Source organism: Chiroxiphia lanceolata, chromosome 3 (genome assembly GCF_009829145.1).
Source record: "Chiroxiphia lanceolata isolate bChiLan1 chromosome 3, bChiLan1.pri, whole genome shotgun sequence".
In the NCBI taxonomy this organism is placed as follows: domain Eukaryota; kingdom Metazoa; phylum Chordata; class Aves; order Passeriformes; family Pipridae; genus Chiroxiphia; species Chiroxiphia lanceolata.
In genome coordinates, this window is record NC_045639.1 from 64,536,916 (window position 1) to 64,609,004 (window position 72,089).

The 72,089-nt window shown below is 39.6% G+C and overlaps 2 protein-coding genes across 5 annotated transcripts; one reads left to right on the top strand and one right to left on the bottom strand.

The window, feature by feature from the left end:
* The first annotated feature begins 2,852 nt into the window (after positions 1-2,852).
* On the top strand, positions 2,853-20,037 carry SERINC1 (serine incorporator 1). The gene is made up of 10 exons (XM_032681524.1): positions 2,853-3,009; positions 7,852-8,013; positions 9,498-9,691; positions 12,598-12,677; positions 12,864-13,001; positions 15,115-15,284; positions 15,402-15,492; positions 16,365-16,506; positions 16,617-16,847; positions 18,403-20,037. The coding sequence occupies exons 1-10, from the start codon at positions 2,971-2,973 to the stop codon at positions 18,539-18,541; spliced, it is 1,386 nt and encodes a 461-aa protein (XP_032537415.1). The 5' UTR covers positions 2,853-2,970; the 3' UTR covers positions 18,542-20,037.
* An 802-nt stretch (positions 20,038-20,839) lies between these two features.
* HSF2 (heat shock transcription factor 2) lies at positions 20,840-36,535 on the bottom strand. Of its 4 annotated transcripts, none has more exons than XM_032681521.1 (14): positions 36,477-36,535; positions 36,314-36,446; positions 32,723-32,831; positions 32,388-32,515; positions 30,845-30,969; positions 28,470-28,545; positions 27,861-27,922; positions 27,663-27,747; positions 26,641-26,810; positions 25,074-25,352; positions 24,416-24,521; positions 22,831-22,890; positions 22,143-22,227; positions 20,840-21,773 (listed from the first exon to the last, which is right to left on the bottom strand). In XM_032681521.1, exons 1-14 carry the CDS (start codon positions 36,518-36,520, stop codon positions 21,484-21,486), a joined length of 1,752 nt encoding a protein of 583 aa, XP_032537412.1. In that variant the 5' UTR covers positions 36,521-36,535; the 3' UTR covers positions 20,840-21,483. The 4 variants fall into 4 exon arrangements, with proteins under 4 accessions (XP_032537412.1, XP_032537414.1, XP_032537411.1 ...); XM_032681523.1 differs by having other exon boundaries at positions 25,074-25,149; positions 25,240-25,352; positions 36,314-36,535; XM_032681520.1 differs by having other exon boundaries at positions 36,314-36,535.
* Positions 36,536-72,089: the final 35,554 nt, after the last annotated feature.

The window sequence follows — 72,089 nt, forward strand, 5'->3', positions numbered from 1 at the left end:
ATGCTTCAGCATCTCTCCACAGTAGATGCTCCAAATAAGTAGATGCAGCAAAAATAATGACTGCATCAGAGAACAATGATGTGATTTAATATTTGGAAAGAAAAGAGATCAGGTTGGTATGGACAGAAATAGTCTGCCTTGGCTGTAAGGAAAAAGAGTACACTGTGAAGACTGCGGGTATATTGAAGTAGAAAAGAAATTAGTAACTAATGAAAACTCATATTTGGAGAAGATTAAGGGCTCCACAAAGGAGAGGGAATGGAGATTATGAATTCATCACATGAAGCAAGCCACAGTGTTACCTGCGAGCTGGTGTTGAGCCTCTAGGACCTTCTGGCTATTGTGGGGGCGTTAAGCAGAAAATGAGCACAGCACACTTCACTGGCTCAAATTAGTGCACTAACAAAAGTGAACATTAAGAATTACTGTTGTGGATCTACTGGCCAAACTAAAGGGACTCCAAAATTTTTTCCCACCCACTGCTCTCCCTTCTGAGAAGACACAGGATGCAGGAGCATCAAATACTAGTTCACTGCCAATCACAGCCTCATGCTCCAGTGGCAAGGAGCAGGAGAGAGGAGCACTCGCTGCCTTCCTCTCCCCATTGTCTTTTCTCCTCCTTGGCACAGCTGCAAATCCATTTCCATTACACTGCCCAACACAGGGGAAGGTCCTGTTACATTACAGTGACTCTTGTGTGGAAAGCTGGCTCAGGCTCAGACCCTATGCTCAAATCAGAGCTCATCTGCACCTCCACTTCTATCTTAGAGTAGGACTAGAAGGTGCTTATTGGCAACAGACCAAGGAGAGCCTGATGGCCAGTGATGACTAGATTATTTAGACAAGGAGCTGATGCACCCTAACAGTTGATCCCATCTCCCACTCTCAAATACTTCCACTTTTTTCAGCAACATTACTACTTTTATAGAGGCTTTCCAAGGCTTTCTTAAACTTTTGGTAAAGATGGGCATGCTGCATATTCATGCAACAAGTTCAGCATTCAATGTCTGCTGAACACGTCTGTGTATTTACCTTTCAAACTAATAGCTATAACCATTTTGTTAATTATTCCCATTCCCCTTTTTATCACTAGACAACAATTGCAGCCTTAAACCTTCAGCCTGCAGAAACTCCTTCTCAGCTTTTTCTTTTCATGTTTGATTTTGAAAATAGGATTGCCTTTAAACTCAATTACAAATAATAGATTTAGCAACATCCATAGATACGTCCAATCTGAGCAGCAGCTTAGCATGTAGTACTATAATCACCACGTGTTAGTAAGGGAAACTTGTGAGAGACAAAAACATTCCTGATTTGTAAAATGATGTGAAATGTTCTACCTCATACTGCTAAGTATTTTTTTTAAATTCAATTTCTTTACGTATCCTTCTGAAGTACCTACTGTATGTATTAAGACACCTTTGACAAATTAAAGGGTTGCATTTTTCAGCTGAGACAGTATCCTTGGTATTATAATGTCTGTATTATTAAAATGTACATTTTCTGTTCCCTGATTGTCTTATTATTTTTTAAGGATTTTTGAAGAATACTTTTTCGTTTAGGGCTATTTTCTTTTTTGGACTCTTTTCTTCTTTTTGGCTGTGTTCATCTTCTTTGTAGCATCACCAGGAAGCCCCGCAGGCTCAACAAAATAGATACTTGTAAGAAACACGGTCCCTAATATGGTATGATGTAGTAAAAATTTTATATGGTTTTATGGGTTGAAGCCTTCTAGTTAGTATTGGGCAGGTGAATACAGCCATCCTGTTTCAGCCCATTGGCCGAATTTGGGAGGTGCTGGGAAACAGCACAGCAAGTGCTGGCAGCTGTTGCAGGGAGCCTGGCCCATTGCTCCGGGCAACATCTTCCCCTCTTTCTGCCACTCCCTGGCTTAGGTACTCGTGGGGAGGCAATGAAGAAGCACAGGCCAACTCTTAACCACCTTGTGTCCTTCTAACACATCAAAGGACTGTGTGTGCGCGTGCGACCAAAACACATGGTGGCACAGGCAGCCACAGCCAGTCAGCTGCTTGTCTTGCCAGGGGATGCCAGAGGCCTGAGACCAGGGATGCCACTGTCGGCCTGTTGTCCAGAAAATCTGATTCTTTACCTGGTGTGCAACAAACTGATAATCACACACCCAAGAGAGACACTGATTAGTTATTTATCTCAAGAGTTGTGCAAGCCTGGTTGCTCAGTGGTGTTCCACAAATCAAACATGCCCCTCTGGACTTTCCACGCCATTATTTATACACAGAAATTCAGAGTAAGTAATTTTCCAAGTACAAATCTTGTACTATGATTAGCTAGAAATTGCCATACAAGCTACATAACCCCAGCTAACTTCACATATGCTCAGGGTAAGGGTCTGCACCTGGACAGGGGTCTTTTTGATCTGTAGGTGTGATTTTTAGCATTATAATGAACATAGTTCAGCTATAGGATACATGGACCTCGAGTATTTTGCCAAGTTAGCAATGTATACATAGAAATGGATCAATATCTTGATTTACTACGCCATTAAAGTTTGTTAGTTCCCTGATGTCCTTCACTAAGGGATGCTGTTATCTGTTCTACTGTCAGACAAGAACATCTTGATTTACTATATCCACAGTTTACAAGTAACAAGCTTTAAGCTTTAGTTCCCGGGTGCCCTTGACTAAGGGATGCTGGCTGCTGCCTGTCCCACTGGTTAGGTATCCTTTCTTGCTGCTTAGGCTTGAAAGCGTACAAAGATCTGACACCAAAGAACACCCTGGCTTCTCACATACTCTCGACATATTCCACAGTCCCCGGCCAGCCGCTCCCGGCTGGTGGACAGGGCAGCTCTGCCTCCTCCAGGATGGAAGTGACGCTCCCGTTGCCGTCAGAGCGGCGGAAGCGCCGCTGGGAGCAGTAAACAACGGCGTCGGAGCCGCGTCCGCCGCGCTTCCATCTTGGAGGAGCCCGAGCCGGAGCTGGTCGAGGACCATGGGCGGCGTCCTGGGCCTCTGCTCCCTGGCGAGCTGGGTAAGAGGGGCGCGGGGGTCCCTCCCTGCCCGTCGCAGGCTCGGAGCCTGCGGCCGGTGCTCCCTGCCCTTCTCTTCCCCACCCGCACTTCCCTCTCCGCTTCCCTCGCCGCCCGGGCCTCGCCCATCACCTCCCCGTGCCCGTGTCTCCCAGGGGCGGCTGTGGCGCTGCCTTCCCGTGTCCCCCGGCGCGGGGAGGCTGCGGGCCCCCTCCCCATTCCCAGCCGGGCTCTCGGCCCCGAGCGGGCGCTGCCCCCGCTCCTCCCGGGCAGGGCTCTCTCTGCGGCGGGCTGAAGAGCGCGGGCCCCGCCGGGGGCCCCCCCCGCTCGGGCTTCTCCGGGGATCTCCAGGCATCTGGCGGTGCCGTGTTGCCGGGGCCGTGGCGAGCTTCGTGCTGACCCAGTCAGGCTGGGCTGTCGCGCTGCTGGTCGCTCTTAATCCGCGTTGTTGTCCTGGGGGTGTTACGGTGTCCACTGAAATTGCCTCTCCCCGATTCTATAAAGGAGTCACAGTCTCATTAAATGCTTTGAACTCCAGAGGTTTTTTTTCAGGAAAATTAGAATTCGCGTGTTTCCCTGATTCTAATATTTGTATTTTAATTCCTCTTTCCTTTGGCTTTGTCTTGAGCAGCTCCACTCTTTGTAGCATCTTTGTCTGACCGAGCCATCGTTTTCTCAGTGCACAGTAATCCGTGGTGGTGTGTCACCACCGTGCTAAGCATCGTCGGGTGTTTTTTCTTAACGGGGAACAATAGTTAGAGATGATATTAAAACTGTTTGCACTATGCAGGAAAGCAAAGAAGTTGATAAATGCCTCCTCATCTGAGGCATTGCTCTTTTATGCATAAGTGATGATATGTCTTTCCAAGTCTAGACCCTAGGTATATAGGCACAGTCAGGTGGACTGTGAATTTCTAGACATTTGGCTTAAAAATGTCAATGGAATAGCGAAAATCTAAATTTTCCATACCTAAAATATTGTACCATACATGGATTAAATTAGATTACCTGTATTCAAACAGTTCACACATGTTTTAGTGTAGTAAAAAAGCTTCATATTTATCCAAGCTCCTGTTTTTTGTACTATCAGAATGTATGGGCTTTGGCTGCCCTGGTACAGTGATATTTAATTGAGATGATACGTAATTTGTACTGATGTACAAATTATATGAAATGATCCTAGAATTTGAAAATTTGTGTGAGCTGACTTTCCAGGCTGATATGCATGTAAATAATCAGCTAGAACACTGATGGTACCCAGTTAACTAAGTACTGTCAGTCTTCAGTGTCAGTGTTTTACTTCAGTGTTTTTATGAGCAGAGGTGAGCTTGTCAGAGATGGCGGGTGGGATGGAGGCACAACTGTAAGAGCACTGTCATCTCACCTAAAGTTTTCTAATCCTGACGACCTAGATTGGTCAGGCAGTGCCGCTTTCCCTCTGCTGCATTTTGCCATTTTCCCTCTGCTGCATTTTGCCTCTACTGCACTATTTCTCTGAAACAGCTGAGCTCCTGTTTTGCTCGCTTTAATATTCTCTGTCAAGGTAAAGATCTTGATTGATTCAGTGCCTTTAAGCAAAAGAGTAGTGATGGTGTAGCTAAAACCTGACTAGGCCCAGCAAGGGCTTAGTGTTTTTGCAAATACCTAATCCAGTATATAATCATTTAGTCATTACTCCAGTAGGAAGATTATATTTGATATTAAAAATTTGTTCTGTGTCCATCTGGGCCAGTAACGTTTGACTTTCAGAGATTTTGTGGGGTTTTCTCTCCTCTCTCCTGCAATTTTCATCTTACGTGTTCCGCATGCAATTTCCACTGCCCTGGGGAATGAAGTGACTGGTTTAGCAGGCATGAATTAGCTGGCTGGTCTGCCCAGCTGGCTGCTCCCAGAATAGGTGTGTGGGTTGCCTTTTCTTATTTTGTCTTAGTAAACACCACCAAACTGCTTATTTTTCTCAAAAATGTAAAGGAATATGAGTTGGTTGATAGGTACAAAAGTTTCTAGATGGCAGTAGATTTTATGCAGTTGAGATTTTGCAACTGGTGTCTAAGCTTCCTTATGAAAACAAGGAAAAAACAAATTGAAGAGTAAGTTTTTGTCTGCATCTATGACTCAGCTGAGTCTCTTATGGGGAGCTAAGCTTTGGTCTGCATGGTAGTATCTTACTGTTGTATCTATGTATCTTGTACTGTTGCATATTTTTGTAGGAAGTGTGCTTCAAATTTAGGATGAAAGTGACACAAACTGTCCTCGTCTCCTCTGCTGATAGACTGAATTCCATGGGCTGGATGTTCTTTGCTTTCTATTCTTTTCAAAGTCTAACTTGCGAGAAGTCGTTTTGCTAATAGTATAATATTATTTTATTGGAATGATGTATATTCTTTTGCCAAAGGAAGAGGGAATTTGGACTGTAACGGGATTCCTTGTAGAAGTGATCAACTTGTATAAATAGTATCAGTTATCAATAGGTGTCTCTTGTTCAGAGATGTGTGTGATCACAGCTTGAATGATGAGCTGTTTGGGGGGAAAGTTTTACAAGATGATGTGGGAGTTCAGACTCTAAAGTGAGCTATATTGTTTCTCTTGAGACACATTGTTTTCCAGTGGGGTGGAAACAGTCACCTTTATTTCAGCTACTGCAAGCATCCAGTATCTCTAGAAACATACTGTCTTCCCATTGAGGCACTAAGGAGCAAGCTGCTTGAATTATTTAGGTATTAAACAATTTAACATTGGGATTCCCCAGAGAAGTGACTTTTTTACGAGGTGCTCTTTTCACCAAATTTTCTGCAGCTGATGAGCCTAGGCATATATTGTAATCTACCAAGTTCAACCTTTTATTCAGCAGTATCTTCGGAAATATTAATGCAGACAGAATTAGTTCAAGAAAGTAACTTTTTAAGCAGAGATGTTTTTCACTAGAAAGGCTGTTTGTGCGTGTAGGAAATAGCGTAATACAGTAATACTATAAAATTCTGATGCATTCTGAGCCAATATTTGCTATACATTTCCTATTTATTAAGCATAGATGCCCCTAATGTAGTTTTCATGCAGTCATATAACAGCCTCCAAGGATCATCTGGTCCATCCTTCATGGAAAAGGGGGCCTAGACGGGGCGATCTAGTGCCCTGTCCATCTTGAAAACCTCCAGTGATGGAGACTACTGCATTCTTGGGAAGGTTGTTGCAGTGACTAATTGTTCTTACTGTAAACAATTTCTTTATTATATTGAGATGAAATGTCCTGTAATCAACATCTTCATATTATTTGTGCTATAATGATACTTAGTGGGGGAAAAGGTAAAAAAGGGCAATATAATAGCTTTTACATTCTGAAATTAAAACTACCTACTTTCACAAATTTAGTAGTGAAGTTTACTAATTTAAAGATGATTCTGTAGCATAGTGGAGTGAAAATTCTTGGCTCCTCCATCCTCAGGAATGAACATAAGTACAAAAAGAATATAAGGAAATGATTTAAAAAACCCAACTCTGTGAGTCCAGTGTGTGAGTTGAACACTGTTCGAAGTGTAAGAACAGATAATCAGCCTTTTCCCAAGGGCTTCTCAGGAAGTTTCCAAGACAAGAGCGTTGTGGCAGTTTGTCTGCTTTTCCCTGCAACCCCTGGGGCCTTTCCGGTAGCAGCAGACTGCTGGCATTTTTGTTTGTCAGATGACTAAACTTTTAAGAACTCTTTCTGACACATTCCGGTGGTACTGGGTGATTGACATGCCCTGGTCATGTGGCCATGTAACTAGTCATGTCCTTATGTGACTGACTGGGTGTCTTTCATGCACAGATGATGGACACCTGTGGCTTTTGTCACATGGCAGAGGTGTCCCTGGATGTGTGCTGGGGGAAAAGATGGGTTTTAACCCTGTTCTGTGTCTTTGTCAGAGGTGGCACAGTCTGGTCTATTGTAGCTCAGATAGGGCAGTGCTCACACATTTTGATTGTATCTTTCCTCTCTTGGTTAATGTTTACTTGTGGGACCTTACCTTTCTTTTGCTTCCCAAATTGCCATCCAGCAAGTGGCAGAGAATTGTTTCTCGCTCCCCAGCTCTTTCCTGGTGAAACAGAACTATCTGCTCCCTTTCTGTCTTCTTTCAATTTTCTGCTTAAGTACAGGTAAATTTTGTCCTGTTTTTTGTCCCTCTTGTAGTATTATAACTGTACGGCATTCCCATCCACTTTTGCTGTTGATATTTGGTATCAATAACACATGCACTGTATATTTATTCTGCTCTTGCCTTTTGTAGCTTTTAGATTGCATAAGATAATTTTGGAAGCTAACAGAATTATGTGATATATGAGTAGATGATAATACAAAATAATTTGTAGCCTAAGCTTTAGGCTATTTTACCTACTTTTTGTGCTCCAGAAATGTTTATGGCCCCAGTGAGGGCATTTTGCCAGATGCTAGAAGTCTACCTTCATGACAGTTATTTTTTTTCCTGCCTTGTGTTTGTTTCATGTGTACAGCTGTGGAGGGGAGGATGTAGTTGCTAACTCAAAATAATCCTTGCATCTTATTTAGCTGAAATGAAATAAATTGAAGAGAACAAATGAGCCTGAATCAAGTCTTTATTTCTTTTCAATGGATAAGTGATTACTTTTGACATAGCACTGATTTCACTGTGCAGTGGCGCATCAGGAAGCACTGCCAAGGTTGTTGGATGGCTCTGTAAGATGTTGCAGTGACTTAGCCTGCGCTGGTGGGTGGGATGCATAGGATGAGTCATTTTTCATCATAACTTCAGATGATCTACACAGCCTGATTAAATATTGAAATCTAGCGATGCAAAGCTTTATAAATAATTTCTGTTCTGTCTCCCTCTCAGATACCGTGCTTGTGTGGAAGTGCCCCGTGCCTGCTCTGCCGATGCTGCCCCAGTGGAAACAACTCCACCATAACTCGACTGATCTATGCCTTCTTTTTGCTTCTTGGCGTGAGCGTTGCCTGTGTGATGTTAATACCAGGCATGGAAGAGCAGCTGAAGAAGGTCAGGTTGCTTTATTGCTGACATGTTTGGTAGAACAAATGTCACAGATAATAGTAATTGACATCTTGAAAGCCTGGATTTTATTTGGAAATACGTAATTTTGCTGCCACCTGTGCTTCACAGTCACCATTTATTTGATCGTAGATCAAATAAACAAAGAACTTTTGGAAAATCACTTTATAGATGAAAAGAACTATTTTGAAGTGAAGTCACACCTTTTCTTTAATAGCTCGGAGCAGAAAAAAAATGATTTTTTATCAAACAAGAAAATTTAATTTATGTGTGTATAGTTCAAATTATGTCTTAAGGAGATGCTTGTTTTTGTGGCACTTGATTGATTTTGATCGCAGTTAAAAAATATCTTCTAGTTTTATTGTGCTGTACTAGTTAAAGTTCTATTTTAAAGTCTGCAATGCATAACAAAAATATTTGTCATTAGTCATAGTAGTGTATTTTTCACTCAGGAAATTAGGAAGTGCTTGTGGAATTTTACAGTTTATTGGTTATATGAAGATGTGATAGTGCATGTAAAACTAGAGAGTGATAATATGAGCTTACAGGTTCAGTCAGCTTGGGTTACCTGTACTGTACTTCTGTTAGTCTTTGTTTTGCTGTCTTTTCTTTTTTTTTCAGTAGATAGTAACTTTGGTTGGGCATGCTTTTAATTTTTTTTCCCCCCAAAATGATTCATTTGTAAATGTTTATTTCAGTGTGGTATAGTAACCACACCGGAGCTTCAGTGAGAGCCATGTTAGTCATGTAGGAAAGAAAATTACAGCCTTCTGGAGTATGATTTGACTTCTAAAAGATGTTGATCATGTCCTGCTAGTGACTGGAAAGAATGTTCTCAACTGTTTTGTATGGAAGTTACAGGTACATCTAATTGATGGTGATGTTACATTTTTTGGGAGAGTCTGAGACTGAGATGTGAGCAGGCTGCCACCTCCTAGCTATGTCATGAGCCTGACAGTAACTGTCAAGTCAAATTTACCAGTTCCCAGATCTTTTATTTATCTCTTGATTCATATTAGCAAGTGAAAACTGCATTTCTTTGAGAAGTTCCAAAATTGCTAATAACATTTAAAAAACCTTCTGTTCATAAGATCCCTGTCTCATCCTTGGAAACTTTCAAGATCAGGTTGGATGGGACTGTGAGCAACTTGATCTAGTTGAAGATGTCTCTGCCCATGGCAGAGGGTTTGAACCAGGTGATCTTTAAGGGTCCTTTCCAAACCAAACTATTCTAAGATTTATTTTTGGTTTTGTTTAGAATTTGCCTATGCAGGATTTTTTTTCCTTGAATATGTTTGATATCCCAGTTGGACTGTAAGTGCCTGTACAGCCCTTCAGTATCATATTTTCTAACAATGTTAATAGTTGCGTAATGTTATAATGTTAATGAGTTACATATTGGCAATTTATTAATATGCATTTACTCAAGGAGGTCTTTTAATGATCACTGAAGTATCTTGTATTTATCACAGATTCCTGGATTTTGTGATGGGGGGATGGGAACAAGTATTCCTGGTGTGCACGGCCACGTGAATTGCGATGTTCTTGTTGGTTACAAAGCCGTGTACCGTGTGTGCTTTGGCATGGCCATGTTCTTCCTCCTCTTCTCCTTGCTGATGATCAAAGTGAAGAGCAGCAATGACCCAAGGGCAGCGGTTCATAACGGGTAAGAGGCAGAAATGAGAACTGAGTTAGTGATTAATTTTTTAAGAGGAAAAGATACACATGGCTGCTACTTTTCAGAGCCTAAACTGTGACATTAGATAATCCGTCCAGAGGTTTCCCAAGATTAGAAATTCCACTTCTTTCTGAAGATGACGAAATTCAGAGATGAATAATGGCACTAAGTTTCATTCCACTGAGATTTTTTTAACAAATAGATTAAAAAGCCTCATTTGTCCTCTGGGAATTCTGTTCCTCTTAAATTTGAAGTTTTTAAGGGCTTGCTCTTTTCTGAAGAGTTTTGTTTTAAAAGTTATGAGTTAAACATATCTTTTCTCTGTCTGCTGTCATTTCTTCAGTCTACCCTTTGCATAAAGAAATAAATGACGTATTTCGTTTCTGAGCTTTCCAGTAATTTTATATTCCATTTTAGTTGGAGTTATCAGAGGGAAGAATATAGTGGGATTTCAGCTCATGGATTGACACAGGTGGCAGTTTTCGTCCAGGCTCTGTCTATGTGTCATGTAGCTACTTGAACTAAGGAGATGAAAATAGTTGTAAGAGGGCATGAGGCTAAAAAGCCTAAAGTCATTTATGGTGCCTAGTCTTGATGGTCACAGTGATTGCTTAGACTACTGGTTTTCCATGGTGACTGTATTTAATGGAAGCTATGAACAGCTAAGCCATAAAAATGATGAAGTAGTTTTGTCTTATGGTCAGTATATTAAGATTAAACATGTCTAACATAACATGAGAAAAAACTTCAAATTATTTCTCTAGGGGACGATAAAATAATTAAGACTCAGCAGAATATTACTTTGTTTGTTTTTTTTTTTGTTTCGGTCTAAAGAAAAAGATACAATACAGTATTAAGACACATTATCAGTAACTCAGTTCAGCCTTTCCCTACACTCTGCTTTGTTCAGGAGAATGTGCTTGTTACAAGCAAGAAGAAAATGGTTCAGGTACATTCTATATCAGTGTCTTGTGTTCGTTTTTACAGCAAAAGACATCTTTTATGTCATGTAGAATGTTTTTACCTAAAACTTTGGGATCTTCTTGGTACCCTTATTTGGCGTTGTGCTTCCCAGTACAAATGTTTGTACTGTTTATGCAACCCATAGCAGTTTATTCTTCTTAGCCAATCTAACATGAGCACTAGGATAAAAAGAAAAAATATGTTTGTTAAATGTTACTGATAAAATATTTAATAATGTTATTTCCAACACTTCTGTAACAAACGGTTGCTTCAATAAAATGCATTACAGTTAGCTTTGTGAAAAGCTTTATGGCTTTTGATTTTTGAAATTACATGTATCTTCAGTAATACTTTGTGATGTAATGTTTCTGTCAGTGAATTTATTCAGAATATTGTTTTTTCCATCTCTGTCTACTGACTTCTTCATTCTTGCGTGCAAGTTAAGTCCAGTAATATGTTCCAGTGCCAATGTTCACCTTCTCTGCTTTTTTAACAGCAATCAGAGTGGTTTCTTGCCTCAGGTTTATAATAACAATAGAAAAAAATCAGTTACAATGTATTTACAGAATAGTAGCTGGGTTGCAGAGAATGCATAGCAGTTGTAGTTGTTTTCTAGCAAGTTAAAGGGTAGAGTGTTAAGATACCTTAAAAAAGTCTAGAATTAGAGATTAGATATATACAACCTTGAATGCATTCTTATTTCTGTAATTGAGAATGACATTGATAAAAAAAAAAAAAAATTCCTCATGTGGATTCAAAAACTAGTTTTAGTGGGGTACGTATTGCACTGTAAATGTTATAACTTAATTCAGCTTTCAAACTGGCTTTAATCACTTCTCTATATCCCAGGGAATTACTAAATATTTTTCAATATACTACACTTCTGTCATCTCACATAGTTCCTCGCTACACAATTGGAATTTATTCCTCTGGTCTCCATTATTTGGCTGTAACAGCCAACAGGAGCGATTGATAGACTTGTTCAAAGTATGGGAAAAAAAGGGAAGGGATAGAACATTTGAAAACTGTCCAAGTGTTTGACATTGGGGGCGTGTGGTACATGTCTTTGTGCTGTTATATACAGTTTTGAAGTACATGTAGATGACATCATGCCTGTGTTTGGAGTTGCCTGTCACTGTGATCAGAAAAAATAGTCTTCACCTTCTTACAGTTTTATTGGCATAACAGTTTGAATTTCCCTATACAGTTTATATTTGGGGTGAATTTGGTGGATCTTTGGTGAAATATACTCCCTTCTATGCTTTCTAGGAAACATTTGATGATCTATGAGTGCATATCTTTTACTGGAAAAAAATTCCAATGCCACTGCAGTGGAATTTGACTGTGTGTTTTCTGTGAAGGATTAATCATTTGCTTTTGTTCTTGTGATAAATCCTCATCAGATGTAGGCCTAAAGAGTCTGAAGTTGGGTAGGAAAAATGCAGGCTTTGGTGCATATCTCTCTTGTAGGAAGCGAATGGAGACTGATAGGGAGCTCCAGCATAGTGTATTCTGTCATTGTAGGCACCAACCAGATATTCTGCCTTTTTGGTTTTGATACTAGAAATAGGTAGGGATTTTTTTAACCAATTTTTTCTGATATGCAGGTAGTTCAGTAATCTCACTGCTCTGGCTAAAAATGTTCTTAGGAAAAACAAAAAACAATTCACAGTTGGCTTCATTTGTAATTCATGAGTGTGATCTCTCTGGGAAATATGTCAAACTCTTGTCAGTGTAGCACAGTTGAAACATAATTTTCTGGATCACAAAAATCATGGACAGATAAAATAAGAATTTTATCCTATTTCAAGAGAAGCAGGTTAAGAATGAGTGAATTAAAAAACCCCAACTCTTAAGGATGTGCATTTCTGTGTGAATTAAACAAGATGTAGCAGTTGCCTGAACTTTTTTTTTTTTTAATTTCCCCTTAGATTCTGGTTCTTTAAATTTGCAACAGCACTTGCAATTAGTGTTGGAGCTTTCTTCATACCAGAGGGACCGTTTACAACTGGTAAGGGAATATTGTCTTCCACTGTGTCATGGTGCAATGGTAATGGGTTTTAAAACAAAGGCAAGTGCATGCTGATGTCATACAGTTTTAATTGTAGCTGTGCAACTATAGCATTTCTCTATGTTTAGGGACATTAATACAAATTATCAATGGTTCTTAACTGGTTTTGTTTTATTTCTCCTTTAGTGTGGTTTTATGTAGGTATGGCTGGAGCATTCTGCTTTATTCTTATTCAGCTGGTCTTGCTCATTGACTTTGCCCACTCCTGGAATGAATCTTGGGTTGAAAAAATGGAGGAAGGAAACTCAAGATGCTGGTATGCAGGTAAAAGACTGTACTACAATCAAGTTTTAAGTTTCAGTTGATGTGCATTATATTAAATAAGTTACTCACTGAATAGTGCATTTTACCAGAGTGCAGAAGGTCTGCTTTATGCCTAAGTCTCATTATCTCAGATTGTGTAGTTCAGCTCCATTGATGTCCTTCTGATGTCAAGTTAAATAAGGAGAAGCAGGGAGGGGAGCAGCAGTCTCTGAGTGATAAGATCCAATCCCTGGGAACAGGGCATCAAGTTTTGTAGCGTCACAGACTGGGTGAGGTTGGGGGGAACCACAGCAGGTCATCTGTCCAACCTCTGCTCAAGCAGGGTAATCCTAGAGCACATTGCACAGGATTGCTGTTGGAACCCGCCCCTGAAGGTGGGGTAACTGAGGTTCTTGTTACTAATAAATCCCTCGGGGCACATTAGAGAGAAAGTACACTAAATGACTGTTGTTTATAAATATATATATGGCGAGTTTATTTCAGAACAGTTTGGTTGCAATGAAAAGGGGGTATGTAGCCGTTATGGTTATTATTTGTAGAAATACAGCAATATAAAAGCATAAAAATAACACTGAAGAAAATGTATTAGGAAAAGAAAGGATAAGAGTAGAAAGATAACACCACCCGTGGGTCCAGCCAGGAGACTTGATGCAATTGAGGTGTCTGTTGATGGAAGTCATGGTCACAGTCTTGATCCGCCAAGGGTGGGGGAAGCCCATGAAACACAAAGTGCAGGAGGTCAATATACACTGAGATTCAGGCAGGAATGCCCAGGTAGTTCTCCTGGGGTGGGGTGTTTTATACTCTCTGATTCAACACTGGATCATGTACAGTCCTCTGGTGGAAGGTGTGTTTGGGGGGGTATTTCAGGGGTCTTTGATGGTTTATGGCACCTTCTGTGACAGCTGCCTCTCACATCAGTGCAGTTGAACCAGTTATGCCCCATCAGAAGGGATTAGTGCCTTCAGGCCTGTATGTGAATGTGAATGTCTCATGTGAATGTGAAAGAGGGTTGGGGAGGAGTTTGACAACTGAGCCAGTTGTGTAAGGGAGAGCATTGGCATGATAAAAAGCATTATCCCACCTCTCAGGATCTGTGGCCTCTTCCCTTATTTGGCTCAAAACCGAGCTTGGGTGCTCACTCCGTCTGCACCTGGGCTGTTCTTATGCAGATCAGAGGTCTGGCTATTACAGGTCCAAAAACTCTCAAACTCTCCTCCTCCCCTTTGTTTAGGTGATGCAAACCTGGACTCATCAAAGCACCCTGCTGCTTTTGCCAATGGATGATTGTTTGAGTCGTTAAGTTTAACATTTCAGTCTCTCAGGATTGCATCCAGATAGTTCTTGAATATCTCCAGTGAGGGAGACTCCTCACCCACACAGTAAAGAAGTTCTTCCTCAGATTCAGTTGGAGCTTCCTGTGCATCTTAGTATCAGGGAAGTGGCGACTGCAAGTTTTTGGTTTTTTTCAGCCAGAGGTTTTCTTATACCTTTAGCACTGATTAAAAACAAAGAAGTCTGTTAGTGCTTCATGTTGAGCATAATCATCTCAAATAATTGTTTTTTCTATCTGCCAGTCTGTTATTCTTCAAAGGTATATGGTGGGTGAAAGGCCAAGATAGTGAAGGAGAGTACAAGTCATCTCGCTGGAGAAATGATACCTTATTTTAATATAGCATTTCAGATGTGATCATTTAGGTGTTTCAAAAGACAGTATGGCCTGTTTTCATTCAATAGCCACTTCACTATTTAATGTTTTTACTAAGATTTGGAAATGGGATTTTGTTTTACCTTCTGTTGGAGAAGTATTTTTTCGGTTTCTTTTTTAAGCTGTTAGTTTCTTTTTAGCTGTTAGCTGTGTGTAGTTGTGTTCCTTTATACTTGCTCTTCCTAGTTGCTGTTAGAGCACTGGAGAATCAAGTAAAGCTTCAGGATTCCCATTTGTTATGTTCTTTCTTTATAACACTTCAGACTATTGAGAACTTCTGTTACATTTCAGTGCCCCTAACTCTCATTGTATACCATATCAAAAACCTTATAATCATGCAATATTATTTCAATTTTAGTAGTCTCTGTTATTAACCAGTTTAACTATGGTTTTGTCTCTTCACAGCTCTGCTGTCAGCTACTGCTGTCAACTACCTGCTGTCTCTTGTAGCTATCGTCTTGTTTTATGTTTATTACACTCATCCAGAAGGTTGTTCTGAAAACAAGACATTCATCAGTGTTAATATGCTGCTGTGCATTGGTGCTTCTGTAATGTCAATTCTACCAAGGATTCAGGTACAGTTTTACTTCTGTTACCTCTTAGGGTTTGGGGTTTTTTTGTGTTATCATAATATAATTGTGCCTGAGACTTTTAATTGCCTAACTTCCCTATTTTTTGACTCCTTTGTGTAGGAATCTCAGCCAAGGTCTGGTTTGCTGCAGTCTTCAGTGATCACAGTTTATACAATGTATTTGACTTGGTCAGCTATGACCAATGAACCAGGTAAGTGGAGTAGCAATGCACAGCTTGTGCTTAGGTTTTGCAGATTACTGCATTTCCTCTGCGGTGTCAGGGTGATTCGTCTCCCTACCAAGTTTCATGTTTCTTAGATGACTGAGATGCTACTGATTTTATTTTTCCAAACTGAGGATTTAAAACAAGTTTAAATAAATGTTGTCAATGTTTATTGTGTCTGAAAACAGCTGAGCATCTCTAAAGATAAATTAATTCAGAAATTCTGGTGATTAAAATAAATTTTAAAATATTGATTTTGGTGGTTTTAATTGGATCTCTGACCCTTTTATCTTAACTATGGACATCTTCTGTGCTTGTGTGTCACAGCATACATGAGTTATATCAAATCCTGGCAGTGATTATGGGGAAATAAGATTGTCTGCTACTTTCAGCTGTTTAATCAGTATTACCTGTGGATGCTGCGGGTTGGGAACTGCTGATAATACGAAACCAACTTATTAGCATTGTTCTCCAACTCTGAGATGACTCTGGCACCCCATCTGTAGAATATATGTTTGTCATACTTGCTTTCTAGTGGTAGAATTTCTAAGCTTAATATGCACATATTTTAATTTTGTTGCATCTAATTATGAGATGGAACAGTGAAACATTTGATGCATATCTTATGTAAGTTTAAAATCCTTTTATCTGCTTTAGAGACAGATTTTTGTGCCACATACTGTCACTTCCCTGCTTTAGGGAGACTCAATAGGCTAAAATTAGATTCAAAGCTTTTTTAATTCAAGACTGTCACAGTCGTGAAGTTCTTTTCTATTACCATGCGTTCAGCATGGAAATGTGCTATTAAATATTTGTCTCGTTCTTGTTTTATGTAAGTTCTAATGCAGTTTCCCTCACAGATAGGCGCTGTAACCCAAGTTTGCTGAGCATCATTGGTTACAACAGCACCAGCACTCCAACCCAAGGTCAGGTGGTGCAGTGGTGGGATGCACAAGGAATTGTAGGACTGGTTTTGTTTTTGCTATGTGTTCTCTATTCAAGGTAAGATTCCTTTAAAAAAATAATCTATTAACTTGTATTACTTCTTGTTGTAGGATACTAAATTGTGTTTATTTGGGTAACTGTACTGTGTCCTTTCCTGTTAAATACAGCATCCGAACATCCAACAACAGCCAAGTTAACAAACTGATGCTGACCAGTGATGAATCAACACTGATAGAAGATGGAATGCCCAGGAGTGATGGCTCCCTTGATGATGGAGATGATGTTCACCGAGCCATAGATAATGAAAGAGATGGAGTTACTTACAGTTACTCCTTCTTTCACTTCATGCTTTTCCTGGCATCACTGTATATTATGATGACACTTACCAACTGGTACAGGTATTTACATTTGATAATATGTTGTGCTTAATAATGAGCATACAAGATGCCATCTTTTGCTGGACAAGGAGACACAGGTTGTGTGCTCTGGGATGTAGGTCTTGAATGGGACTTCTCAAGAGACATGTGCTGTTTGAGCTATATTTAGTGAATTGTATTTGAAAATTGAGTGCAGCCAACCTTGTGTTCCCAAGTGCCTGTTGTATTTTCTAGGATGATTCTTGTGATTCACTGGACTGCTGAAATGTGTCCTGATGAAGTGAACAGGATAAAGACTTAAATCCTATAACAACTAAAAAGTAGTAAACACTAGGCCCGTGTCTGGTAAAGAAAGCTAGAAGAAGGAGAAACAGGACATGTTATATCAATAGGTCAAGGGAGAGATGTTCCTTCCCATCTGCTCAGCACTGGTGACTCCGTACCTGGAGTGCTGGGTCCAGTTCTGGGCTTCCCAGTACAAGAGAGACATGGACATACTGGAGAGAGTCCAGCAAAGGGCCACAAAGATGATGAAGGGACTGTAACATGTCATATGAGGAGAGGCTGAGAGCTGGGACTGTTCAGCCTGGCCAAAAGGAAGCTCAGGGTGTCTTATCAATGTATATGAATACCTGAAGGGAGGGTGTAAAGAGCATGGAGCCGGGTCTTTTCAGTGATGCCCAGTGACAGGACAGAGACAAAGGGCACAAACTGAAGCATGGGAGGTTCCCTCTGAACATCAGGAAACACTTTTTTCATTGCAGGGGCTACTTAGCACTGGCACAGGTTGCCCGGGGAGGTTTGTGGAGTCTCCATCCTTGGAGGTACTTAAAAGCCATCTGGGGCAGCTGGCTTTAGATGTCCCTGCTGGAATAGGGGTGTTGGACCAGAGAACTTTTAGAGATCTCTTCCAACCTCAGCTATTCTGTGAGAGGGCCTGGTGGAAGGAAATTAATTGTCTGCTCCCTGAAAAATTCCTCACAATAAAATAGTCCTCTCATGTGTGAATTGTTTGTTGTTAACAGCTAGAGCAGATGTTCTTCAGAATTTAAAAATACAAATTATGGTCTCTAGTAATTTGGCAAAAACCAATTTGTATCAAAATAGCGACACTAGAAAGCTACTTCCTTCAGAAGTAACTGATAGATAGTCCTGCTGTGGATTTCATTTCTGGCCCTGCTTGGGTCAGTATGACATCACCATGAATAATTTTTCTAGGTGTTCTCTTTTGGAAAGGTAAAATACATTATTTGTCTCTCTAAGTGCTATCCATTTACTGCCTTTCTGCAGATTTGCTTAGAGATTCCTTGTAATCATTTCCGCTTCTTGACAGCTTCTCTTAGTAAATGTTTTTTGTGCTGTTGTTATTTTCCACCTTCCTGTGACACCAACTTAGCAAATGTTGTTCTTGTACAGACCGGTGTGAACTGGCTGGAAGAAGGGTACAGATGTCCTCTGAGGTGTGAAGTGAAAATGATCTACTTTGAAAAGAGTGTGGAAGGGTGGCTTAGTACACTAGTATGTGGTATTGAAAGAAAAGTTGCAAATTACCTTTTTTCTTTCCCTTTATTCATAGTCCGGATTCTACTTACGAGACAATGACCAGCAAGTGGCCGTCTGTCTGGGTGAAGATATCGTCCAGCTGGATCGGCATCGTGCTGTATGTGTGGACTCTGGTTGCTCCGCTGGTTCTTACAAACCGTGACTTTGACTGAGCTGTGCTGCTCTCCAGGGGGGCTGTGTCAGCTTCACCGTGTCTTTGAAACAAACAGTATTCTGGATAATAGTGCAGTTGTAAATACGTGTGTGTGTGCGTGTGCTGTCCGTGTAGTATATCCTGCTTTATTCTGCATGATTACCTTGAACCATGTCTTCTGTCATTTCACTAAATGACTTTTTCTAGCTGAGCTCAACGATAATTGCTGTAATGATGGTTTTCATGGGATTACTCCTAGATTGAGTGCTTTGGGAGCACGAGATATAAGATTGAGAACTATTAGAAGTACATTTTTTCCCCTCAGTTGCATTAAATAGTTGTAGGAAAAAAAGTGCAAGTGTTAATTAGGGTAACTAAACAGTGCTAGGTCAGGCTTTGCAAGTAAAGGAGGGGCTGCCTTTGATGATCCCTGTTGCCTTGATTCCAAAGTAAGCCTTGAGTAGTAAGCATTGTTAGACTCAAAATGGAGCACATTGGAGTTTACTGGACATCTCGCAGCACTTAGGCACTAACAGCCTGACCTTTGCCATGCTGAGGGCAGCAGTAGCTTTAGCACAGATGTGATGGGGAAACTTGCACCTGGAGCTGCGGAGGAGCCAGTGTCCTCCATGGTGCTGCTGGGTCTGATGTGTCCCATTGCAGACAGGACAGGCACCCTGGGGAAAAACATCCTCGTATCAGATGCTCAGAAGCATGTTTTTAAGGCACCTGTTTACAATGTGCATTTATGTATTATTATTTTTTTAAAGTAGTTTATATTGGATAGCTGTGCTGTAATTTATTGCTGTTCTGTGTGCCACTTTCTTCTTTGCTAAGCTACAATCACAGACTTTGCAAGGAGCTGAGTGCTGAAAGCTGTGTAAACCCTTTAGAGGAATTTTTTGAGTATTGTGATTAAAAAAAGAAGTGGAAGAAAAGGAGCACTGAAATTACAGTAACTAAAGGAGGGGGTTTGCATTTACTGAGGCTTCAACTAAAGAGTTTCTTAAAATATTTGCGGCTTTAAATCTTGAAATCTTTTACTGTATTAAGTATTTTGCTTGTTGTCCATTGCCAGAGATGGACTTAAGCCTAGGAAGTCTAACTCTAGGCCTGAGTTAAGACATTAATCTGTTTGATTACAATAGTATAGTTCCTGTGCCGTTACAAAATCTTAAATGCTTTTGTGCTTGCTGCTTTGTAACAGAAGTACTTAAGCCGCGTTATTTCTCTCCATTACTTGTTACAACTTGAGACTAAAGCAGCCTGACTGGGAGTGACCCTGGAGCCTGCAGCAGATGTCATGCTCATCTCTTACTGTGGTATTTGTAACTGTGACTTCCTGTTGCTGTTCTCTAAGCTTTTATTTTAATTCTGCACTGAACACTGACATTTACTGCAAAAGTCTGACATGTCAGTCAAACCTGAGATGATAATGGAAAGAATAGTAAAGGCTTGTAATAATTTGGAATATGTTGTTACCTTATTAATAAATAAATTTGGATGAAGATGTTCCATGACTTTTGATGTCTCATACTGCAGCCATATGTGGCTCGTGCAAAATTTTGTGTTATATTCTCATCCTCTCTTCTGGGATTCTGAACAGTAGCAGCTGACAGTGCTGCAGAGCACACCTGTTAAGGCAGCGAGTCCCCAGCAATGGGGGAGATCATGTGCAACCCCCTGGGTGAAGTTCTCTGACAGCTGTCTGTGCCCTTTGCAGCCGTGTCTCTGCAAACACAGCCATGCCTTGCACCTCTGACTGCATTCCTGCTTCATCAGCTGCTGCTGCTGCTGCCGCATTGGATTGCACCTGTTCAAATTTGGTAAAACACCTGAACACTCGTTCTATTACAGCAGTTCTTCACTTTATTTTGACTTACTGTTTATATGAGATCAGGAGCTCAGGGTGACATGACTGTGTCGTCAGCTGCCCCTTCAAACCCCTCTGGCTCTGTAACACAACTACAGAAATTCACTTCAGCTGCTGTGACAGGCTTCAGTGAATGCAGCAATAGACACACACCTTTGAGAGGTGTAGCGCTCCTCCACTGGAAGGAAAGCCATGGGGCTCTGCTGCAGTTCTCAGTAAGAAATCAAGACAAAAAACACCCTGTTGTGTACTATTACTGGAAAACAGTTTGCTGCGTTAAGCACTTATTTTGGACACTTTATTATAAACCGTAAAGTTTGGATATAAAGTATTTTCCAAAAATTGTGCACAGCAGCAGACCTCCTTGCACAGCTATATATGAAAATGAGAGGCTGTCAAATCCACACCCATCTGGCACACGGAATAAGAGACAAACTCTTAACAAGTATCACACTTAAGTAACATTTATTTTATCAGCATAAATGGTCCAAGTTAAAAGTACTCATGCAGTCATGGGGCCTGGTGGCTGTCAAGAACTTTTCCCCAGTTTGTGCTATCTGTGAGCACTTCCACTGAAGTGAAAGTAAGGCAGAACCAAGATTTAGCAAGGTACAGGCACTTTGTTCCCAGTTCAAGCAGGGAAAAAAAAAGCCTACATCAGGTCCTGGTCCCCCCACCCCAAAAAAGCCTCATGTGTTAGACAAAATGCTGTAAAAAATAAAAACCCCAAAATACAGAAAGTAGGTGTTCCCTAACCATACACTAGTAGTTTATGTCATCATATATAAGACCAGAAGTATAAGAAACCATAAATGAAAGCTTACTACTTAACAGTGTTGGGTACTTAGCAATGTGTGTAACACAAGTGTTCACAGCAGTGCAGCAGCACTCTGACTAGTACTGCCAGCCGTGCCTGGTGGCTTTGTCTAACAGTGTAACTAAACAATTGCTTGTAGGAAGATAGGAAAGGTACTTTAGATTCCACATACCTGGTTACATAAAACAGTGATTTACAAAAAACTCTCATACCAAACAATATTCTAAATAAATAGTTCATCTTCATGACTATATACAGAGTCCCCCTCGCATCAGTTATCCAAAAACGACATATCTGTGTCCATGGGCACTGGAGCAAGTTCGCACAGGTAGAACAGCGTGGCTTCGCTTGCCTCTGCCTCTGTCAGTGGCTCCAGTCGCACCAGTTTGCTCTGGGTGGGCTCAGGATCCAGGCTGCTCTCCAGGAGCTCATCCCCTTCCAGGGACTTGTCAATAGTGGAAGGAGTTTCAGCTGCGAAGCTCCCACTCTCAACAGTGGAGCCTGGGTTCCCATCGAGGAATGCAAGGAGTGGAAATGCAGTGTAATGTATCAGCTGCTTATCTAAGGGGGAAAAAATGCCCAGAACATCAGTTCACACACCTTTCTACATGCAGAAGGAAAAAACAATATCCAACCCACAGCACTTATTTAGAGAATTAATAAAAAAACATTATAGGTGTTTGTTTTAAATGTGTTTTTATAGAATTGTTACATGCATATATAACGTTGTGCAGATTCTCCTGCAAAATATCAATTTTTCTGCGTCTGGTGCAGTGCCAAAAACCTAAATCAAATATATCAAGTATTTTGTTTTGGTTATTTGTTCATCAGCATAACATAAAACCAGAAAAAGAGCAAATAACCAAGATGGCTTTTAGAACAATGCATGTTCAACTGTTTTAAGTATTTCAACAAATCACCACAACTAACCTGATCTTGGCTTAGTAGCTTGTGTTTCCTGTGAAGCTGCTGGACCAGCATTATTCTTGTTAGTTTCTTTTCCCTTTGTCTCTGTCTGGGAACAAAAGCAAACTCCTTAACACATGCTTAAAGCCCATACCAATGCCACTGGAACACAGCTGAGCAACTATTAAAAAAACCCTACAATTTTTATTTGTGAAGGTTTGCAGTGGCATTATCAGTATTATCCCTGCTAACAGACCTTGGCTGAGAAAATGTGAAATGGAAACATAGCCTAGAAAGCAAGAACCAAAACCAATGCTTGTAAACGAACAAGACAAATTCAAAGAGCTACATCTGCTTATTCTTGTGTTTCTTTTCCCACCAGACAATACAGATGAAACCATTCTGACAAAGTGTGTATCATCTTTGCAAGTACTAAAATCTTGGGGGATACAAAGTCAAGAGACTGGTACAATGTAGAGATATTGGCCTCAAGGTAATACAAGTTTTAAAGGACATTATTAATTACTGTCCTTTTCCTCTTTGCTGTTTAAAGCCTAACAGGATGAAATCAGCTGTAGTCTTCTTTTTCTCATGGAAGTCTTAAAAGTCAGAGCATGAAGTGCCATGATACCAGTAAAGAAAACAGCAAAAGGTGAGCAAAATTTTACATCTGTCATTACTGTGTACATTGAGCAATAGATTTAAGACTTACTTTGGTATTAGTGATATGATCATGATCTGTGGGATTCATCTGCACGGAGCTTGTAAAAAGCTGAATGAGACAAAACACATCAAGTTTTAGGTATCTTGATGCTGCTGTTAAGAATACAAGACCATTGCATCTGCATGTGTGAGAATAACCCTTCTATTTATTCCACGCTCTATGAGGACTGGAGTTTATTTACAGGTAGTTACGACTTTTGCAAAGAAAAACTAGCTTTGGCACACAATGGTTTGCGATTCCACGAAGCTCAGTCACAAAGGAAACAACTATATTGCATCTAACTAACACAGTTTGCTGCAGTTTTAAAACATCAATTTCTTCTTACTTTGCTGCATGGATAATTCTGTCTACAATATGGACAAACACACCCTGCCCAAGTTTCCAAGTGACACCAAACCAGAAGGAGTCATCAGTACGTGGGAGAGCAGAGCTGCCATTAAGAGGTATCTCAACCAAGTGGGAGAGGGGCCAACAGGAACTCCACCAGGTTCAACAGCCACGCATCTTCAGGACCCAGTAACCTCATGCACTGGCCCAGGTTAGGGTTAAGGAACAAATGGACAGTGAGTAGCTCCTCAGAGAGGGAACAGGGGAGTTGTGGTAGACAACACTGCCACCAGCCAGCAGCACGGCCTTGTTACAGGGAGAGAAGCTCTGCTACAGGCAGCACAGCCAGGATGTCGCTGGAAGCAATTATTCCTCTCTGCACAGCACCTGAGGTCACTTGAGGAAGAGTGTCCACTTTTAGGCCTCCCAGATCGAGGGTTTTTAAATTAGAGGGTGTCCAGAGGGCCACAGATGTCTGGAGGCTTAAGGCATGCAAGAGGCTCAGGAAGCCTGGCTAATCTTGTCTGAAGAGGGACAATGAGGGAGAATAATTGCCCTCTTCCACTGCTCTGTTACCGAGAAGGCCACATGGACAAAGGACAAGAGGCAAGAGTGATGAAGTGCAGCAGGGCAAACTGTGACTGACATAAGGAAATGTTTCACTAAGAAGAGTCAAGCCCTCAACAGACACCCAAGAGCCTGTCTTTGGAGATTTTGGAATTTGAGTAAACAAGGTCCAGAGCAATAAGATTCAACTTTCAAGCTGACCCTGCTTTGAGAAAGGGGACTTGACTAGATGACGTGCACAGGTCCCCTCCAACCCAGACCATTCTACTCAACATAAACCTGAAGAAACCTGAAATTGCAGGGAAACTTGTAAAATAAATGCCAAGAGCCTTTTTAACCCCGGTTCATTGAGAAGACCACAGATGATGTGCTGGGTTATTTCAAAGCAAGAGTATTAGACATCTACTTGATGTCTAAGTTCATGTCACAACAAATATAAGCATGATTTCGTTCATTAATAAAGCCATTTTTCAATAAAAAACTTATGCATTCATTTGAGCAGTGGTATAGCACTAAGAATTATACCAGTGCTCAAGAAACATACAGCAGTAAATATTTGTAATGGGAAGAGAGGAAAAAATATCAGTTGTGTTTTAAATCCATTCTTCACAGTAACAATACACACAAATCTTTTCTAATGCCTATTGCTCAAGTATTTAAAATAAACAGTCAAAATTACATCGACCAGGAGATCTGGATCTATGCTGAACTGTCGTCCCGATAACATAGCCTGGAAGTCCTCTAAACTGCAGTCGATACTGTCAAGATAATCCAGAAGTTCAACTCTAGAAGACAAACAGTATTTTACTGCTGTATCCCTTAACAAAGTAAGAGAAATCCTCGAGTAAGCTTTACACAGATGTACTACATGCATCTAAAAATCTTTACCAGAACTAGAATGAACTAAGTTTTTTCATCAGATATGACCTCTGGAAAAAAAGGAAAACTTTTAGCCTCTAGAGGAGAACCCAAGTAAAGCAGAGGGGTGCTCTGAAACAGGTATTGCAGGTATTGTATCAACATAACACTACGACATGACCCTAATGAGTCCCATCCGCCTGCAGGAGCGACACAAATAAATCTTGACAGTTTAAATAATGATATACACAATATTACACTGCCGGATTACACATCCCAACTCACTCATGTGAGCTTCACAATCAGAATCAGAGGTCATATCTTAAAATATTTAAAATAGAAGGATCTTTAGAAACTGGTTAGAATAACAATGGGTTATTAATTTAACATTCTCCGCAGAAACTACTGTTCAGTTCTTTTTACTTCAGTCAAATAATCTGTTCTAATACTCGAAAAAAACCAAAAACCAGACTACTTACTTTCCAAGAAGATTTATATTCTGTGAAATTACTCCATTTTCACTGAGTATGGAATCCATCACTGAGACTGGATCTTCTGCAGTTAAAGTTGACTGGTTATTCAGCTGTACAGCACTTGACATGAGTGGGCTTGTGCTGTCACTGACAGTGCTGACTGGATCGTTACCTGGGACAGCAACTGATTCGGTGCTTTTATCCCCTTGAATTACAGGGGCGTATTCATCTTCGTTATCATCTTCCACAATTACAATATCGGGAGAAGGATAGCTACAACTACAGCTGCAATACAAGATAAATTAATTAGAGCATTTCATACACTTTTTTAAATTGGTATTATTATACAGGTTTAGTTACTTCTCACTTTAGTCAAGCCACTACAAGGAAATAAACTTTCCTACTGCTTTTCAGTACTAAACACGGAAAGATACTCTCAATATCTATTTTCCATTGATATGGTTCTGTAATGCTCAATACAGTTAATGCAGCTCAGCTAGCACACACTGTTGTGCTAGACCACAATAACCAACTACTAAAAAGCTATAGGATAGCTTTTTGCATTAGAATAACTATAAGTTTGCGTATAAAGTATGTACAAAGTGGACCAAAGCATACAAGGCTATCAAACTAGACAGACAACATATATTTTGCATATTTCCTGTTGAACACAATCAACTCTGGAGCATCCATAACATAAAGGATCTCAGTCAACAGGTCTGTTATTAACCTTGTTACATATACCAGGAATGAAACCTGAAAACCAAGAGCGAGCCTCAACTAATTTGCTTTCATCCAACATTCCAGTTCTTAACCCTTAAGTAGCTGTTAGTTACACTGCCTCTTTATCACAGCTGTATCCTCATAAAGCTTTTCTATCAGAGAATACATTCCCAGACATCAGCTGAGCAAGAAGAATGGTACCAGTTCAAGTGGAAGCTAGAAATACCTAACTTTTATTTCTTAAGGCATAAGGCAGGCCCTATCAATCCAATGTAACTCAGGAAGAGAGTTGCTCCTCAGTCCCTGAACCAAGTTTCAACTTGCCCGTAGATGCAAGATGAACTACTTCTATAGTACTAGAGTACAAACAAGAAGGAACACAATCACAAAACACTTGAGACAGAAAAAAAACCCTTGAAATTAATTGGCTTAATGAAGTTCAAAGACCACACCAACACCTGACAAACAATACATGCAAATTATTCTCCACAAAAATCTGTAAAAATAAGGGAAGTTATTCTTGTCTGTACTCATAACCAAAAGTAAGAAAACACCACTTACTCTGTCTTTGGACTAGTATATTTAAAAAGAGTGCAATAATACAGATTGCTTCAGTTTATATGTACCTGCCACATATTACAACTCCAACAACCAATTAAGTAATTGGAATAAATCCAGAGGTCAAGAAATCAAAAGCTAGTGTGAATTCACAGATGAAACTTCTATATGTGCAGGAGTGCTGAGTAATTCTGACCACTTCATTAGAAAAAATTACCTATGACATCTGAATTATTGCATATTATACAACACTGAAAGCCATTATCTACGTACACTTCTACAGACTTCTTACTTGGAAGAATCTGAAGTGGTATCTTCATTTGTTTCTGGTGTAACAGGAAAATTTTCTTCATCACCCATGGGATTTTCTTCATCACCCACATCCTCAGTGACATCGTAAATAACAATGTCATCTGAAATCTGTTCTCTTTGTTTTAAGCCCTCATTTCTGTTGAGAGGTACCTGAGAATTATTTTTAAAGGAGTCAGGGGACAGAAGGATGATGAGTTTCAGCATTTTGACAGTTATCATTTTATCTTACAGTGCTTCTAATCTAAAAAAGTCTAAGAGCTTTCCTACATCTTTGAGATTACAAGCTGTTTGTATAGATCTATGTTTAATAAAAAAAGCCATACAAGTAAATGAACAAGATGGAGAATACCAGCTACAGGAAAGTTTGGTAAACACTACAGGCACAGAAATAAAAATATACTAGCACTGTCAGCAAATGCAACAGAAAAGCTGCAAAAATGAGACCATAAAATAAATAAAAATATTAAAACATTGACTATTGTTTAAATAGTACTTTGTTTCAAAGCTACTAATTCTGATGCCATGCTATAGCACTCATTTTGATGATTTCCCCACCAATCTTTATTTGGACAGCAGAAAACAACTTTCAGTGGCACGACTCATTCAAATGGAAAAACATGACATGATTTTGCTGCATTGGATGCTGCCTTGCAGACCAACACACTGGACTCTTGTCTCTGTATGGGGCCAAGGGCGCCTCACTCCCAGAGATAACAATGCAATACGTATGTGCTATTTCTAACAGCACAATTATTAAAAGCAAACTGCTTTCAGTAGGATCATGTCAAGCCGTACTTAATACACAGGCAACTGGTTTATACATGCTTATGTTGTAAAGTGAATGGTGATTATCAACAGAATATGACATGCCACTTCTACAAGTTGACAGCTTTCAGTACACAGCCACGTTTTATTCCCCATAAGACAATCTACTTGGTCCATCTGCCCCCCCTGCACTCCTTCCTTCATCATAACAGAGCGTATTCATAACAGAAAACTTACATGGTGGCTGCTGTCAGCTGGTTCTTTCACAATTTTCTGAAATACATTTGACTTTGTAGGTCCATTAGTGTTCAAAAGTAGAGGCCTACATCAGAAAGAGTAAAGGAAGAAAGCAACCTCAAAACCAATTCTTTGGTTTTAGTCAACAAGGCATGTCAGTTTACTGACTGGACAGCAAGTTTTCAAGATCATATCTACCTCTTGCGTTTTAGGCTCACTAGTTGGTTATTCTGCACCAAGGTAACAATGAATTGTACAATCTGTAAGGGAAAGAACACTATTGTTAATCACTCCACTTTGTAGAGCATCAATCTATATTATAACAGAAGACTTCAATAATAAAATCTATACATAAACAGCAAACCACTTATTTTGTGTAGTAACTTTTATATAGAGCTGTTCAGAAAAGTTAAAAATCATGGTAAAAACACTGCTGGTAATATCTCAACAAAATAGTTATTCAGTTGTCCAAGAAAGGCTTTACACATAGCAGGAGGTAAGAGTAAGCTTTTACATTACGTTTTACAGCACACAGAAAGACATCCAGCAACTCAAATGATTAGAAGAATTCTAATAAGCAATGGTAGAAGGCGTACAGAGATGTGGATCATATACGTAACCTGTATCTGTAAATACTGGTTCTGGTGAAAGGCATTTTTGACAGATTCAGAAAAAATTACATGTACAATTAACATTACAAATACAAGGTCAGCAGGTCAGTCAAGTAGGACAGCACTGAATTTCCAATACAGAACTTCATAATTGAGCACTCCCTCACGCAAGTACAACACTTGAATGAAGCCTTACCTTTCGAATAACTTGCTGTTGTTGCAAGTGTTTAGTTCTCAGTTCTGACACTTCCCTCCAAAGGGATTCATTCTCTCTGTTTAAAAATGATGATTTAAAAGTCAAAGTTATAAAACTTTGTTCTATAAAACAAAGTTATAAAACTTTTATAGTAATTTTTGTTAAAGATTAGTTGGTCTCATTAAAGCTCTTCAAAATACGTTTTTAGATTGGGGCACTGGGTGGGAGTGTCACACAGTCAGCAGCCTTGGAAAGTAATTACAAAATGGAGACCCAAAGACAACAAATGGCCTGTAGAGAATTTCCAGCCCTTTTAAAATGGAAGAAACAAAAAATTCTCACATTTGGCAGTATTTATTAACTATACATTCTGCATTTTAAAATTAACTTTCAGCATTTAAAAATTAACCGTTTTGTTTCCTTTCCTGTAAAAACAAAGTTGCCTTCTTTTCTTCCTTCTAGAAATAAAATAAAAAAAAAAATCAAGTATGTAGTTGGTTTCTGGCAGCAAGGGACAGCATAATAATGCATCTCATCACTAAAAACCAGAGTTCTTCACCTACATCCAGCCTGCTTGTCCTCCCTCACACACCTTTTGCTAGGTGCAAGCCACCGGTCAGCAACTGCCTGTCTTCAAAGCACGTTTCTGCACATGCTTTGCTTGTGTGTACAGAACAAGCTCTCAAGTCACACACGCAGCCGTAGCCATTCGAATAGTTGCCTCTATTAGCTCCGATAAAGGGGCATGTTAGGTGCTAAAAACTAACAGAGCTTGTCAGAGGTGGTAGTTTTCATGAAACACTGCCATTTTACAAACCTTAGCTGTTCCAGTACTCACAGGAGGCCAGTTACTGAGACAGCGTAAAAACTGCCCGTGCTATTGTAACCACGAGAAGTTTGTTTCCAACAGCATATTGCATATTAAAGCCCCAATGAATAAGGAAAGGCAACATACCACTCTCCTCTCTTTTGCAGTTTAATTTTCAACACAGAGAAACAAACCCCACTGGTGTTCAGTTTTTAGGAAACCTTAAGCTAAGTTTTCAGAAACAGCTGTTCACGTGCAGTGTGATGCAGGGTATTACTCCTCAAACTGCTTCTATGTCCAACATATGTCCAACATACAGTTTCAGAGTACAGTTCCATCAAAAATTTAACAACTGAAGTTAGGGATTCTGAACTTTCTCACTAGCTTTATTAACATGTTTTGTAGGACTAGGTCTTCTGATTTAGCCCAGTTTCTACCTTAGTTATTTTAAACTGATGGGACAAAATCATGGATGTCAAAGACAACCATTCTAAGTTCTCATCTACAAACTGTCAGGTCTTTTCCAACTGGATGTCATTTCAGTCAAAGTCAGCCCTGCTCTGGGCAGAGATTTGGACCTGATGGCCTTCTGGGGTTATTTCAACCCAAATTCATCTAGGATTTGCAAAGGGCAAATATGAGTATTTTTACTCTAGACTGGCCAGATTCTAACAAAGACTCTTCCTAGGTCAAGTAAGTTTGTCTCTGAATGTTCTACCCCTCAAGTAATTAGAGCTGAAAACTATAAAAGACAAAATTTACTTCTTAAAACTTTAACTAATCAGTGACCTCTGTCACACCATCACTTACTTTCTCAATGTAAGTTAAGGTGCCCTGAGACAGAGTTCCTATTCAAGTGATGTGACTTACAGTGCATGAGCTTATTGTCATGTATCTTGTTTGTATCTACATACTCTAAAGGATTAAGTAATTTTTGACACACGTCTCTCTCACTGTTGAAAATAAATCATGATTACTAACTAGGCAAAAATGCTCTAAAAATACTCTGTTTACATTTGCATTTTAGATTCTGTTCCTTTGTAACTGATGCAACAAATGAACTTCCAAACTAGATTTCTAAATACATTTTCCAAGGCATTAACTCTTCTGCAATTTTAAGCAGTGGGGGAACAAAGACAACAATAGGAAAATAAAAATCAACGACCAAAGACATTAACTGTTATAAGAAAGTATTATATGCACTTTGCACAAACCAAACTCTGACTCAAACTAAATACAGTAACTACTTCAAACTTGAAGATGTAAACCAGCATACTTTATGCCAAGAGCTGATTTGAATATTCAGCCTCAGCAGCATTATGGAACTAAAGGTATTATTTAATTACCCACTACTGACAGTTCTGGAAACACTAACATTGCCTATTACTTTTAACAATATCAGAATAGTTAATTTTTAATGCAATTTTTTAACCGAAATTTATGTTCCTAAAGCAATACTGAATTTAGGTAATCAGAAATCAAGAGACACCTAAAATTAGATCTTTGTCCCATATCTAGTATCAGAATTGCTCAGCATTAGGGATCAGTTACTGATGCAGCAACTTACCTCTTCAAAAGAGACAACTGAGATTCAATAGTCGTTTGTTTAATTTCCACCTTTTGAGCACTACATATTATTTTGGAGAGATCTTCCTGACGTATCTTGTTTTCCTCAGGTCTCGAAGATGAAACCTTTAAAAGATTAGAATCCAGAAACACCACTTCCCTTTACTCATACTTAACTAATATTCTATTTGGGTGATCACATATATTTTCTTACTAGTGTTGATAAACTATGCATTTAAGTTAATAATAAACCAAGCATCAAAAAAACCCCCAAACCAGAACCATAGCTGTCATCACATTAGCTTTTGCTGTTACAAACATTTGTGTACATTCAGATTCTTCAGGTACTCTCCCAAGTGCTCTACTTCATTATAACTGCTTCACAATAACCTGGTGTTAATAAGTACATCACTCTGTGCTGATTTTAGCTGGGGTAGTTAATTTTCTTTACAGTAGCTAATATGGGGCTGTGTTTTGGATTTGTGCTGTTATGTTGCAGCGCTGGCAATACAGAGCTGTTTTTGTTACTGCTGAGCAGTGTTTACACATGGATCAAGGCCTTTTCTGCTTCTCCCCCCACTGCACCAGCAAGTTGGCTGGGGCTGCACAAGAAATTGGGAGGGCACATACATGGCTGGGACAGTTTTCCCCAGCTGATCAAAGGGATACTCCATACCACATAGTGTCATGCTGCGTATATAAAACTGGAGGATAAAGAAGGAAGGAGGGGTGTTTGAACTGACAGCATTTGTGAAGACAAATGTATCTGTTACGCGCGATGGAGCCCTGCTTTCCTGGGGATAGCTGAACACCTGCCTGCCCATGGGAGGTGGTAAATGAATTCCTTATTTTGTTTTGCTTGTGTGTGGGGCTTTTGCTTTACTTACTGAACTGCCTTTATCTCAACCCAGGAGCCTTCTCACTTTTACTCTCCCGATTCACCCATATCCCGACATGGGAGGAGTGACCAAGCAGCTCTGTGGGGCCGAGATGCTGACTGGGGTTAAACCACAACACCCACCCTCTCACCAGAGTTTAATGTGCCATATTTCCATTTGGTATCTATATTCACCTGACTCATATTAACAGCAGAGCACATTTCAGAGTCATATTTAGCAGCATAACAAACACGTTTATAGGTTTGCCCCCTGTTCTCTTTGGTGGAAAGTTTAATGCTTACAGTAGCTTCGGTCTGAAACAAGCTACATTAACAAGCAGTTTCTTCTATTACTGATTAGGTAAAGTCAAAGCATGCTCTGTACTTCTAATACTCTCTTGTAAATTGTCATATTTGCCTAACTCACTCATTTTTGCCACCTGTGAAACTTACTATAACGACAGCGAAGTAGGTTAAATAAAGAAGCCCAGTCAAATCCCCCAAAATGTGTTTAAACAGGATCAAGATATAAATGAAAGCAGTGCAGTTTGCTTCCATAAACTCCAAACTATCTGCACTCATAATCCTGCAGTTAAACTTGTCATGAACTTTGCTATTCATCAACATGTAGTAGTACAGGTTTTCTACATACTGAGTTTTCACTAACCTTCCTTTTAATGTGTTCCAACAAGTCCTCTCGGCCCTGCCTAAAATATGCATGCCGAAATTCTACTGGACCATCTCGCTCCAGTTTGACAATCCCAGAATCAACATGGACAACTTTCCGGAAGCCATATTTAAAAAAAAAAAAAAAAAAAAAGAAAACTTCAAAATCCACATTAAGAAATTCAAAATATGCTGTCCCAACTATCCTATTAATAACTTTGAGGATAAGACAGTATCCTAGTTGCAGAGAACACAGGGCCACTGCTCAAAGGAAATTAAAACTAAATGTGTACAGGATCTAGAACTATGCTAGAATGTAAAAATCCAGGAACTTACACATGTTCAGCTGTCTGACAAAGCTTGCCATGTTGTTGTGCTTGAAGTACTTGGGAAGAATCTCTTTTGCAAATCTCTGCTCATCCAACACCAAGAAACTCTTGCCATTCTAAAATGAGAAACACATATTAAGCTACTTAAAAACCATAGCAGAAAACACACTGGACTTTTAGAATTAATCACCAGATAGGAATGTTTCCTTTGTGCATGCAGTACATTACTGATCTGCCTGCCTACAACTTTCTGAAACAAAAAGCAACTGAGTACTATCAATTTACATCATTATCTGTATCTGAAGAGGAACATCTCCATTGTTACTTTTTGCTTCCTCGAGATATGAATTAATTGTTTCCCAACAATTATCACAGTTTCACTACAGGACAATACTATCAATTTTGTACATCGTTCTGAAGTCTTGGTAAGAAATCTAACAAAGAGCCTGAGCAAGGAAAAAATACCAACAACCAGCTGAAAGTCCCATCTGCTTTCCACTATAAAAGCATGATTAGTTTGATAGGACTTGTAGAGCAGATAGAGCTGTCAAAGGGCTGAGCATGTCCACTGGGTTTTGGAGTTACCAAAAAGGTAACCGCCAAGGCAACATACCCCTTCTGGAACGCCAGTTGTGAAGGAGGACTGATCTTTTATTTAATCCACAGGCTTTGACTAAAATAGAAAGATCAGCTCTTTGTTCTTCAATGACCACTCCACCAACTACAGGGCAAATAATTGGCAAAATGCAAATTACCTACTTCTAAAAGCTTTAGGTGTCTATACAACCACGGTACTCTTACCCTGTATTTAATGAAAAGTCTATCATCTTTAACAAATGTCAACACTGTTACTCCATCTTCTTAGAAGCCTTTAGTTCAATAAGTCACATTTTTCTTATCCTCAAATGCCAGCTGTTCTACGATCATCACAAGAAGCTTAGAGAACCAACCATAAGACCATGTGAAGATTCTTATCCAAGGGCTTGTGTCCTCATTTCAGCAGGGATAGAATAATTTTTTCTTAGTAGCTAGCACAGTGTTGAGTTTTGGATTCAGTAGGAAAATAACGTTGATGTCAATATTATTCTCTGATGTTTTAGTTGTAGCTGAGCAAGTCAAGGACTTTTCAGCTTCCCGAGCTCTGCCAGTAAGCAGGTGCACAAGAAGCTGGGAGGGAGCATAGCGGGGTGGATGTGTGCACCACCACACCAGGACAGCTGACACACACTGGGCAAAGGGATATTCTATACCACAGAACATCATCTCCAGTATATAAACCAGGGGAGTTACCCAGAAGGGGGGCCAACTGCTGTTCACAGATGGGCCGGGTATTGGCCCAGCAAGTAGTGAGCAATTGTACAGCATATCATTTGTTTTTCTTAGATTTTCTCTCTCTGTCCTTTTTATTACTATTATATATTAATAATATATTATTATATTATATATATTATAAATTACTTTGTTTTAATTATTAAACAGTTCTTATCTCAACCCACAGGTTTTAATGTTTTTAACCAGGGTGCGAGTAAGCGACCAAACGGCTGTGCTGTACTTAGTTGCCAGTTGGGGTTAAACCACAACATCTTGTTCCTGACAAACCATGATCATCAGGAACAGGATTTTATAAATGGTCTCCACTGGATGTGTTTAACACTGAGAGGAAGATAGGAAGATGAAAACTTCCAGTAACAACTGCCTGCCTACCTCCTGCTGAGAAACAACCAGTGGAAGGGAAAAGGGAAGCAAAAGAAATTGACTGTTTCAGCCAATGCTGTGTGAAACTCACCAACCGGAGGTGCTCAACTGACAACTTCCACGTGGTGCCTCACTTTGTCCCTTTGACATTGTCCAGGTTTAAGACAGGAAAATCTGGGTAACACATTTACTAGCTCTGGTTGCCCTGACAGTCATCTACAGCAAGGCTGTACAGATGCTAAGGCCTGTAAGCATCAGTAACAGCTCAACATGGTTTTCAACTCCTAGTGCCAATGACTGCAGCATACAGCAGTCTCCCAAGTGCTTCATTTGGTATTCCTGACCCGTATTTCCACGGACAACACGTACTGTGGCTTCACTGAGATATGTATGCAGGGAGACAAAATCTGGCTGTTTGGTTTCAGATGGTGTTTAGGCTTACACTGTAAGGATATAGACTGGTATAGGAGGAAAGCGAATTATTATAGTAACTGTACTCTCCCCTGTTACATTTGGTACACTTTTTGTACCCTATAATATCGACGTAGTGCATTTTTAAAAGATATCCCAAGCAACCTCAATACTTCACTCCCACAAGAACTGCTCGTTGCCAATAACATCAACTGTTATTAGTGGACCTTCCCTCTAGAAACAGCCTCGCAGAATTTCAAACAATTAGTCTTTACTGTTAATTAAGAAAATAAAACAAGGATACCTAATAGTCTTGGTGTGTTTACTCGAGATAAACATGAGCAATGAATTTGGAATGTGTTCATCAAAAGCGTAAGGCAGCAAAAATAGCACATCTTACGGTAGATAACGTCAATCTTCATATAGCCCTTATTACCCCTCTTCCAAAAAAAAAAAGAAAGCAACAGAAGAAAGGAAAGCTGTCATAATCTATTGAGGCCTCCTGCTACCCCCTTTGAGAAGTTTTGGCTGAAGTTACTGGTAAATCATTATCAGTAAAATGTTTAAGATGTTTTATCGTTCCTCGAGTACTTAAAATAGCAGCTCTCGGTTGAGTTTATCTCAACACCATCTGAAGATGTTGACACAGTTTGAGAATAGGATTTTCTTGAAAAGAGGATGTAGAGAAAAATGAAATAGTTATTATTAAAATACGTGCTTAGCATTTAGCACAAGAATTAATGATGTTAACTGCAGCAACTCGCCAGCCCTTCGTTACACTGTAAAAAGGTGTAAGAAGATGGTGCCCAGTTACACTTTCCCCGCGGCCCATCCTCTTCCCGCCGCTCCAGCAGGTGGACACGAGACCGGGAACCCCCCGCCCGCCCCCCACGTGGCCGCTCCCTGCCGCCCCCGCGGGGTCCAGCCCCTCTGGAGGCCGTCAGCGGCTCATGGGGAACAGCAAGAGGACGGCACACCCCGCTGTCCCCATCCTCCCCGGCTCACCAAGGGCGAGCCCCGCTACTGACGCACCCACCGCCTCGCAGTGGGAGATCCCCCCGCAGCCCCGCGTTCCCCGCACTACGGCTCCATAAACACAGTGCACAGCAGAATCCCGCCACTGCCGGGCCCCTGCCCTCCCCTCCGAGCCGCCCGCCGCCCGGGGAAGCCCCCGGCCTGCTCAGTCTGGGCCGGCGAAGGAGCGGCTCCCCGCCGGCAGCGGCTGAGGACGCGCCCCCAGGGCGGGCACCGGCGCTCCCGCTCCCCGTCTAAGACAAGGCCGACCAGCAGCCCGGCCCGGCCCGAGAGGGACCTGACCACGCCATGCGGCCGTACCCTGGCTTTCCTCCCTCCCCCCGCGCACGCCGAGGCCCGCGGCACTCAGTAGAGCCCGGTGCCCGCTGGGGACCGCCGGAGTAAAGCGGAGGGTGATGGGGGGGGGCTCCCGCCACACGCCGGCGGGAAGGGGGGGGGGGGGGGGATGTCGGCCGACCTGGCTCCAGGTGATGAGCCGGTTGCTGGGGGTCTCGCCCAGCAGAGCCCACAGCTTGCTGAGGAAGGCTGGGACCCCCGAGCCGGCGAAGGGCGGTGGCTGCTGTGGGGGCGGCGGGGCCGGGGCCGGGGCCGGGGCCGGGGCCGGGGCCGGGGCCGGGGCCTGGGCCTGGGGCTGCGGCGGTTGCTGCTGCTGCTGCTGCTTCATTGTCGCTCTGGCGGCGGCGGGGCCTCTGCCCGGGGGGTGCGCACAGCGCGCCCGACCCCGCCCCTCGCGCGGACCCCGCGTGCGCGCCGGCCCCGCTGCACGCGCGCGTGCGCGCCGGCCCCGCCCCTTCCCCTGCTCTTTACATAACGTCCCCACGTGCGCCGCCCTCACGTGTCACAACAGCGCCGGCACGGGTGGGACTGGGCCAATAGGGGAGCGCCTCGCCCCGGGGGGCGGGGCCACGTGGCGCAGCCGCACGTTCTCGCCGGGGCACTGCGCGCGTGGCGGGGGAGCCGCTGAGGGAGGCGGGGCGGGTGAGGGGAAGGTCTTCGGCTGCAGCCGCGGGGAGCGGCTTGTGGGTGCCTACAACGTGCCTTTCTTTGGGACTTACCCCATCCTGGGGCTTCAGAAAGGCCCAGGAGAAAGGTACAATTCAAGTAACCTTTCCATTAGTTTTTTTGTTATCTTATGAGGTCTGAGCACGAGGTAATTGCTTGTCCATGTTCTTAAAGCTTCTTGTTTTACTATTTTACAAGCCAGCCATTGCAGAACTCAGCAGTTTTTAGCCAGAGGCTGTTTGACTTCCCAGTATTTTCATGACCAGTGCTATCATGTTTTTCCACTCTGCAGTAAAATTTTCCTCCATTTAGCTTGCAGAAATCTGGTAATTATCAGTTCTGAGACAGGTCAAGCTATTTAAATCTTTCAGGATGCAGTTCTCACCCTCCCCTCACCAGAAAAACACAGCACTAAAACTTTTTGGGTATTGTGAAATGTTGAAACTCAGAAAAAAACAGGCCTCATATCCCTGTACTAACCCCTCGAACCCAGCAGATTCTGTTCTTCCCCAGCCTCATTCCCCTTCCCTTGGGTCCACAGTTCCCCCACATGCAGGAGTTCCAGCTAAGACCTAGTGCTTAGGGACTAAAAGAGCACTGCCAATAGGGAACATCTGATTTCCAGCACTTTTTCTTACAGGGACGCTATGCAGTTAGCAGCGACTCAAATCTGGTAAGGAAACCAAGAGAAAAAAGTTTGACATCCCATATGCCTAGAATCACAACCACCACTGGTCTCTTCTCTCATACTTGAGCAACAGGCAGTCCCTACAGCAGTCCCATACTCTCTTGTAGGAGCTTTGTCCACTGATAGTCCAGTTTTGATGTGGCTTAGGAAAAATAATTTGGGATGAGGGATGTTCCACAGCACATTTACAAACAGAGGTCACAAAACAGCCCTCATGGAACAATACTTCTCTTATGTGAACTTCACCTATCTTCTCTGACTTCTTATTTTCTTCTACCACAGTGGAATATACAGCAAGGGTCAACAGCTCCACTTTTCTTACAAGCCATTGCTATGGCTCTGATAAGGCTGACGGGCAATGTGTGAACTCCAGTTGCAACAGACCCTGAGTAAAGCTTGAGTTAACTACCCAAGAGATACCAGTCTGCAGATTTTCCTTAAGACAAACAGCATGATGCAAAAGAAGCTACTAAAAATGACAGGGGAGCCAAAGGTAGGGTGACAGATTTCAAGGCAATACTCTCTTCTTTTTGTGACTGCTATTTGTCCTGACTGAAATGCTCACATTTGAAGGTTATCTTTATGATTTGTCTATACTGATCCCCTTGAAAGTGTGTTGCCCCTGGAACAAGCACAGGCAGCCACAAGTAGACCATCCTTCAATGTCTGCAATATTAAACACTGTGCACAGTACTTCACAGCAAAATTTGATGCAAGCCTTCCACCTTTAAAAAAATTATCACATCATTTAAATAATTGAAAGTGTTCCTAGAAGTCTCAGCTCTGCATATACTAGAATCAAATTGAATCAAAAGCGGCCCCAAGAGGCCTGGTTTAAATTAATCCTCCTTGAACCAGGGATGGTCTGAGATGTCTGTATTCATGATGAAACTGGCTAGAGTAGGCAAGATAGATGACATTTCAGAGAGCTTCTATAAAGATTACTCTTCCAAAGCTAATATCCTTTCAGTTAGTTTCATGCCATTCTTGTGCATCTGATTCAAGTACTATTCAGTGTTTTGGATAGTTAAGTTATTAATTTTCCTTCTCCGCATGCCCTGCAGGGAAGACAGATGGCACAGTCAGCACACTGGCTATCTAACAGACAATGATACAATAAAGGCTGACAGCAAGTTCTAAAATTAAGTTATGATAACTGTTCCCTGCAGTATATTTAAAATTAAGCTATATCAACTGAAACTGACTTCCATTCATGATCAACAGTTTTTCTGTCTTGAAAGGAAGACCTACATTCATATTTACTACTATCCCTTCGAGATATGGAAATGGCACGGAAGTGGTATCCATTTCTTATTTGCTTATGTATGAGAAGTACTTAATTTAGGCTTTTCCCAATTAGGCAAGGTCTTCTATACTCCATGAAAACATTCTGTGTCTCTTAAAATACAGTTTTCTCATACTATGAGGAAAATTTTCTCACACTAAGAGGAAAAGAGTTACAAACTTGAAAAAGATATATTTAAACAAGATGTTGTTTAACTAAGGTAGTATTTAATTAATCACAGTAAGTGTCTTAAAAAAATTCCAGATTTGAAGCCATAAACCCCCCGACCTTTAAAAAAGAGACAAAAAATAATATCTGAGTTTAAACACATTTCTTAAGGTGTTAACAATGAGTTCAGGCCAGGTTATTTAATTTTGAGGGCTTCCTGCAAAGTTGAACTTTTTATTCAAGCTTCTGAAAGGATAGTAGATTTGGGATAAAAGGGAAGGACGTTTCATGGGCGTACTGCCTGACGGTAGTTTGCTATGAGCAGTTTGCTGTGGCCATGTGTTGAAAATTTCTACGATAAGAAAAAAATCCCTAAGTCTATGAGCTCATTTGTTCATCCAAACTTAACACTGCTTTCTTCCAAAATTAAAAGTAGACGAAAAAAAACTATGCACAATTTTCTCAAGACTTTGTTGTATTCAAGTAGGATTTCATAACATAAATGTTGTGAACATTGTGGCAATAAAGGGCTCGTAAATCAGAGTGAAGCATGAAAAGGAGCTTTTATCTCACCTGAAGCTAGTTTAACAACCACATACTACATACGTGATTTAGTTACTCTAAGGCCTCCATTCCATGCTATTTTGCATTCCAGTGATTAGGACTGCCATAAAATAACTGTTCTGCCAGCTCAATTCCAGAGGCTGGCAAAGGTTTTTTTCAAAAAACAAGACTCCTTACATTGGTTTACTCTTATCAAGAGCACAGTAAAAATTCTTTGCAAAGTGTCAGTAGCAACTTTAACCATATATTTGACATGTAAAAGTAACAATGTTCTTGTTAAGTTTTAAAATTAAGGCTATTTTGAAAGATGGATTATATTAGCTTAATCTGCTTCCCAAGGTCATCCAGAGATATGATTTGAATGGACAAAAAACACTTGCTCCATGGTTGTGGAGTCTGTCATGTCGAATCTCTCCCCATACTAATGGCCATTTAACAAGTCTCTTCAGCCTGTTTAACCAGAAGACCTCCAGATTGAAAACAAAATAAATAAATCTGGTTAATCTCAGTCTAATTTACGTGAATCTGAACAGTTGCATCTGTAATATTGCATGCCTGTGTCTAATCCACTGTTGTTCATTGTTTGTTCAGACTCCTATGAGCTTTTATAGAGGAAAAAAAGAAATGACTTGATTTCCAGATACATGGCCCAAATTACTAGTTTCCCTGTATTGTAAGAGATACTAGAAAAAGCAATGATTTGTGATAGTTTCCACAGGATTCTGCTATTCCCTTCCCAGTTTGGTTAAAGCTACTGCTGTAGCAGCCACACACCACAGTGGAGTGGACAGCTGGTGACTGAAATGCTATCAATGCTGAAACTGCAATCACAACTGTCATCACCTTTGTGAAATTAGTAAAATGTAATCAAGCCATTATTGAATTTACATCAATGTTTTCTTCCTTGCTAGGCTGCTTATTCTTTCCCACACAAATTGACCATTAAGTTGAGAGCATATGTTAAAAAAAAAAGCTACAACTGGTAGTCTTCTGTATTATGCAGATGTAAGAACTCAAGACAGAAAGAGCACCTGGATTCACAGTTCTGGCAGATTCTCTCTGTGGTTTGCACATATTTGGTGCCTTATCCTGAAACTTTAATGTAGTCTCAGCACTGTGTCACTTCTTCCTCTCCCCTACTCTAGATAAGAGCTACAATCATAGCCCAACAATACCTCCTTTAAGGACACTATAAATAAATATTTATTTAATTTCCATACTCATCATTAAGGTCCGTCATTCAGTGCTGGGGTACGAGTTTCAGGGCATGGTGCTCTGTATTAGAAAATCACAGAATCATTTAGGTTGGAAAAGACCTTTAAGAGCATCAAGTCCTGCCATCAGCCTAGCACTGCCAAATGTACCATTAAACCATGCCCCTAAGCACCACATCTACATATCTTTTAAATGCCTCCAGGGATGATGACTCCACCACTTTCCTGGGCAGCCTGTTCCAATGCTTGACCATTCTTTCAGCCAAGACATTTTTCCTAATATCCAATCTAAACTCTCCTCATGCAACTTGAGGCTATTTCCTCTTGCCACGTTGCTTGTTACTTGGGAGAAGAGACTGCCACTCACCTCACTACAACCTTCTTTCAGGTAGTTGTATAGAATGATAAGGTCCCCTCTGAGCCTCCTTTTCTCCAGGCTAAACAACTCCAGCTCCCTCAGCTGCTCCTCATAACACCTGTGCTTCAGACCCTTCACCACTTTTATTGCCCTTCTCTGGACACACTCCAGCACCTCAATGTCTTTCTTGTAGTGAGGAGCCCAAAACTGGACACAGGACTTAAGGTGTGGCCTAACCAATGCCAAGTACAGAGGGACAATCACTGCCTTGGTCCTGCTGACCACACTATTTCTGATAGAAGTGTGGCGTTGCTGACAAGTATTATGAACCAGAATCTGTACTCTAAAGCTGTATACTAAATTCTTCTTTTACCAAGCCAATTACACACACAGAGAACCACTAGGACATTCCCCTTGCAGATTTACTAGTTGTATTACTAAAAACCTTCCATAAACATAATAATATGTTTATTATGTTTATTATTATCTCCTTCACAGGCAGAGAGCACTGCAAGCAAGGTCAGGATGTGAAAGGCTCTAGTTTGATAACATTTCTACATCCCTACCTCCCCCTACAATGCCGTGTTACTCAATCCTTTCCACTCCCTCACTGCTATGCTACTTCCTGCACTATGTTGCAGTAACTATTAGATCAAGACAAACTGGATTAAAAAAACACACACACAAAATAATTGCTTAGAATGTGGGAGATAGTAAACTTACAACCTGTATCAGTTCTATAATGCAGTTCAGGTAATTCAGATGCAAAAGCAGTTGCATCATCCCAGCCAAAACAAAATTCCAGCAGTGGACATGAAAAGCTAAGAAGCTTGTGTTAGGGCATATTATACCTTGAGATTCTCTCTTCCCAGCACAGGAATTATGAAGAGGGGTAAAACACAATAAAAGCAAGTCAATTCTGTTTTCAAATACTTTAAGTCATAGGGTAGAGCATAGGTTAAATCATATCCAAGTGCTTGTTGTTTTCCTGATCAACATAGACAAGTGTCTAAATGAAATTTGTGTCAACAAGAAAAAGAAAGCAATAGAAAAAATATAGCATTGGGTTATAAGAAATCTCTTTCTGTAAAAAAAATTAGCAGGCAGAATAGTTTTTCTTACAAGATGTTGATTTTCACAGCTTCTATTCCATGTCTGAGTACTCGGTGCTTATTGGATGGATGTATTCTGGAATGAGAAGGTAAACTTACTTGTAAACTGTGTGTGGTAACATGATGCATAATTTTGGCCTTGGAAAAAAAATACTTTTACACCAGATTTCTTCTTTTACATCAGATTTCTTCAAGTTTTTTCCAACAGTGAAAACAAATGTTAAGAATTAAATCCAAACACACAGCAACTCTTCCATGGGCTTTAGAAAACACCTTAAAGTTGTGGAAAACATTATGGATATTTTCTACAGAGTGCAGCCTTGCCCAGTTTTAAAATACCACTGGTGTACTGCCATACTCTTATTTTCTTACATGCCTGCCCTACCACTTCCATGAAAGTTGCATCTGTTCCGAGGCCAGAAGAGAGATTAATTTTAAGAGATTATCCAATCCCATAAACTGTCTCTCTAGCAAGCCTTTACACTTACAGATTTTCTACCCTTTTATCTCGCCAGTTTGCTTAACTTTTCAAAAATCTCAGTTGGTCAAGACATTCTTCCCTAGTTACTGACTTTGAAAATTTTTATAGCAGTTTATTTTATTCTGATCCTGACTAAAGCAGATCTCAGGCTTAGTAACTATTACACAGATCGATTTCTTTTCACAACTATTCAGCAGACTACTCAAAATCCAGCTGGCTTAAAAAAAAATCTTCAAAAACAGTTGAAAGTTTTATTATTACAGCTGTAAAGCTGTATTTTTAAGATAACAATTAAAATAGCTAGAACTAAATCTTGTTTTCTGTATGCAGAAAGCCTGTAGGAGATATTGTGGAAGTAAAATGGAAACATTGTTTGTGTAATAGTTTTAACACTGTGGTAAAGGCAAAACTAAAACACAAATGTGCTCAAACATGCAGCCATGGTAACCGTCAACAAAACAGGAAAACAATGTTTTGCTATGCCTATAGACCTAAAATTTTAAATTAAATTTTAAATGAAATATTGATAAAAAATTGCTGTTAGATCTGTAGAGTTTCTTTGGAATAAATTTGTAACTATGGCTAGTTGAAAAGGGAAAAATCACTCTTGTGTTGTGTATGCAGTTGCCAGGTGATCACAAAGTGCAGAGCTCTCTCTCCTTTGGAAAGCTCAAATGCAGTGAAGGCTGCAGATCTGATATACAGGCTCTAACCACAGTCTTTACAACATGACTTTCTATGAAGTACTTTTTTATCCTGACTGTGAGGAGGGCTGTTTCTACTTAACATCCATAGGACAGTGCTACCAAAACCAGCATGTATATGAGAGCAGTACCCCCCACTCCTGACCCTAGTCATGTGGTTGCATCACTAACGCCATTTGATAAAGCACCCTTTGGAACGGAGTAGGTCATCTATTTGTTTCTGTTCCCTTATTATCAGGCTCTGAAGGTCCTGTGAACCAAGTAGACAAACCAAACAGATTTCCTCTTCCCCTCCCTACCAGCCTCAAGGTTCCTGGGCACCAGGACCATGACTCCCTTCCCTGCCAGCCCCCAAGGTCCCAGGCACCCACCCAGCCAGGCACTGCTGTTGACCCTGAGGGAAACCTAACAGCACACAGAACTGTAATTGTGAGTTAGGTGTATTACAAATGCTGTATTGTGCTACTTCAAAACTGGACTACATCGATTCTGCTCCTAGAAATCCTGTGCCATTCTAATCATAAACTCTGTACTATAGTAATCACAGTAACCTGTTAAGAAAATAAAGCTTTAATTGTAACTACAGCTTAGCATCATCATGATTCTGCCCAATATCCCTAAAAAAACCTATCCGTCCACTTAGCATGGGGTGACACAGGTATGGATACATCAGGACTGAGCACATGAAGTCAATCTGCATCTACACAATATATATATTCTCACTAAACAGTGGGAATGCACATTTCTTAATGGAGACCTTTCTGACTGGGCCAGGCACCTTTCCAGCTCAAGGGCATCACAGACCAGTAGCATCCTGTATGATGCATGTGCTACAAGTTCAGCACCTTGCCCCAAATACCAGAGTTACTGTTTCTGCATAGGAAGTGAACAAAATATTCACCATACAACCAGCCTGAGAAGTTACTGAGAACACTTTTCTACTGTAGCCCGCATTCAGCTCAGTTCTCATGAAAAATGCTGCTTTCACTGTCAGTCTAGAATAAAACAAAGGACTAAGAGACTTTCCTCTCTTCTCTGAAAGATGCATCAGCACTCTGGAAAGGCTGCTGTCACCTAACACACCAGTGCCTATCCTGCCAAATCAGTTATGGTAACAGCTGAGCCTTCCAGATTTAGTGAGTGTTAGTTGTAGGACTCCAGCTTCTGACTCATCGTCACTGACAGGACAGCTGGAGAGGTTAAAGACGTCTGACAAAGACATTTTGAGTCACCCCACTACCAGTGTGATTTGAATCAAGAGTCTAAACTTTTAAATACTCATTTGAGATAATTTGTGTAGGCCATCATTTCTGTACTTATTCACTAGCAAAGAGTTTGAAGAACAGGCTTCATTGTAGAGAAAATTAATATAAAAGGTGGTGGTGGTGGTGGGTGTAGGTGGACATGCTTTTACAAAAAAGTTTGGTTAACCCACCAAGTTTTGGATATTGACATGCCAGAAGTGACGTATTATGCCCAGATACTTAAGATTCACTTTCCCAAGCATCCTGACAAAGAAGATCCAAATGTGGATGCAGCTCTCATTTGAGTGTTGAAGGGTCCTGACTTAGTATCTGCCTTCCTGATCCACGTGACGTAGCAGCAGTTCTGCTTGTTTCTTCTTTCCTGATGTAATCTAGGTTTGCACCAATGACGCTGTGCTTTCCGCTCATCCCTGAGCAGCTGTTGATGAGAACAATATGCCCATTTACTAGTACAAAGCTCTTTATACTGACTCAAACACACACAGAATTCTCACCTCAAAACCTTTTCTACCATGGGGGAAAAGGAACTGTGTTAGAAAATGCTGGTATTGAATACAAAAGTATTACTACTTACGAGACTGTGGGTATATGCAGCTCTATTTAGATACTGATCTGGAAGAGGTAAAGGATACAGAGATATTGCTATGAATCATCCGTTTACTCAAGTTTCTTTTTAAAGTTATACATAGGCGTTGTGAGACAACACAAATTTAACTATGGTGTTACTGAATGAAGCATGCCATATACTGACAACAAAAGATTTTTTTTTTAACAGAGAATAAAATGTTTTTTTGCTACACAAACAAGTAAAGGACCAACTCTTAATTTATGGATTAGGAATTCTTGCTGGAATCAGAGGCTGACAGGCACTGTTCTGTTTACTATTTTATCTCTTTTCTAAAGGGAAAGCTTCCTAGAGCAAGCTGTCAGAGCACTGGTAAAAATGGAAAGAGCCATTACATCTAGCCCTACCACCTGTTTTCTTTTTTCCACTGTGGGATCACAAGATCTGTGACTCTTGCTTAACAGCAGTTTAAGTTCAAGGCTCCACCAATGCAAGCAGTACGCTCAAAAATCCTGAGGAGCCTGCTGCGAAAACTGCAACTTGTGAACTACAGACAACTGTTAAGCTTGTCAGTATTTTTAGATCAATAACTACTGAGGCAAAGAAAGAAGATTTTGCAACATCTGCTGCTTTGTAAATATACAGTGCTTTATACCAGAACATCGCAAAATAATGGTTTTGTTCTGGATCAGGATTGACTATCCAGTGAAAATCACCTGCCTTTCAGAAAATATGAGTTGCTAGCTGAACAGAAATGTATCCTCTTTTAGGCTTCTTCATTTCATAAGGTCCTATAAAACACACTCAGATTCTCCTCAGTCTGAGAAAACACATTTTACAGTTCCTGCCCTAATCAAAAGTGAACTTTTGCTCTCTGCTTTCACAAAACACTAGTCATTCTGCCAGAAAAAAAAATCAGATTTTGTCCCAAATATTTTCTCAATAAATGTGACAAATGCTGATTTTAGATTAAAAGCTTCCAAATAAGATTTTAGTTAAAAAACAGAGGCTGCTTGATTTTGCGGTGGCACTGGAATGTGTTCAGGCCAAACACACCATGAAATTTTATGTTTGATTTTTATTGTTAATGCCTTAACACATCAGTATCGTAGCATCCTCATTCCATGTACTCTAAAAACATTTATAGGCAGATGAACTGGAAGGAATGTGAATAAGGAGAGCCAGCTCAGCAGCTCATGCTCTAGGGAGGAACAGATAGTTCTGGCATACTAAAAATAAAAAGAAAGCATTAACACACCATATGCTCTGCAACCCCAAATAGCATTATTTAGAAGTGTTCCAACATTATTTAGAAGTGTTCCAATAAAAGCTAATGATGACAAAAGCTCAGACTTACTAAAAAAACCCAACCAAAAGTGATTTAAGTCAGCCACATCCTTCACTGCATAAAATAAACACTAGCTTTATCTAACAATTTAATTTCATTTTACACAGACTTTAGGATAACATACATCTAGTCATAGAGTTTTTCTTGGTTGCAAAGTTAGTAACCATGCCAGACAGGAGTTGAAATGGAAGTGGTGAAGCAAATTTTTTTTGTACACAGCCCATGACTATTTTTTTCTTAAATGACTGACTTGTCTTGCACTTCAGTTGTAGTAGCTTCTTATGGAGTAAGTACCATTTTAATCCCTGTATTAGTACTACTATGCAGGTACACATTTTCTCTCAAACTCTGTAAGAAGCAGTAAAAAAGGAAGAAGGTCTTCAGTAAGGCTTAGAGAGATCTAAGAATTCTAGTTAAATGCACTGCTGTTACTCGTCAGCCATCCTTTTCTATGTTTGAGATGTATCTGCTACAACTCTTTGTTGATCAAGACCACCAGATCCAGCTTCAACTTTGTTTCTGCTTTCTGTCTCATCGCATTAATTTTCCCATCTCTGAAAAGAAAAGAAAAGGAAACTCAGTGATTGCTTGTGGGCAAAAAAAGAAAAAACCCCAAACAAACAACACTCAAGCTTTTCCCTATGCCAAGCTGCCATTTTCTTTGAAGCAATTAAATCTTTATCCAATGTAAAGCAAAATAAAAATAAAATTCAAAATTATATGGCCCTATTTAATTTATTACACAAGGAATTATCCAAGTTTAGTTTAGGTTATTTGAAGAAGGTGAGGAGGAGACTGCTACAGGCCCAAACAGGGAAATGACAGTACTGAGTAACCTCTAAGATGCTCTTGGTTCATCATTGCTAAGGGTGGATCTTCAGTAGTAGGCTTGCTCTAAGTGTATGTGTTACACAGTGTATGAGGGCTTTGAACTTCAGTTACTGATAACACGGATTTTTTGATCAACATCAACAATGATCAAGAATAGACTTCCTAACACTTTATTTCCAAATTCAAAAATTTGATACACTGAATTTACCAAAATTCTTTTTTAAAGAGAAAAGTAAATTTTCTATGAGATTTTGATCATAATCACTGCATTTAACACAGTAGTATTTGTTCTTGTGGTTGTTTAGTGTTTTTATAGGAATTTTTTTAGGCAAACTATCAACCTCATTATCCAAACAGCTTGAGGAGCAACAGTTCAATATCTGTCAAGGAAAGGAACATAGTCCTCTGATGACTAGAGCTCTGAGGCCACTGCTTTACTTTTCTGCTCTTTCAGCAATCTATTTTTATAGACCCTCAAAAACCCCCTCATCTCTGAAGGCTCCAAGCTCCATTTCAATAAATACTTTAATTTTACCATAAGTTTCAAATAAATAAATCAATCTTTTCAAACTAATCCACAAAATGGATCTGGCACTTTACCAGTCAGTAGGGAACTGAGTGATCCCAGGTAACAATCCCAAGAATATAAAAAAAGAGATATTTTAATTTAATTTAAAATTTTATCCATGCTTGCTAAATTACAGCCCCTTACAACTAGTATGTAGAAGATTAAACTCAATTTACACAACATTCTTTCTCAATATGTCAGATATTAAGCAGCATAGCAACACTTAATGTAGGATATCTTTCAGGAAGTGAATATTTTCCAAATGAGTCCAATAAAAAGACTCTTACATATTGAGATTACTGTACTGATGGTATAGCGTGACTACTAAAATATTTGTCAAAACTTTGAGGTTCTTTGTCTCAAGACTGAACAAATGTCATTTCAAAGCTGCATGATATTAACTTGAATGCTTAAAAATAAACATATTCTCAGGAACAGCAATTTAGAATGACCATATATAGATAGTAAGAATAACTGCCATGAAGAATACGCTTTTTCCAATCAGATATTTGATCCTGACATCAAAACAAATGAGAACTGTTCCAGTTAAGCACCTTCTTTTTAACTTTTAATTTAAATGACCCCCACTCCCCCACATTAAGCCTACCCAGAGGTTGCACTGGTACTATGCAGAACAGAGCAAGAGCAGTCTTACAGTGAGGTCCCAAAAGTTACTCCGTACTTTTCAGTGCATACATTCCTTGTTGCTTTCATATGGAATTATTTCTATCTCACATTGGCAATCAGAAAAACAAACATACTGCAAAAACTCCATTATCTGCATCAGTGTTAAGACCACAAAAAGTGATGATGATTATCACCAAGCAAAAAAGCTAATGAGCTCAGAGGGATATGAAAAATCCCTAAGGGAATTCTTTCTCTACACCCTTAGGAAGGGCTGAGTAGAACTGACTCTATGTTAATTAACTGCTGTGTTCATTGTAACATCTATCCATAAACTATGAACTCAAGTGCTGACTAAGCTCTAGCCATGACAGAGCAAATCTGTGCTGAACACCCAGTTACTCTAGAGAAGAACCCCAAACTCTTGGGGTTTGTGGTAGAACAGTTACTGGCTAAATGCACAGGGAAAAAAAAAACAAAAAAACCATAAGTTTTATGGGAATTAGAGGCAGTTGTTTTCAACCTCTGTCTCCAGTGTATGGATTATGAATTATTTTTAAGGGGCTTGCAAAAGATAGCTTGTAAAAACAAGCCTAAATCTGCTAATATTCGAAGTGCTGTATGTGTATGTTCTTACCCATCACAAATTTTCCAGGAGTTCCATTCAGAAAGAGTCTTGAAACAGATTTAGACATAGACTTCAAACACCACAAAGTTTACTATGTTAAGAAAATAAAAAGTTCTGAAAAAATTTCCCTCATTTCCAAGCACTTGTGTAGAGGTATAAAATTTAAATCACTTAAGTAGCTATAAAGCAAATCCATGATTTGTAATCAAAAGGCATTTTTTAAAAAGTAATTGCTTATCATCTTATGTGCTTATTTTGCAAAAGTAATAAACCTCCACTATTGTCACATTTAGATTACTTCAGTATAAAGAGATGAAATGTTTCCTGGACTGAATCTGACAAAAAGAGAATAAAATGCTAAAAGAAGCCCATAGGAGATACCTTTGTAAAGGTACATGAACAAATAATGCAGAACACCTGGCTCAGATGTTTTCAGAAAGTAAAAGTTTCACCATCTTTTCCACTTACTGGTTTATTTTGTGGCAGGCCAAGAGTTTGACTATAAGACTGCAATGTGATATCTGTGGGAGGAGTGAGGGAATGTGAACTGGAGAATAGGCCACTTGCCACTGAACACTTAATAAAAATAATTCTTCCTACATCAACCTATCTCTAGGTGTTCAGTCATAATCAAGACAAGGAACATGTCAGTTATTGTTTGCGATCATAAGACAAAAGTCTTAGAACCGTGAGATGGCAATAACTATATTAAATTCCTCTTTCCTAAGAGGAAAGGAAGGTGTAACTTCTGAACTGAAAATGCCTTGAAGTGAAGGGTGAGAAGAGTACTGATAGAAGGTAAAGATAACCTACTGGCAACTGGCCAAAATTAATTTCATGTGTCATCTTCAAGAGCAATAATAAAAGCCAAAACTATTTGGAGAAGGCTACAGCTAGAGGGTTATAAATTACTTGCTAGGGTATTGTAATTTTGCTGACATTGAAAACACAGAGAGTTGGCTTCTTCAGGTTATCATTAGAAGACTTGAATGTTTGCACATTTTACTAGAAAAGTAAATGCACAGAGTTTATGAAAATTTATATGGGTTGGGGCACTAGAGCTATGTTTTCTACTCTTAAAAAGTAGAATCATGTTTCTCAGTAACTAATTAGATTACAGTTAAAAGAAAACTTACATACTGGAAAGCCATTAGCCTTACATTGCCAGCACAAAAAATTTTATTGCTAATGGAACTGATGCACATCATGGATTGTTAACAGTATAAAACCTACCACAACAAATGAGTCTTGCTGGCTCCCTCCTCTTGATTATTGTAGCTGCCCAGACAGATATGTCATATTGATACTACTTTTATATAAACATACACATTTATGAGATAAGGAAAGACCTTATTCCACCTGAAATAACTCAGAGTAACCAGGTATAAATAAAGACTTCTGAAGAGTAGCAATATAAACCACCACTTTTCCTATTTAAGCCAAAATATGTCTTGGAAATACATACAGCTAGCAAACACAGGTGGACACCAGCATACTCCTCCATATCAGAGCTACATAAGTAATCTGAACATAATCACACAATTTTAAACTATCTAAAGTTTTGTGTTTCAGCGTCACTCTGTAGCTATGGTTACTCACTGACTCAACAGAGCTGTTGATGCCTCATTTGCTTCTGCTTAATATCAATAACTTCCTTCCAAAGTTTTTTTTTTTTTCTTCACTGAACATTCAAGGGAAATATTTCAATAGAGCTTAAAAAAGCCTGACATTTACAGAAAAAGGGAGAAGAGGAATTGAAAGTTTGTAAGCAACACTAAATTCTTCAAAACAATCATGGAAGGCTTCCTTCATCATGAGGTAAAACCTAGTTACATCAAAACAGAGAAGATCTGTGGAGGTAAAACAGGGCAAGTGAAGAGATCATTGCTGACGCATCCTAATGCTTTATTAGTTAAACTGCTTTTGACTGTTGCTATTATCTCAAACAGGAAATACATCTTGCATAAAGTAGGCCTCAGAAACATGTTTCTAGTATCCTTCACTTAGTAACTGAAAGGGAGCAATAACTGTCATCCCATGAAGCATTGTGCTGCTTGTGCACCCAAATTACTTGTAAAGGAAACAAACAAGACATAGTGATAAATTACACCTGCTTATACCCAAAACATGGATGACCTTTAGGTTCCCAGAGATATAAACCTGGGTCTAACTTGTCAAAAACGTGCTCTAGAGTGATAGTGTTACATACCAGAGGCACTGCAAAGTGAAATTTTCCATTTTTATTTAGATATATTCTGTTTCTGAATTTACTTAAAGATCACATTAATTAAGGAGGTTTTTACATCTTGAATATGAAACCCTAAACCTGAAAAGGATATATGGCAAACAAGAGAGGGAGGAACTGGTATTAGTACACGGAGAAGCATGTTGGTCAGTCTTGGTAATGGTTGCCATATTGTTGTATCCTTAGATCATGAAGGATATAAGTCAGGCAATGTTTCTGTGGAGAGGTAATTCCTTTTATTAGATTAACTAATCTAGCTGGAAAAAAGACCTGATGTGCATCTGGGCACATAAGCCCTTTGAGGTCACCATGTGACCAAAAGCTTGTGTTGCACCTTGTCCCATTATAAACCAGTCTAATAAAAGACAATTACCTCCCTCCACAAGCCTCAGCTGATATATATTATTATACCACATGTAGTCTCTGCAAAGAGATTATAGTGAAAAATCAGGATACTGCTTTAGCAAGAGTCATGTACCTTCATAATATATAATCTCTCAAGATTTTACAGCACTTCACCAGAATGCCATGAGCAGCAAAAAAACCAATGCCAAACAAGCCAAAAGCCTTTATATACCAGAAAACAGTACATTCAGGGTACTCCCAATATTGAGAAAGCAGCACCCTATATGCTTATTGTAAATCTGTAATGCAGTTCTATGGAAGAAGGCAGCAGGAAGAAATTCAACCCCCAGGGACATGGAAGAACTTCATTATCACAGTGGTATTTATTAAAAGAAGTTCCTGTTATTACAGGAGCTGTTTCTCTTAGAAAAAAGAAGCAAACTGGGAGAGAAAGTTAGACAACAATCATCATGAACAGATGAAAAGAGATGGTACTTAACCTAGACAAGCAGGGATTATGTACATCCAAGCTACTCACACTGCCTACCTCCTGAATTAGCTTTAAAGGTCAGCTCTTCAGGAAAGCATTGAAAAGCCATGAAAAGGTTTCAGTGAGGAACTAGTCTTCAGCTGGCTCCTTGTCTTTCACCACTAGGAGTTCTCTCAGAAAAGAGAAAAGTTGTAGAAGAACATGCTAGGCAATTTAAGTTTCCCAACTTTTTTTTAAAATACAAGATTTAGACCTCTGCCTAAGAAATGCATTCTCATAAATCAATTGCACATCAGATGTAACTGAGTAACTCTGCAAAAAGCATAAGGCACTCCAGGCATGCTACATTTCAACCACCTTCACGCATCTAAAAAGATGATGTCTAGGCTGATGACTCCAGATTCAGGGAGCCATGAAAATCCAAAAGGTAATTTATTGCATACTAGAAGAAGGTCACTTTAGAAATCTAATTTTCAAGCCAGGGTTCCTCAGTTTAGCAGATAGCTTATCTCTTGTCTACCCTGCTAGATACATGATCACAAAGAAAATTATTATTAATTTGGTGAGTACTGGGATCCTAAAGATGTAAACAATGTGATTCAACATTGGTAAAAAATGACAATGCTTTACATAACTCAGATGCAGTGGCCCAGACTATGAAAAGCGGTACGTAGCAAGCAGCTAGCTACCACATTTCATTATCAGATTAGTCCAATCCCACTAAGCAGGCCCTCGTAGCAACCAACAGAAGTACAATTCCATAATGGAATAGTTTTCCACAACTGAGAAAAACTGGAATGACTGTTTCCCAGCAATACCCAAACAAAGAAGGGTTTTGACTTTTGAGGATGGTGATGCAGAAAACAAGAAACTTCTCATCAATAAACCAAGAAATAACCCACATGCTCAGCCCTGATAAATACCATCTTTAGAAGGATTTGACATACTGTTTTAATGATTAAACTGTGAAATCCATTACATCTTGCTTTCCTTGAACTTGATGAACCACTGCTAACACCTTGTTTATCTCCTCTGTATTATGTTTACCAATTTCTATGAAAGGTAAAAGTCCCCAAAACAACCAAAATGGAACACTGAATGACCACTTAAAAAGGTCTTTTATTTGGTATCTCACACACATTCCTCAAAAAGCTCATGAAAAGGAAAGCATGTATATGTGACCAGTATCCCCCACTATGGTTAGCATAACTAACACCATTTTGTAAGTCAAGCAGCTGCTCTCTGTGACTGAGGAGATAATTTGTTCCCTCTCCCTGATTATCAGGCCTTGAAAGTCCTGTGAACCAAGTAGACAAACTAAAGAGACTTCCTCTTTCCCTCCCTACCAGCCTCAAGGTTCTGGGTGCCATCATCATTCTGCCCAATATCCCTAAAAAAACCTGTCTGTCCCCTTAGTGTCATCTGACAGAACAGGAGAAGGAAAATGAGTCTGAAGAACAGAACAAGCAAGCTTGAGCACTTTTAACAGTCGCATTAACTGAAATGGGATATTTAAATTCCAAAATGAAGTTCTGTTTATACAATTCTTTAGATACAGCAATTAGATTTGCAAGAATTGCCCGCATTTCAGGATCATACACAATTGTGCCTTCTGAGACAGTACAGTTTGTGCCTTTGAGTCTTTTGACATTTTTAACTGAAGATAATGTAATGTATTAATTTGCTCACCATGAAAAGTTTTCTAGTACCGCAGTGCAAACTCTGAGGCTGTAACTGTACTGTCTGCAACCAGAATAACTTAATAATAGCAAGACTGACATTCTCCAGCAACACTCGATAAAGGCTTCTCTCACCTTGCAAGATGAATATGACTAACCAAGAGTCCAAGACTAGAATACATCTGTATCTGATCTGTGAGATATCCTAAGACTAAGCAGAAGTATAATATTTAAAACCAAGGAAGAAACTCAAGATATTATTACCTAGAAACATAAATTGAAGTTACTTTCCTTTTTACCTTCCACAGCAACTTTTCCTGATCTTTTTTTTTTGAAAAAGGAGATGATGGTGCTTGGCAGAACCATTTTTTCTTGCTTAGTGAAGCCCCACTTGTGTCATATAACTTGTCGAAAGTAATTTAAAATGAAAAACAAACACAAAGTTTGAGCTAAGTGTCATCTCTTTGTGTCCAAATAAAAAGGCAAAACAAAACAGGTAAAACTTGCATTAGCAAGGACATCAATACATTCAACTGCCAAAACTGGACACAGATGTGGCCAAAGTTATGATCTTCTGTGAAAAAACCCCAAACAAACAACAAAACAGACTGAAGTTTTTTCTCCAGAATGGGACTGGGAGGTGGGGAGAGAGGGATGGAGAGAAAGAAAGAAAGCTTCTCCTTTTGGAATTTGAAGGTCCTTTTCAAATACTCTAAAGTTTAAATGATAATTGAGATATCCAAGTTTGGACAAAGAGTGAAAAAATCCAAACACCCTCCACCCACTCTCCCCTCCCAGCATGCCCCCAAATAAGTCTTTGATCTGTATTCTGAACTTCTGTAAGTAGATCCTGCTCAGAGCTCAGTTCAAGTAAACTACACTACACATCTTGATACCTCAGAGGAAGTACTTTAAAAACAAAGTCTCTAATACATAAAAAGTATTTCAGCATTAGACTAAATGTGGCAGTAAATCTGCAGTATATGAGAAAACTGTGGTTTAAACATGTTTCAAAATGGCTTTTTGTAGTCTCTTTGCTAACTCATGCTTTCTTCTTCCCAAGACCCCCCACGACAAGTGTTATCCCATGCAGGAATGTCCTGGGAAGATGTCCTAAGGTGTTCTCATTGGACCTTGTTAACCCCTTCCTGTGATTGGGTGTTCCTGTAAGCCCCTTGAGACTTCTAATTGGTTACTCTGTGAGTCCTTCTAACCCTATAAATGTAACCCCCCCAACAATAAACTCCCTCTTGCCTCCTCTCCACGCCCGGTGTGCTGTCTCTGTGGCTGCCATGGGGCCACGTGGGTAGAGAGAGGGGAGAGCACCTCTCCCCTCCAGGCTCAGGACCTGAAGAAACCCCTGGTGCTGGAGTCCCCCCCCCATCCACTTAAGCCATCGGAAATGGTTCCTCAGATGGAAATGGAACTAGAACTGGGCCACCCCACACCATGGGGGGGAAAGAGATCCAGAACTAAACTCAATTCTTAGAAAAGAACAACTCCCCTACACACCCTTCCTCGAGCTAAAACCTCCAAACTTAACAACTGAGGAACTGAAAACGACAGAAGTTCACACCAAAGAAAACTTACAGAATATTATTCAGGGGCAGAAAACAATAAGAGGAGAAAGTTGATAAAGGAACTGGAAGATGAACATATGACAATTTTACTCTGCCAAAATCAGAAGAGCTTATGTTACATAACGTAAACATACACACACATTTTTTTCCTTCCCCAAAATCTAATTTTTTAGTAACTACAAAATTCTTTTCAGTTTATTTTTCATTTTAATATGTGCTTCTAATGGCTGCCACTGAATTACCAAGCATAAGAGATAAAATATTTTTTCCCTTTCAGGCTGAGATGAATGTAAAAATTAAAGGAGGGAAGTAGTTGAATGAAAAAAAAACCCAAACCAAACCATCCAAAGACTAAAACTTTGTTGCTGTCTTATGAGAACTAAAAATATTTATGAAACGAGTTTTCCTACCTACTTTCTCTTCATTGGTCAGAGTGAAATTTAAAAGCATCTCTTGCAGGTGTAAGATGCATGTCAATCTAGTAGAACTGTTTTACCAGCTTTTTAATAGATGCATTCAGATACATCCTTCTATTTTCTTTTTGTGTAAGTTGTCTGAGTAATGTCTATCACGTCCTAGTAAAAAAAAGGATCCAAATGCTGTGACAAGTGGAAGAACACCCTAATAAACGATCATCAAATGATGAAGTTACAGTCTCATGCCAGGAGAACACCAAGATAAGAACAGATTGAGCAAATCAGTGAGACAGATCTCAGAGGATGCAAAGTGACCTGTAATGCATTAATAAACTAGACAGTAGATATGAAGTACTTTAAGTTAGGAAACACTGTATTTTTCCATAGAAAATTAAGAAGAACAGTCATCTGATTCACAGGTCAATAACACAAGCCTTTAGACCAAAGCAAGTACTTTTCAAACCAAGAGTATGTAAGGCTTTAAGGCAAGGCTTTACGTACTGGGCTTTGAAGCTAAAAAAAGATTAATCCTGCCTTTGTGACTAATCGTCCCCTGTGGCTGTGCTCTGAGATACTACATTGGACAAGACAATCGAGCAGATATAATACAACTATAGCAAATCTGATAGAAATGCAACTGAGACAAACCAATGTATTTTTAGGGCTATGGGAACAGTCTTTTAGAAACTCCAATATCCCAGATTTCAGCATGTATGAGCATAATCCTTACATGGGAAAAGAAAACAAACAATACCAACTCAGAAGAATAGAGAGATGCAGAGGAAGCAGTTAGGTGAAGGCTAACATATATGGAAGACAGGATAGAGAGGACAAGGTTTCAGTAAGTCTTCATTAATAAAAATTATTTGAAATAATGAAAGTAATATAAAATTTTAAATAATGTTAAGCAACTTACAAAATTGAGCTAATTATGTATTTTCATTCTTACTCTGCACTTGTCAGAAAGCTTAGCACAACTTTCCAAACAACATGTTATTCTTCCTGCTGGTGGAATAGCTGAGCTAGTATTAAAAATGCCCAGAATGGCACACTGCTAATCTAACAACTTGGGCCTCGTCTTTGACTTCTGGTTCAATAAACATACTCTGTTTGCAGTCATTTGAGTCAAAAGAACCAGTTTAGGATTGTACAGTTTAGTTTCTTAAAAAAAAAACCCCGAAACAAAACACCATTCAATCCAGTAATCTTTACATGCAGTTGCATTCAATTTTTCATTCCTACCCCTTGCCTTAGAGTTACATAGATAGCACAGACATCTCTTTCTTATGAAAAATTTCCCACGGGTGGATGATCATTTATTTGATGACACAAAGCAAACTAGTTCTCACCCTTTCAATGTGGAGGTTAAAATACTAGGCTGTGCTTTCAGTCTTCTTAGCATTATAACCCAATTCTAGATGATTACTTCCACTTTGATTTAGTACTCTGATTGAGAATGATAGTGTAGAAGCACTGAGTGCTTTGGCTACGTTCCCTCCTATGCAAGGGAGACAGACAAATACTGGGACATCCTGTTAGTCTTAGGTTGTTCAAGAAATTGTTATGTACATGAAGTAGAGGGAATGAATGAAATTGAGGCTCTGTTTTTAACTTAATCAATAATGCAACTAAGAGTCACAATTAATGTACTTCAAGAACAAATAAAGTGAGTAAGTATAACACACTTAAGGCTTCTAATGGAACTTCAGTACAAATAATCTTGATTTTTGTAATCCAGATGTCTGGATTACAGTTGATTTTTCAAAACACAGTGTAAACCAGCCAGTTTCCCACCATCTCTCAGCAAACTGCTTCACTTCATCTTTTCACCTAAGACCACATAGACCCCTTTGCTATATTAGAAAACAGTATGACAAGATTACTTAAACTGACCTAAAGGCAAACAGGAGCTTTAAGAAAAGACTGTCTTGTTTCTGTATTAATGTAATTCCATTCTGTTAATGCTCTTTCAAAAACAGAATAAAATTGACAGGAAAAGATAACATACATCCTTCTCAAGTTGTTTTCGTGAGCCTCAGACAGAATTACTAGATCATTTCCAGGAACACTAACTACTATCTCTGATGCCTTTTGTGAAACACAGAAACATGCAGAATTGACAGCATTATCTGAAGACAAGCATTATTAAATGCTGCAGAATAGAATGCTTCTCCATACAATTGTTTCAGTTGGAAAAGACCTTTAAGTTCATCAAGTCCAACCATTAACCCACCAATGCCAAGTCCACCACTAAACCATCTCCCTAAGTGCCACATCTATGAGTCTTTTAAATACCTCCAGGGATAGTGACTTAACCACTTCCCTGGGCAGCCTGTTGCAATGTGTGACAAGCCTTTCCATGAAGAAATTTTTCCTAATATCCAATCTAAACCACCCCTGGCACAACCTGAGGTTGTTTCTTTTTGTCCTAGTATTCTTGCACAGCCTTCCTTTCAAAAAGTGGATCTTTCTTGATTTGGGAAGACACATCCTAGTTTTAAACTAGAGCCAATCCTCACAGCAGGCTAGTAAGGATTAATGTCAGACCCTCCTACATAAATACCCAAACCACCATGAGACTCCTCCAACTGTACCAACTCAGCCAAGCGTCCCCTGGGACCACTCTTGTGGCATCCACAAGGAATCCAGAGACAAGGCAGACAAAGACTTCATTACCAACACTGAATTACCAGAGAGCAAGCTTTGAGGCCTCCACATGCTGCCCCATATGTGCCATGTGACACAGCTGCTATGTGACAGCACCTCAAGCTCTCACTTGGCTGAGGAACCCCTGCATCAGTACGAGCTATTAAATCTTCACAGGCTGGCAGGAATAGCAGTTTAATGTTAACACTTGCTGTGCTCCAGGCACTGAGCCCACCAGCTTGGGGATCCTCCATCAGAGCCCACAGCCTGCTGATCAGCTCCCGCTTCTGCCTCTGTGCTGCTCCCGCACCCCTCAGGCCAGGCGAACAGCAGTGCCAAACACTGAGCACTGGCTGCACCCCTGTGCTCCTTCCTGCTGGATACACACTAGAGAAGAGGGAGGGGATGAGGAGGTAGCCACGCTGCTGTGGGGCAGAATTCCCATGACACCAACTTCCTTACTCATTCCTGGGAGAGGGAAGGGGTGGCCCTTAACCAAGATGGCGAAGCAGAACCCATGGGTGGTGGGAGCACCTCCGATGTTCCTCTATGTTCCCAAGGTGGGCGTTTTCTCATCACTGCCTTCTTGCAGGTGCATGTGGTTGCAGAGATTTCCTAGGTTTCCCACTCAAGACTATACTGTTCCCATTCCCTGCTGGCCATTTATTTTCCCAGTTACTTGGATCTGCCTATGTGCCCCTGTGCGAGCAGTGCCCATCCTGGCTGCCCTTTGCTGCCTGCCCCTGTGTGCGGCGGGGCTGGCAAGCACCGCCTCAGTGTCTGGCTGTGAGTGATTGCTCAGTGGTGAAATACAACGCAGGAGAATCCCAGAGGATGACTAGTGGTGAAATAGAACACAGGAGAATCCCAGAGGATGACTGACACAACACTTCCCTCTTCATTGCTGCTTGGAGGAGGTCAGCAAGGTGACCCATGGCTGTGGGGTGGCCCAAGGCAGACGAGGACATCGGAAGGAGCCCTTGGCCAGGCCTGCCTGCTATGAGGTCTCCATTCATCCCTTCACTCGTGAGGCTGAGCCCCCAGCAGAGGGGGAGTGATCTGCTTTGGTGTAGGTGAGTTCCCCTGAGGGGGACAGGGAAAAGTACCCGATCTTCTTTCAGCTTGTGTTGCACTGAGCAGGGGACAGATAGACCTAATGATGTCACCCATTGGTGTCCTGCAGTGGAGTGGAGATAATACTCACCTATCTAGGCTGGGTTAAACATTTAACATCTGTAAATGATGGTGTCACAACCTCTGTGCTAAGAAAAGAAATGCACAATCCAGACAGCCGGAAACCTGTCCTTCCCACCATTTTCCTGAATTTAAATATTTTCATATGGCAGCAAATGACACCTGTACATAGCAATCAGGAGTTTTAATTCTTAAGCTGTTTTGTTTTTGCAGAGCAGAGCAGATGAATTTGACCATGGTGACAATGAAGAGAAAAATTGGACTGGATGACCTCTGTGCTTCTCTGAATTAATTTTTCAGGTTCAAGAATCCTACTATCATGTTGCATCTTTATTTAAATAAAATACATGTTTCTTGGGGTTTGGAAGAAATGTTTAGCTATCTAATGTGCATTTTCCTGCTTAATTTAGTTCAGGAAAATGCTAGCAAATGAAGGCAGAGTCAGAGGCTCCTAATAAATACTTGTCTACTGTGACTGTGTGAAGGATACAAGTGTCAAAGAGTGCACACAGTAGGCTCACGCTGCTTACATTTATTAGAAAGTGTAAAGTAGCAAGGAAAAAGAAAATTACATTGATTGCAGTCAGATGATACATGTAATGAAAGAATTTATATATATTGCGATATCAGGGTGTTGGATGAGGTTAGAAAAAAGCCAACAATTCGAGGGAGCCACTTGTTCCCAATGAAAGTTAACAGACTCCTTAATCAAAAAGTCTCTGATCTAAGTAGTATATTTTACTAAACAAGCTTTTAAAAAGCAGTTAGGATACCATTTAAAAGCCAGACATCGTAACTGAATTTATTCAGTTGAAATCAAGACACAGACAAGTATTCAAGGCCTTGTCTGCAAAAGGGTGAGTTTTGAGAAATGTAGGGAACTATTCAGCAGTGAGAATGAAAATGTCTTCATCATCTGTTAGATTAATTTCTGACAAAAAAGTTGGGAACCATTCTTTTCTGAGAGGGTAAAGAACCGGAATGTTATACTATAGAATCAGGAAAATGTGTACTAGGAAAATTACGTAGCTTTGAAAAACGGAGGGATAGAAGACATACTAGAGAGAACTGAAGGGAACTCTGGGAACATGTCTCTGGGCAAAATGAGAAATTTCTCCAGGATTCTCAGGATGGAGTGGGTGCAGATGGGGCATGCCAGCATGTGTATGGTCAGCAGCCATGGCCACTCCTTCAGTGATGTTTGTCCTAGTTCCTCCAACAACAGGTAATTCCTGTCATTTTGAAGAAATGAAGAAAAAAATTATGAAAAGCAAGTCATGTAATGAGGGATCAACAGCAAATCTTCCAAAAACCTAGAACTTGTAGGAAATGAAAGAGATAGATATACTGGTCAACAGTGGATGTCTGGGAGTCGCTGTCATGATATGACCCAAGAAAAAGTCAGCAGGAAAAGCATTTCTGAACCTTAAGGAGATGATGAAGGTGGTTATTTGCGGGAATACTAATTTGTTTAAAACAGAATAATTTGTGCTTTTTGGCTCTAATTGCCTAGGAGGTTTTGTTCATTTTAATCATGTGGAAGTAAATCTAAATTAATTTTGTTTCTAGGTTTCTTTCTCTCAAGGTGAAAGATAAAAGCAAAGAAAGCTTCCTTTATTGTGATTAAATATATTATGTTGGATGAAGACATTGGAGTACCGTTTTGTATCAGAAATAGCCCTCAAAATCATCGGCCAAAGGGAACCACCTTAAACTAAAGAAATATAATATACAGACATTTTCAAATTAGTCTTTCTGGGTAAAATATAAGCGTGATTTTAACACATGCCCCTAGGTGGAGCTAACGCTATTCCAGTGGTTAAAATCCCAGTTTTAGGAAACATTTCAAGCACCGACGAAAACCTTCTGCTCACAGTTTTTGAGTAGAGGGAGGTGCATCTGTGCAACAGAACACATATTAATGGTTTGCAACGAGGAAGAATTTACACAGTTTCTGGTAAATTAATCACCCGTAAATCTATGCTCAAATAACATTTAAAGGTCTTGTTAGAACCCGCAGAAGCTAATAATTTCAGAAATGGAGTTAAAAGTCCATCTTTAAGCAAATGTCAAATCAAAGAGTTGTGGCATGCTGGATATTAGTTTGCTCACTATTTGAAGCACCATCTTACATAAGCACTAATCTAATGACTGAGCTTATGTTTCTACTATATTGCAGCCTGCAATTTTTATTTTGCCTATAAGTAACATAGGGTAATTCTCCTGTTGTAGGATCTGTAGCACTAGAGTCACAGCTGTCTATCAATATTTTCAAGGCCTTTGGGAAAGCAAGTCCTTGTAAGTCTTTAAGTATTTTGGTGAGAAAGCAAAGCATAATTTTCTACTGGAAGAGGTTTGTGCACAGTTTGCAGAAAATGAAAGAAGCTGGCATTATTTTACGCCTATGGTAAAACAGAATCTGTTCTTTGATATTAAATAAGACATGATTATTCATTCAGCCATGTTTACTTTGGACTGTAACATAGAATTCCTACATAGTTCAGGATCCTTTTTCATCCTCCTGCCTCATTCACACATACTTCCCTTGGCAGCCTAGGTTACTTGGCATTCTGATGGTTACTTAACGACTTTTGGATACCAAAAAGTGGGAACTCACTTCTGAGTCACTGTTGCTGACTGATAATTTTCTTTTTAAATGTTACAGTTTCCAGTTGAGGTAAAGTTCAGAGACAGATTGTCCTATAACTCACCTCAATGCTTTATTAAATTAAAAGGAAATCTGTTCAAAGAAGTGGCTTGTTTGTGAGATGGTAGGTGGGCTGCACAGCCTGATGAGAGAGAAGGCAGCTGGGTGGTAGGGATGTGTCTTAAACTTGCCACAGTCTAGTGCCGCCCCAGGAAGTACTCCCTGCTGTGCCTAATGGAGTGCAGCATGCATGGGCTTTGAACCTTCTCTCTTCCTGGCATCATCTCTGTGCAGAGCTGTGCTTCATCTGTTTTGGGTCAGCATGAGCACCAAATGACCTCATGGAACTCCTGGGACTCTCCCGGGACTTGGAAGTGCAGTAATGCCAGGGGAAATTTTGGGTCAGTATAGCAAAACTCCACAAATTTCTCTGAATTTAATCAAAAAGGTCTATTTAATGAGAGGTAACCAACTTTACTGACCTACAAATTGCACGTGGAAGTCTTTGTTTGACTGAAAAACACAGACACGAACCAAAGAAGGCTGAGGGAAACTCTGGGGAAGTGTCTGTGGGAAAAATGAGAAATTTCTCATTTTCCTGGAGTCCCAGGATGGGGTGGGTGCAGGCATGGCCACTCCAGAAGTAATGTTTGTCCCAGCTTGTCCAACAACAGATGATTCCTGCAATTTAATGAATATGGAATAGACAATAAAGAATAATTGTTATAAACCAGAACAACAAATATTTCATTCTGCTCTGGTGGGGCTCATTTACTTAAATTTGTCTCTTTCTTTGTTTTTCTTATTTTCAATAGTACGTTGTCCTAGGGCACCCGATCCAATCCATCACACATTTGTCATGCCTTAGGAATCTCTTTTGGATTAGGTGTTGCGCACTGTTGGAACAACAATAGGACTCGAGGACAGACAGTGCCTTGCAGGGTTGATTCTTTAATTTGTAATGCAACACAGACATGTGCAATCAGCATGAATCTGAGTGTGGTGAGCTAACCACATAGGTAATACAAATTACTTACTGCTTATGGGTAATTAACCTGCTAATTATTCACAAAACATTTTGCTCTGTGGCGGTTTCGTAAGTTGACAGGAATCACCCAAGCTGAAAGAAACCTTTAAAAAATCTTTTTACCATAGCCTCACTTCATGTCAAATCACATCATCTCTCAGAAGAACATTTTTGTATATACAATGAGGTAATAGTGAAAAAAGAAACTCCTTCCTTCCATGTGAATGCCAGCTGTCATTTCAAGTAACCAGAGATACCAATCTATGTGTGGATTAAAGGCGTACGAAAAGTGTGCCTTTGAAGACCCCATTCCTGTTCCTATTTCAAGTTTTAATATTTGGATGAAGTTTAGATAAGTTTGTTTTAGATAACATCAGAAACTTAGATTCTGATTCTACGCTATTATGCCTCAGAAGTTTTTTTTTGTTAAATGAGAGAGTTTCTTAATGCTCATTTTTTCTCTACTCAGTTTTTGCTCATAATATTCTACAAAGGGTAACCTGTATGCCTTCTATCAGTGAACTCTTTGTACATATAGATACAAAAAATTATGGACAATACCTCAATCTTCTACAGTAATGAACAAGATAAGTACAGAGCTGCACCAAATATTGTGAGCTATGCCGTGTTCCTGAGCACTGGGATCTTTAGGACTTCAGACTATGATGGAGACAGCTGCTTACAGTGGTACTGGGCTTGCTGAAACTTCATTTTTTTCCTTCACCTTGAGGGGAGGTAGACTTCTCTCCATCATAACAATCCCCCTTCTCTTCCCTGCTGGGATATAAACACTTGGAACAAGGCTACCCGGTAGTTTTTTTTATAATAAAAGGTACCTTAACCCACCAGACCTTTTCCCTTACTTTCGCAGAATTACCATTTCTACCTTTTTGAAACCCCCATCTCTAGGCTTATGAGGTAGATGACATCATTATCTCAAATATGTCAGTGCTTGAAAAATAGCTATACTTTGAAAAACTCCATTCTTTCCCTTAAATTACAAGCTATGAATATCTTTGAAGGTTTTTAGACACTGAAATGATGCATGCACTGTAACTAAGTCATTGGGATAACACAAAAGCTCCTTTCAAAAGGGTGGGTGGAGGACAGGGCAAAAGCTTTTAAAGATTTGTTGGTTCATCTTAGAACATTTGTCCATCATTCTTTTGTTGTCTTTGAAAACGGCTGTTGTTCTGATGTGCAGGAGTAGTGGCACTCATATCATGATGCCCTTGAGCAATTGTGACTTGCAGGGAATTGCCACCCACAGGGAGAAAAAATATCTCTCAAAACTCTCAAAACTCATTAGATTTCCTGTGACAGTGTTAAAAATACTAAAATTAGGTGAAGTATCCTGAATTAGTTGGATGTGTGTGCTTGCCCTATGCTGGTTTTGGCATATCAGACAAGTGATGGGAATCATATTAAAGGCGGGTTGGTTACAGTCATGCTGATTGAGTGACAGTTACCTTTTATATAAACATGCTGATCAATATCACTGATCTCTTATTGTTTAAACTGCTTTCCTTTATCCTAGATTTTGGATTACTGTTCAATTAGTAACTGTGGTGAAAATTTCAGAATGATTACCTCTGTGCTTTCTTCTTACTCTCAAAAGAATTTCCATGTATGAAATGGAACTGAATTTAAACTCGCATTTTGATCATGTCATTCAGGTTTTTTCTGTATTTGTTTTTATGCTGTGCTGTGCTCATTGAATTGTGAATTCAGGTAAGGAAAGGATATTGGCCTACTGTTTAATGAATAAACAGGGAAAGGGCTAATAGGATTACTTATGTTTACCATTCCCTACTGGGTTTCAGCATTAAGAATGTAAACATTCACTATAGAAATGTTGTGACTGACTGAATGAAAGTGTCTATATATGACAATACCAGAAATATTAAGTAAGAAAAAGCAAAAACCAAGAAGAAGGGATAAGAGAATGGCACATCTCTATAGCATCCAAATTAGCAACTGGTAAAGTACAGAGCACATTTACTTCCGCCTTGTCAAGACATCCTGAGAAGGAAAATGAAGGACAGGCTAAGATAAAGGACAATCTATATGTGGAAACAGAGTCCAAAGAATAATGAGAAAATCATCAGTTTTACAGAATGACTTACAGAGGTGTTACTGGACAGAAAAGGCAAAATACCACCATCTCTGTCAAGCCTGAACAGGTACAAAAGGCAAATCAAAAAACCAGGACATGGTTGTCAGTCTAAGACAGGAGATATCATGAATAGCCAGCATCCCTTGTCTTGTCACTGAAGTTTCCCTGTTCAGATTATTTGGACATGAGAATGTGGGTGTGAGAGAATCTGTGTAAGTGAAGTCAATTTTGTTTCAGTTAGTATTGCTTATTGCTTATTATACAGTTTCATGTTGAGATTTGTGCAGAGTATTGCAAAAATCCCACCTAATTTGTGGCTGTACTCAGATCTGTAGATATCCAAGATAAGTGAAGAGCAGAAAGTAGTATGCACAGTTATTTGTTCATGAATTTTTCCCAATATATGATGTGAGCTTTGCAAACACTAATGTAAACATTTTAGCTGCTTTCTGAGTTAGACACAAGTTATCCTGGACTATCACTCTGCCTATAGGAGGGTGTTGAAGCAGCTCCTAGAGAGAGTGGAAAGTCAAGGTTGGGATCTGAAGGTCTAAAAGATCCTGAGTCTTTTAACTTCACATTTAGTAGGGGTTTGCATGCATAATCCATTCAGTTTCACTTCATTTCTTTCCTTGTATCTTTTGCTTGTATTTGTGCTACAAGGATCATAAAAAATATTGTAAACTTCAACATTTAACATACCAGAAACTGAAAGCGAAGCTCAACAGCAATTTATTTACTGTATAAGTGAGTCTATCAAAGATTTTACAAGTAATCAAAGAACCAAGACAATTGATATCTTACAGACGTATACCCAGGACAAGTCTGTAGCGTGGTCCATCCTAGAGATGCTTTGCGCTGTGCTACTAAAGGACAGCGAAAGTTTCTGGAAAATAAAGGTGATTATTTTATTCCCAAAGTCCTGCTTAAGCAAATCAGAGTCACAGAATTTTTTTTTTTTATACAGACTACTTTTAGACCTTCTTTGAAGAAGTTGTTGCCAGCAACAGTTTGCAATTTCCAGGTGTACTGTGTTCTATTTTCTTGAATTGCTGTAATATGAAAAAAAGGTCACAGCAGTGGTCTCACCATCTTTTCATTTATGTACTATCTGACACAGAGTAAATAAGCAAGATGGGAAAGCTGAAAACAAATTTCTGCAGAGAAAATATGGTTCGTTTTCTTTTTGATTTTTTTTTCCTCTCTCAAAACAAGGATAAAACTAAAAGATACCAGTTGGGAATACTTTGGATTATTTCTTGGTAGCTGGATGTCCAAGTACTGTGTATGAGTTAGTCCTTTTTCGGAGATGGAAAGCATTTTGCCTTTTACTGAGGCCAAAATATGGTCTTCATTTGATCTTAAATGCTTTTGACGATGAAGGTTAAAACTCAATATGGAGATAAAATATCACGCAAAACCATATTACAGTGCTGACTTCTCTGTTGAATGAATAACAGCTAAAATTTCCCTTTCTTTTGTTTTGAGAAATGATATTACCTTCAGAGCAGGCATGCTGTTTTCATGATTTATGACCTCTGTAATGTACAATGATGATTCTTATCAGAGATCAGGAAGTTTAGTGGAACACTGTACAGAAGCGTAGATGTTTCTCATACAGAGTAGGTTAAAAGAATAATCAAGGAACTTACGATCTGACCTTTTTAGCATAGGTTGTAGTACTGCAGCCTGTATTTCTGGCATCAGAACCATTGCTTGTGATGGAGTGAAAATGATTCGATGACCTAGGAGTTGATATTGGTACAATGGGGGGAAATTCATATCATATAGCTGCAGATATTTATGGTACACACATCTACACCTGCCTTAGTCATTCTCCTCTTGTGGAGAATGGAGGCAAGTAAATAATTCTAGAGTGCAAGTCATCTGATTTGTTTCAGACATAGGATTTTTGGAAGTGAATAGAGTGTAGGGAAAAGGCACACTGTTCAGCATTAACTTAATCTTGAGGTCTGCTGTTGTCCACAGCATAATCTCTATGCCAGTCATCTTCCCTGGCATAGGAGAAATTGTTGTCAAAGGTGCCTAGGGACATTTTAAATGCCCTATGGCATCTCTGAAGGCTTGGCCCATGTGAAACAAGTACTACTACAGGATGCTTTCCTGGGCAGACAACTGAGGTCAAGTGGGATACATTAGGGCATCCAAAATTACATAAGAGAATAAACTAATACTTTTCTGTTTATTTCTGTTTATTCTGCTTTTAAAGGATTTACTAGGTCTGCCCTCAGTTTCTCTTCTAATTTTGTCCACCTTCCCTAACCAAGAGTGTTTTCTAGCTCTCATTGTTCTTATTGCTCCATTCTACAGTTGTCTGACTCTTCTGCATCTTCCTTGAATAATGGTCAAGAGATACCAGAGCTCCTGTTGATGTTGGATAGAACAGAAGGATCCCTTCATAAATCTTGCAATCTATAATCCTAATTAGAAGTCTAGTGTGTTGTTTGCCTTTGCCTTTTTTTTTATTATTATTTACTGTAACAACAGTGTGATGTTTTTAACTCATGTTTAACTTGTAATTCTTTATAACCTTCCAGTCAATTGCAGCAGAACTGCGACTTAGCCAGCAGCTTATAGTTCTCTGTTTCAAATAAATTATTTTTTTGCACTTTTCACACCTGAATAACATTTTACTTTTCATGAATAAGATTTTTTTTTTAATTGTTATTTTGTTCTCTAACATGGTTTCAATCCCTTCCAGTTTTGTGTTGCTAGTATTTGTATTAAGTATACTCTGTACTATATCATTGAGGTGATTTGTATGCATCCTGAATGTATGTATACATATATTAATAGAAAATGCTCTGTAAGTATGGTTATCTACCAATGTTTTTCCATCCTATGGACATTTCATCTAGAATATGTTTAATAGGAACAAGTAGGAAACAGAAGCTTTGCTAAAGTCAGTTATTACATTGCCCTAGAAGTAAACTAGAGTGGTTTGAAACAATGCTTCTTGACAAATTCCCACTCTCCTCCTTTTCTTTTAGGTAGTTAATTTTTATCAAATTCTTTTTTGATATCTGAAACAGAACTGAAGTTATGTCAACTCAAACCTTTATCTCCTTTTAAAATAGAGCACTCTTTTTTACTTTTTAGGCCTCTGATGCCTCCTCCTTCCTCCAGGAGTTCTCAGGAATAACTGCTGACATGCTGCAGCAGCCTGCTTTCTTGACATCTTAGAAGGAACTCTATAAGGCCAAGCGCATTTGAAAACATCTAACTTATGTGACCATAATTTCAATGCCGTTTCCTCCATTCCCTTTTTCTTTTTCTTTTTCTTTCTTGTACTGGGGATTACATCTTATCTACCAGACCTATTGATCTGTGGTGCCTTTGATCTGATAGACACTTCATTGGGAGTCATTCTGAAGTATGTTAGTATTACTAAACTTGACATTTTCTGCCTGCAATTTGAAATAAGTAGTATTACCTTTACATTCTTCTGGTTTTGGACCTTTTCTTTCTTTCTGTTACCTGGGTAAGGAGACTCCCTTGCTAGGTATGTAATGTTCAGTGTTTATAGAGGCTTTGATGAATTCTGGCTGCTGGGCATCCTCTCCTTTTGCTCTTATAGAAGGCAGAAACTCTTTTCTTTCAGGCTCCTTACAGGCAGATGAAAATAAGCAGGTAAAGCTGGAATGTTTAAGTTTTTAACTAGACTTCCTGAAAGATGATAGGAGAACTTTGTTTGGCCTCAGAAGTGTATCCCGTTTATATGTGTAGGCTTGGCCTCAGCATGTGGCCAAGGACCCACACAACTGTTTGCAGCGGCACGGAAGGAGATCCAGAGAGTAAGAACAATGTTGGTCAAAATATAGGCATGGAAATAATTTACCAATTAATCTAAGTATTTGAATACTGATTTTGGTATTGGGAAACAGATAAAAAAGAGATATTTAAAACACCCGTTAGCAGGTTTACACCCAGGCTTCTTGGAGATCACATCATCCATTTCATGTCATCATACCTCTTTGAGTTATTCTCAAAAATTCTGTTTGGAATTTTTGGAAGGCCAGAGACTTGTGTTTCATCTCAGTTCTGAAGTGTTGTGGTTCTCTTCAGGGGTGAAAGCTGTGACTTACACTGGTATAACTAGAAGCAGAAGTAACTCAACACACAAAAAGTGATGATCACTGTGCTCAGGGAGGAAAAGGGTGAGAGGGGGGGTTTATGTTGTCTATAAAGACAACAGACTGTTAAATATAAAGAACGGGGGAAAATTGTATGAGACGAGTGCTAAAGTCTGTGGAGAAGTACAGATAGACTCATCCCAGAATGGAGAAAGTGGCCTCCCACCATCAGAGTCTGGATGCTCCAGAATAACCTGCTAGAACAAGTACCCACACTGCTTCAGATTGCATTTCTGAAAAGAATGACATGGCAGGGTGTGATGGCAGATGTTTGGTCTCCAGGCTTCCTTTCCCAGCTTTGTCTTATATTGGCTTAAAAAGATGAGGAGTTAAAGGAGCATCATCCCACAGCTCTTTTTGCACAAAATTGAGTTTTCACATTCATTAAAGATAAATGATCATCTGGATAACTTCTTTCCAATTCAAGTTTCTTTTGTTCTGGATTTTCAGTCCTGTCATCATGATCTTTTAGGTTTTCATAATGAACAGCTGTTGCATTTTTGTCTAGAACTTGTTTCTGTGCAGAAAGTTTCTTCAGCCTTAATGACTCTATGATGATTCTATGACCATGCAAGCTGCTGATCTCTGCTTGGCATCGGTAGTGAATCCCTGAATGGTATTTCATGTAAAAAGATGAAATGGGATTTTCATGTAGAAAAGATTTATTAGAAGAAGTTTTTATTTGCTAGGTAAACTGGCGATCACATTTCAAAAGTGATTTGTGTATCTATAGCCAGTCCTTTAAGGTAGACTGGGCTAAACTTGGACATTGTAAATAGTAGGGACTGCTTTTCTACTGATATTGAAAGGAAAATTTCCAGTTGAGAGTAGAAGCAAGAACAAAAGGAGCATAGATATGTCTTTGAAGAGCTGTAGGTCATACATGAAGAATTCATATTATGGCTGCTGTGGTCAGAGCTGAAAAAGTGGGAAGAATCTAAGGTTCCTTCAGATTCAACCATTAGTGTCTCAGACCCATGAAAGCTAAATTATACTATCCATTTACTAGATACCATGTATAGCTACGCTAAGGAGATTGCCAGCATGCTGATAAATTATACTAATTTCTTACACTACAGGTAGTACAAGTTGGAGAATTACATTTGAATTTATCCCAAGTTCCACTTGTATGTGGTTAGGGCAAAGCAATGAGAGATTAAAGGCTGATAAATTAGGTTTTATATATCCCAGAACCGTATAGACCAACAGCTTCTAGATTCCCAGGTGAATCTCTTATAAAATTTTGTTTCAGTGCAGACCTCACTCAGTGGAGACTCTCAAAATAGAAACAGTGTATGGATATTAAAATCATTCTGGTCGCATTTTATGATGCATAGTTTTGCTTTTAAGCACTGCCTATAATTTATAGGTTCATTCTATAGTTGTAAGGCCTTTTTGTATCCCATTTGTTTCATTGCCTGCCTTCTTCCAAGCTGCATTTCAGTGGTGAATATTTTTCCATTTGAAAAAAAAAACCCAACCACAAACAAGCCCAAAACATTTTGGGATCATTCACACTGAGAAACATTGTAAATATAAAAGTGCTTTCATGACAGCTAGTTGGCTGTGATGAGAAGCTAAACAAAAACATTTGAATACTAAATATTCTCAGTGACATAATTTCCTTTCAGTATTTTTTGGAAAGATTTTATGAGGACAAAACTAATTTTTGTGGTCAATTATATGCTTTTATTTTAACTCTGACTGGATACAGAATTATGCAACAGAAGTCCTTCTGTCTGATTCTTCCCAGACCTTGGCAGGAATAAGCTTACTGGATACAAATTTTCAGTGGGACAAAAAATACAGTGAAGTGAAAACAAAATAATGCACCTATCTCCTGAGTACAATGAATTATCAATAAATGAAATAAAATAAAACTCTTTCTATGGAAAAATATGGAAAACATACTTTGAATGTGATTGATATTTCTTCACTCGTCTGCTCACTGATTACAATGGAGATCAGCAGAGCAGAATGTACAGTAGCAGAGCAGAATGTACTTATGTGTCACACTTTCATAAATGAAAATGTTGTAATATACGGATTTCCTACAATGGTGCCTACTGTTGCCCCTTGCTTCTTTTCCTGACTGCTCTAATTATCCCAGTACATAATGATTTTCATCCTTCCCAAGGTAACAGTAACCCATAATAAATTACATCCCTCAGATTAATCTGACTTCATGACTTTTTTTTTCAGTTGTCCTGGACCTTCCTCATGGCTGTGTAATTTTTTTTTTCCAGAGTAACCTCCAAATAACATTTAAATTATAACTAAGAAAAATCA

Bases quoted from the DNA above. Each gene is read 5' to 3' on its own strand.
- SERINC1 (XM_032681524.1), top strand. From the start codon at position 2,971: ATGGGCGGCGTCCTGGGCCTCTGCTCCCTGGCGAGCTGG. The intron at 9,692-12,597 runs GTAAGAGGCAGA...ATTTCCCCTTAG, and splicing joins AGGGCAGCGGTTCATAACGG to ATTCTGGTTCTTTAAATTTG. The intron at 12,678-12,863 runs GTAAGGGAATAT...TTTCTCCTTTAG, and splicing joins AGAGGGACCGTTTACAACTG to TGTGGTTTTATGTAGGTATG.
- HSF2 (XM_032681520.1), bottom strand. From the start codon at position 36,520: ATGAAGCAGCAGCAGCAGCAGCAACCGCCGCAGCCCCAGGCCCAGGCC. The intron at 32,516-32,722 runs GTAAGTTCCTGG...TTTTTTTTAAAT, and splicing joins TGTCAGACAGCTGAACATGT to ATGGCTTCCGGAAAGTTGTC. The intron at 27,748-27,860 runs GTAGATATGATC...TTTCTGATGTAG, and splicing joins GTGAGCCTAAAACGCAAGAG to GCCTCTACTTTTGAACACTA.